Genomic DNA, 72,089 nt, shown 5'->3' on the forward strand with positions numbered 1-72,089 from the left:
TTCGCCAATTTCGACCGGTATCATGGCGTCTACACCGTAAACTAGGCTGAATGGGGACTCGTTTATTGATGATTGAGGGGTGCACCTGTAAGCCCATAGCACTTCTACCAGCTCCTCGGGCCATCGGCCTTTGGCACTATCTAATCTCTTGCCCAATTCCACTAGGATAACTTTGTTGGCCGCCTCTGCTTGTCCATTTGTTTATGGGTGCTCTACAGAACTTGTGATGTGTTTAATGCCCAGACCAATGTAGAACTTGGCTAGGTCCTTATCTATAAATTCTCGGGCATTGTCGGTGATGATAGTATGTGGAACACCATATCTACATATAATATTTTTCCAAACGAACTGCTGGACTTGCTGGGTCGTGATCGTGGTCAACAGCTTGGCCTTTATCCATTTGGTGAAATAGTCAACGGCTACAATCAGGAATTTCACCTGCCCTTTGTCAGGGGAGAAGGGGCCGAGGATATCCATTCCCCATTTAGCAAAGCGCCATGGGGATAGTATGGAGTGGAGTTGTTCTTGTTTCTAGTGGATGAGGTTGCCATGTTTTTGGCATGGTTTGCACTTTTTGACGTAGTCTTGGTAGTATGCTTCTATAGTCGGCCAGAAGTAGCCGGCTCGAAGGATTCTAGTGGCCATAGTGTGTGCGCCAGAATGGTATCCGCAAATGCCTTCGTGTAACTCCTTAATGATATACTGCGCTTGCTCTGTAGTGACACATTTAAGAAGCGATTGGGCGTATCCGCGTTTTTAGAGGTCATCGCCTATCATGGTATACCTGGCGGCCTTAGCCAGCCAAGTTTTGTCAGCATCTTGGGGTGGGTTGCCGGTTTGGAGGTATTGGATATAAGGGGTGGTCCAATTGTGGGTTTGGGGAGGGGTGGTATTGTCGGCTGGGAAGTGGGTCAGGTTGTGGCAGGTATTTGTGATGGAGAGTGTAGATAATGTTTGCTATAATAGGGATCGGTGGCAGCTTTTTAATTTGGTGCTGGCTAATTTGGACAAAATGTCGGCTCTGATGTTGTCGGTCCTGGGGATGTGTTCGATGCGGACTCATTCAAAGGCGGATTGGATGACTGCGCGAACCAGATGGTAATATTGTAAAAGGATGGGGTCTTTAATCTGGAATTTGTCATTTAGGTATCCTACAGTAAGCTTGGAGTCGGTTTTGCACATTAACATCTTGACACCAACTTTGCGGGCAAGGGAAAGGCCGGCAAGGATGGCTTCGTATTCGACTTGGTTGTTGGATGTTTTGAAGGCAAAGTGGAGGAACTTTTCAATGAGGATATCGTTAGGCCCTTCTAACACGATGCCAGCACCGGCACCTTTCGGATTCGAGGAACCATCTACATGAAGCGTCCACTGGTCCTCTATGGGTGTTTACTGGAGGTCATTAACAAAATCTAGGAGGCATTGGGCTTTGATGGGGTCATGGGGTTCGTAACGAATGTTGAATTCCGACAGCTCGACGACCCAGGATGACATCCGTCCTTCTAGGTCTGGTTTTTACAATATTTTTTGGATTGGGTAGTCGGTTTTGACGATGATGTTGTGGTTTTGGAAGTATGGGCACAGGCGGCGAGCTGCATGGACCAAGGACATGGCTAACTTCTCTACCATTTGATACCTGGTTTCAGGATCTTGCAGCGTCCTGCTAACGAAGTAGACAGGATGCTGCATGCCTTCTATGTCTTGGACAAGTGCGGCGCTGACGGTGTGGTCGGTTGCGGTGATGTACACTAGCAGGGGTTGACGAGTGTCCGGCTTGTGGAGGATAGGTGGTGAGGTGAGAGTGGTTTTTAGTTTCTGAAATATTTGTTCACAGTCATCTGTCCATGTGAACTGGGCAGATTTCTTGAGGAGTTGGACTATGGGTTGGGTTTGTTCAGCTAGTTTGGGTAGGAAGCGGGAAATGGCTGTAAGATGGCCTATGAGGCGTTGGACTTCTTTTTAGATACTTTTGGTTACATATTGATGAAGACTTTAAAAAATAATATCTTTTAATGTAATAGTTACGTTTTAGTATTCCAATATATATCTGCTCAAGAAATTTGTTTGATCTCCCACCAATTGTACAAGTAATTAATGTCATGTCAGTCATTGTTTATTTTTCAAATATATTTTGTTTTGCTTCTTTAACAAGCTTTTATCACTATTAGCCATATTTGACCAATACTTTTTAGCAAATGTACTTTTCTAAAGGTATGCACTACAAGTATTTTTGTTTTAGAACTAGGGTTTATGGCTTTCTTTCATCTGTTCACAAATGGCTTTCATCTGTTAAAAAATTTGTTGACTAGAAAGCATTGCTCTTTCCATGTAAGTTAGATTGCTTTTCTTCACAATGGTATCTCTTTCAATTTTTTTTTCAATACAATATTACCAGATATTTAGTTTTTCCATAATTGTATTTCAATAACCACTTTAATGAGTTTTATGAATTGTCTTTCTGCATATTTATAAGGAATTTTGTTTTCATCTATTTGTATAAAACATGCAATACTTTTCGACATCTATAGTTTTCACATAACCATGATACTATCTAGTTTACAATGAATAGGTTATGCGTATGACTACGTAATAGGTGGCCCTTTCTTAATTATAGTCTTCCTAATAAAGCTTTGTTTTGTAATTTAAATTCAATTTCCAATTTTATGTTAGTAGTATTGTTGAAGTTATACACTTTCTACGCTAATCAAAGTTTTTCTGCTTTTTTTACACAGTTTCCAAATCCATGTCTATCATACGGATTAAGTTCGACGTCAACTTTATTTATTTTTAAATTACTATACTACTATATTTTAAATTTTATATTTTAGATTTATATTGTATATTATACATATATATATATATACATATATATATATATATATATATATATATATATATTTTGTATATAGTCTGTCTTTTCTTTATATTCAATTTAAGACTGATCTGAACTCATTTTTCACTATTTCATTTCGCATACAACGCGTGTGACTTTAATATGTCTCTATGTGAAGTTCAAAAACAATCCAGAACATAAGTGAAGTTACTACAACTAAAGAGAACTGAAACATCATTGCTAAGGTTATACGATCATGGTTTGTTCCAGATTTTAGTAAACAAAAGTGTCATTTCTCTATGGAGTTAGTTATTCAAGACAAACATGTAATATTAACTTACTATTTTGTAACATGTTCAATGAATACTGCATTATATTTTTTATTTTTTATTTTTATGAATATTTTGCAGAGAGGCAAAATACATGCTTCCATTTGACATACTCTTATTTAAAAATTTCAAAATGAGATATCTGAAGACAAGGTTTATGGAATCCAAAATTTCATTGTTGCTCCAAATGGTAGAATATACCGAACATCACACCATCCTTATATGATCAATTTACAGTTTGAAACAAAAGTTACTTTGCTTGATACGAAATTGGTTCCAAATATCAAACCTAATCATACCTTTGTCTGTATTATCTTCCACTTTGACCAAGATTATTTAGTAGGTAAGTTCATATGTAATAGCTATCTATGGTCATTTTTTATTTTTATTTTTTTTACTATTATTTGTTTTAAATCGTTGAATCTTGTTATTATGTAGATATATTAGGAGTACTAGTAGGGGCTGAAACTAAAAGAGAGCTACAAGTAGATGGAAATATATATATATATATATATATTGGTATTTGACATAAAACTTCCAATTTCTTTAAACGTGGATGTAAATTGTAGGTTTCGCATTGAGTGTACTTTGTTTGGCACTTATGTTGATGAACTTAATGACTTTCTTTCCACTAGAAAAGTACATAATGTTGTAATAAGTATAGAGTTTCCTAAAGTTAAAAGCTTTCGAGGTATATTTTTAATATTCATCATATCCTTTTTTTCCTTTATTATGACTTTTTTTCTTAGTTTTTTTATATTTGTAATATAGATAAGGTTCAAGTCCAGAATTGTAAGTACTGCACTAGAATATAGTACAATGTTGATTCTAAAGAGGCATCTGAACTAAAATCTAGGTATGTTATTTGTATATTTAACGAATTTTGAAGTGTTGAAAATAATATATAATATATTCTTATATGTCATGTTCTCACCATGTTTTATTACTTTATAGAATGTTTGAAAACACTGAATCTCCATCACGAGGCTTAACTCAGCTTTCATAGAGCTTTAAATATAGTGTTGAAGATGAGTTCTTAAGCATTACACCTAAGAATAACGTATAAGGTCTCCAAGATTGTAAACAAGTAATAATATGTGATTAGTTCTATATTTTTCTTTTAACATAATGAATTATCTGACATTTTTTATGTCGTTCAAAGGTAAGCACTTATGTTATTTTTGGAACCATTAAACATATTGTCACCAAGGAAGATTGGTGGTATACTGCTTGTGTTTGTAACAAGATTGTTTATCTAGATTTTAAGATGTTTTTTTTTTTGAGAAGTGTAATAAGCATGTCATCAAAGTTTTTCCAAGGTTATATTAAATTGATGTCTTAATATTCATTTTATTTTACTTTTAATTTATGTCAGTTGTAACTATTAACTTTTAATTATGTGTAATAATTTGTTAGATATAGGGTTAAAATTCAAGTCATTGACTCATCAGATTCAACAACATTTGTGTTGTTTGATAGAGCTGCAACTGCCCTTTTGAACAAATGTTGCGCAAATATGTTAGAAGGTCTTGATAAGGTATAATGTTGTTTCTAAACAAAGATATTTATTTCAATTATTGGTTGCATATTTCTTTTGAAAATGATATAAACTTTTCTTCTATATATAGAATGCTGTTTCTGGACATTTGCCAAACAAATTTGCTGAATTGGAGGATAAAAGTCTTTCAGAGTCTTTAAACATGAATAGTCTTTCAGAGTTAAAAAAGTATGTTTTAATGATGGTATAATTGAAAGGTTTAATGATTCTTCCATGAAGTCAATGGTGAGAACTATGTTTTATTGTCATTTTTTATTATTTATTTATTTCTTTACAAACACAATTTATGTCAACCGTTAATGTTTTTCAAGGATGTATATGTTGGATATGGAGAATTCAGTAGGGAAAAGGAGTGTATAATTAAGGATTCGTGTGTGGATATTGCAGATGTATAATTAAAATGTTGTAATATTCCTTTGAAGGTCCTGAACCGAAATATTAAAAAGGAAACGTGAACCAAAATGATAGTCTTAAAAAGGAAACGTGAACATCTGTTTGTCTTTATTAAATTTATTTAGTCTTTCCCACTAGAGACATATTTTGGTATTGTAATGTTTTAAGACTTCCTTTGCTTTAAATTCTAGATAATCTACAACTTTTATTTAATTATTTTATGCATTTTTCATTTCAGATAACCTAATTTTATTAATGAATTATTTATGAAATCTTACTTATTATACATTATTGTATTTAAATGACTGTTAAAATTTCTTCATTTGTAGGTTAACCAATACATTGTTGACAATAAAAATGATTATTGCCTAAAAAGAAATGGTTTCAGCTACAATAAAACTATTTTGAAGTTATTTTTTTGTAACCTTTATATCTGTTTACCATTTACAATAAATGTACTTTTAAATTGATTTTTTTTTTCATCACTTTTTTATCAAAATTATTGGTTCAATTTTAAATTTCTATATTTTAGCTTTTTTTATATTCTTTTTGAAATAATTCAATTGTTTTATTTTAGTGTATGTAAGAGCAGATATTTTGGACTAAATTATCTTTAACGTATCAATTTTTATTTTTCATATCGTTCTTTTGGACTACATTAAAGAAAATTTATTTCTTAAAATAAGTAACTTAATTTATGTTTCTATGTTTTTAAACTTGGAATTTGCAATGTCATTATAAATTAATCAATTCAATTTCTCATTTTGAACTTCAATAAATATTTTTATTCACTAATATTTGTTATTTAGATTAGTTTAATAATAATTTTTTAATATAATTGATTTATGTTATTTATTTATTATATTATACGTTATATCATATATATATATATATATAGTACTATATAATATATAAAATATATATTGTATATTATATATTTTATATATTATATAATATATATTATACATATTATGTATTATATATATATATATATATATATATATATATATATATATATATATATATATATATATATTATGTATTCTATATATAATAACGGATTATATAGTTTAATATATAATTTGACATCTGTTTTTATTTTGGTTGTTTTAAATAAATATTTTTTTTTCAAGAAAATAATAATGTCACCACTCTATGCACTTTGAATGTATATTTTGGATAGTGTTTTCACGTGATATATCTTTTCCTATAAAATTGTGATTCGAATAGATCAAATGACATAAGTTCATTTTGTACCCAAACCTTGACCTTTCCAAACCGCTCTCTTTTTCTTTCTCTTTCTTTGTTGTCGATCTTCATAAAAAATGCATACCAACTTCAGTGATGTTGATGAACATTGTTACATCTGTAACACAATGACTAGGTACCAATTTTCCATTATTCATTTGAAAGATGAGGTACGTTATTTCCAGTCCTTTTATTTTATGTAAGTCATCTTTGTTAAGAAAAATTATTTTGGACTAACTTTTTGTTTTTCAAGGCCATTGGTTTTGTTGATCAAGCTTTCACAATTCTTTATGATGAAAATTTTCAAAACCAGTGGAGTCTAACTGATGTTGATGGCAACACGTATGCTGTCATTTACAGCAAAAATTTAGAGAAATCATTACTAATTGAAGGGTGGTATGATTTAAGGAGTTTTTACAAACTACAACATGATCATTGTATCTACTTTGGATATGTGGGAAATTCTTGCATCTAGATCACTGTTTTTCCAAGGAAGTGTGAACCTTTGTCTATTGGTAGGTTTTATAGCAGAATTGTGTTAGATGAACCTCTTTTCAAAGGTCCGAATAGGCATTTTACCATAGGTCTAACCCCATTGCAAGTTCTTTTACATATTTATATTTCTATTTACACATTAATATTTAATCAATTATTTTAATTTGTAATGAGATTTTTTATTCATATAGTCATGTCACATTGTTTTTTAGGATTTGCTTGCTGATTTTGGCAATTATCTACAACAAGGAAAATACAAGAATATTGTGCTTCCTGGACCCTAAAAGACTATCAAGTGCAAACTCCTTTTGAGGAATACTCCAAAGAAGTCCAACAAAATTGGAAGTGGTTCAAAGCAATTTTGTACTATTCATGGACTTGATGAAACTTTGGACCTGGTCTTTGAAGTTGACCAAATGAAGTGCAATCAGCTTGTCAAAGTGTTGACTTATTCTAATGATTAATCAAATGTTAGTTTATGTTTTTTCTTTTTGAACTTCAAAATGTAGCAATAATCATTTTTGAATAATATGCTACTATATATGTACTTTTTGAACTTCTACTTTTAATATTGCACCAGTGCACTAAGGGCTTTCTGCCCCGGTTATTTTTCGCATTTTGCGTCGGGTCTGGAACCGAGGCATATCGGGGCGAGGCCTAAAGGTACACCTTTTGGCCTCAGTTATCACCCGAAGCCATAGACCCAGTTTTATGCCTCGGTTGTTTTAAAACCGGTGCCATATACACAGTTTTCTGCCTCGGGTCTGTTAGGACCGAGGCCATATGTGATAAATATATTTTTTTTTAATTCAAACTTTCGCAAGCCACCAATTTTCACTCGTAAAACGCCGCCCGCGCGCCCTGTCTCATCGTCGCCGGTGCGTGCAGGCACGGCTCCGCAAGCAAAACCACCTCCGCGTACCTCGCCGCAAGCCCCGCTCCGCCCACCATCGAAGTGTGTTTCAGCAGTGAGAACGTGTTGGCCACGCGATTAGGGGCGTCGGTGCCTACCATTGAGCTTGTTTTGCAGAACCAGAAGACGATTTGGAGGATTTTCGGAGCGAACTCGATGGTGAGTGTGAGCGATAAGGTGCTTTGTCTCGGGTTTGTGAATGGTGGTGAGACGCCGAGGACTTCGATTGTGATTGGTGGTTATCAACTTGAGAATAATCTCTTGCAGTTCGATCTGGCCGCTTCAAGATTGGGTTTCAGTTCCTTCTCTTTTCCAGAAATCCCAATACTAAACCAATTCTTTTCTTCCCTCTCTACATTCACTTTCTCACTCTAAAATGGCAGCAGCCATTTTTAGGGTTTCCAGAAATCCCAATACTAAACCAATTCTTTTCTTCCCTCTCTACATTCACTTTCTCACTCTAAAATGGCAGCAGCTTCTAGAAAATCAAGCGGTCCAGTGCCGCCACACGCTTCCACTACCGCCACCATGACCCCCGTTTCTGTGATGCGGACGGTGAAGGAGGAAGAAAGGGAAAGTGAAGAAGGGCTTCGCGGAGAGAGAGAGAGAGTGGAATTGTAGAGGCGCTGACGGGGAGGAAGAAGGGTTCGCGAATTTTGAACCCTAAATAAACCCTATGGCTTCGGTTGTTAGAGGAACTGAAGCCATTGACCCCCTTTTGGCACCGGGTCTCCTTGGACCGAGGCCCATACCCCTGACTTCCAGCCACTTTTTGGCTTCGGGTCCTACTGGACCGAGGCCTATACCCCTCTTTGGCACCGGTTTTGAGCGAACCGGGGCCTATACCGCTCTTTGGCTTCAGGTATTTGGAGAACCGAGGCCTAAAACTTGGCTCTAATTGCAAAAATGCCACCGCGCCATTATATGCTTCGGTTTCTGGCCAACCGAGGCATATAAGGCGAGGTAAAATGGGAATTCTGCACTAGTGTTGGCATCAATGCCTATGTATATATATGTACTTTTTGGTGTCCATTCTGTTTTGACAATTTTAACATACTATGATTTTTCACTACTTCAAATTGAAATGAATACATTAGATTTTTTTCATAACTATCTACAACAAGGAAAATACAAGAATATTGTGCTTCCTGGACCCTAAAAGACTGTCAAGTGCAAACTCCTTTTGAGGAATACTCCAAAGAAGTCCAACAAAATTGGAAGTGGTTCAAAGCAATTTTGTACTATTCATGGACTTGATGAAACTTTGGACCTGGTCTTTGAAGTTGACCAAATGAAGTGCAATCAGCTTGTTAAAGTGTTGACTTATTCTAATGATTAATCAAATGTTAGTTTATGTTTTTTCTTTTTGAACTTCAAAATGTAGCAATAATCATTTTTGAATAATATGCTACTATATATGTACTTTTTGAACTTCTACTTTTAATATTGGCATCAATGCCTATGTATATATATGTACTTTTTGGTGTCCATTCTGTTTTGACAATTTTAACATACTATGACTGTTCACTACTTCAAATTGAAATGAATACATTAGCTTTTTTTCATAACTATTACACCTTTTAGTACAACCATTGTTGTTGTTATCTAAAATATTAGTTCAAAGGTTATTGGTTTTAATTTTTTGTAATATGTACATGTAAATTTCAATTTCAATGCTTGAATTGGGTTTGATTGAAGTAATTTTAGGAAATAACATTTGGTTTAAATATTGTTAAGAAGATTATTCCACCTACTAAAGTTTTAATGGCGAGTGGAGAAGATATTGAAACTTTTATCTTTTAATAGATCATTATGTTTGAAATAAAGAAACAAGTCATATTTGCATGTTTCAACAAAAGTATACTACAATCCATAAACCCAATAGGAAATTTGATATTTATGTTATATTTGCATGTTTCAACAAAAGTATACTACTTGCATGGAAAAGAGTTATGTTATTCTCTTGGTGCAAAAAGGAAATAAGGATGAAACATTTTATATTTATGTTATATTTACTAACATATTATTTGTGTACAACTTTTGTGCTTTCTATTTGCAGCATATATTTCTGAAAGAAACATTATGCAGAAAATATCAACTATGAAATGTACCTGTTTCCACAATAGGTCCACCTTGTACAACAAAATATGTCAACAAAAAAGGTAAACAAATACATTCATGGATATAGTAATAATCACTAAACACTTCATAGTAGTCAACGACTAATACACTAGTGCATAATGGGTTTTTTTACAGCTATATGCCTCGGTTCACTTCCAAACGAGGCATATGAAGACGCGGTGGCACTTTTGTAATTTTTTCAAACTTTTATGCCTCAGTTGTACTTAGAACCGAGGCATAAACCCCCTAAAATTTTTATTTTTCCCACTACATTGATATTTTTAAACTGGTGGCAAGCTTTATTGCCTCGGGTCAATTCTAACCGAGGAAGATAGATGTTTATGCCTCGGGTCTATTTTAACCGAGGCATATTTGATTGCTTTTCAAGTGGAATACGTCTCGGGTCACATCTAACCGAGGCAGATAAATGTTTATGCCTCGGTTTAAAATCAACCGAGGCAATAAGCCTTCTTAGGGTTTAAAATAAATCGTGCCACTGTTTATCTTCTTCGTGTGGAGCAACAACCATTTTTCTCTCTTCCATTTCTGAACGCCATTGTTCCAGATCGCAAAGGTTCCTTCTTCCACATAGTAGCAGTTTCGTCTCTCCACCACCGGTCCGCCGTTGAACGGGCCTCCTCCGTCACGCGAGCCTCCTCCATTGTTGTCATCATAGAGGTTGCAAAACTGCCTCCATTGTCGTCATTCAATCTCGCTTGTAGGTATGTACTTCTCCTTTTTCAAATCGTAAGACTCTTCTATGGGTTTCGAATGTCAATGTGTGTGTCGAAGTCGCGATTTGGCTCACGATGGTTAGTCGTGGGATGTTTCCATTCAGATATGATAGTGAAGAGAGGGTGTTCTACGTCGTCGGCGAGATGAATGAAGGCGTCGTGAAGTTGTTCCGGCGTGATTCGGTGGTCGAAGATGGTGGTCACGACACACTGGCGGCATTTAGGGTTTGAATGGTGGTTAGGGTTTCTGATTTGGGAGAAGATTGAAGATGATGATGTGGCACATTGTGATTGGTTTACGTGTGTGTACAAGGATCATGGCTACGTGTAATGTTGTTATTGGGTCAGAAATTACTTTTTTTTTTAAATCTGCGATGCACATTAGGTCTCGGTTCCCTCTAGAACCGAGGCAGTAACCCTCGCATATGCCTCGGTTCATAACCGAGGCATAAACATGTCTTTTTTTATCTCGCCAGCATATGCCTCGGGTGTAAAACCGAAGCCAAAAAGTCAAAATAACTGCGACATAATCTCTTTCCTGCACTAGTGATATTTTGTAGCAATAAGTTAAACACAATACACTACAAAAAATATTGACATTTGTGACGGTTAAAATTACAAATTTTAGCAGTCAAAAATCGCCACAAATGAAATTATTTGCGGTTAAAATAATTGTCACAATTACACATGTCAATAACTGTTTGTAGTCTAAATTATTTGCGGTTAAAAATCGCTACAAAATGTAGTCTAATTTGATTATATTTTATCATATTTTGATGGTTAAAAATTGCCACAAAATACATTATAAAAATCGAACATTGGAATTTTAGGATATCTTTGGCAAAAATGAGTCACTATGGTTCGATATGTAGACTGACCCCTTTTCTATGGCTTTGTTCATGGTGCTATCATTTCTTGTTAAAGCCTCTCATGTATCGTAGCATCCTCAAAAGTTGTCTGCATCAATTAAAAGAAAAAATTTAATCGTGGTGAAAAATAAAATGAGTTAGGAGTATATGCCAGTGAACAAAATTCCAACTAAATGTTTAAGAAATAAACCTTGGATACAGAACTAACATTCAAGTCTAACACAACATTAAGGCCCTTGTTTGAATAAATAACTCAATCTAAATACGCATAGAAGAAGAAACGAAAAAGATAAAATGAATTAACAACTTTTTGATTTATGTTCTTGCCTTCAACCAAAGTATAAGATAACTCATGCAACAATAATTCATATAAAAAGACTCACAAACTAAAGAAAGCATCATAAACTAACATGCCTTCCTACTTATTACACGACTTACATAAAAATCTATTTTTGCACTTCCTATCCACCAATACTTTTCAGACTCGATATCAATATCAGCCACCAGACTTGAAATAAAATTATCAAATGTTCGATCAAATAACATGGCCACAAACATGCTTTCTCACAACTACCTCTTTTTCAAAATCTAATTACCCTATGCAAGCATCAAAACACTGAAAAATCTGGTTTCCCCTTGTGTGATGGTGGCCATATCCAGTGATCGCTTATGGCCTGATAGCATTTAATGCAAAGTTAATATTTACATCAACACAATAAAAGAAATCATATATATTGTCACATTTGTGAAAATTTTGAAACCTCTTATAATGGCAAGAACAACATTGGTTGTTGTACAATTACCCACTGAATCGAGAATAGACTCTGCCATGCCCTTCCCTGTACGTGCATTTATTTTAGATGAACGTACATCACAAAAGAGATAACTGACATAACAAAATTTATTGACTAAATTCATTACAGTAAAAGGAATAAAACCTACAGGAACTACTCCAAGGGGTATCTTTATTGCAGACTCCAGTCATCGTTCCGAAGCAGTCCATTTACAACCTACTAAAAAGGCGTGTAGTTAGTAAGATAATTAAAGAGAAACATAGGCAACTGTTTTGGGAGTAGGAGCCAAGCACCTACTTTAAACACTCAAATTACCCTCAAGTCCTTTTGGTTTGTTGTTCTCCTTAATTAGCTTGTTCAATTCTTTCTCTTATTTTCTGTCTTTTTTCTCTTTCCATTCGGCAGATTGGGCGATCGAGGTACCTGTCTAAAAGGCTCCAATGCTTAAGTCAGTTCAAGGTCGATCAGTGAGTAGCAATAAATGTTGTAATAAATGCGAGTTAAAGATCCCTACCAACTTACCTTGGGCCTCTATTTATAGTTTTTGGTATGGGCCTGTGATTAGGGTTCCTTAATCATGGCCCAATTGCTTTTTAAACTTGATTACTGACTTACTTTACTTTAATTAACTTTCAGCTTACTGGTTCAATTTTGGTTTGGCCGCCCGACCGACGAGCCGTGCGACCTGTCGGCTGGATTCATAAATGAGGGTCTCCATAAGGGTGGAGACAAAGTTCAACTGGAACTGAACACGGGGGGTGTTTAGTTCGTTTGACCGACAGGTAGCCAGTTTAGCGTGTTAAGAGCTGAGACTTCATCCAGAGAACGGGAGGGGGGAGCCTTGGTCACGAGCTCCCTTAAAGCACTCTGGAGAGATTGTCACATCAACGTCCCAAGGAAAGGTCCGTCTGTAGTGGGCGGCCTGTGGCCGCTTGACCTTGGACCGTTGAGGTGGTGAGATTCCTAAATCATAGCCAAAAATTGCATATGCATTGCCCTTATTCACTGTAGTCCAGTGCTTAACTTTGTCACCAAATTCTCGAAAGCACACATCTGCAAATGTTGTGAAGTCTTCCCTATATGCATACACATAAAAATATCTTAATCACAACAAAAACCATTGCCTAATTTTATAAATGAAGTATTTGTCGTGAGATCTATATATATCTATGACAATTAGAGATTTAAAGTTTGAGAACCACCAAATATGCTATTAAAATAACTTACAATAGTGCAAAGACAAAAATAGAAGATATATTTTCAATGTGTAGTATAAAGAAACTACAAAGTAAATATATGGCAAAACTACAATAAAATTATGGCAGATGTAATTATGGGTGATAAGATTAAGAAAATAAACAAAACTACATTAAAATATATAGAATGGTAAAGTACAAAAACATCATAACTACATTTCCAGAAGCAATGGATCCTAGACTCTATTATCAACAAAGAGAAATTAAAAACCCGAAAGAAGCATAGAAAAACTAAAAGATTTCATATATCATGTAATTCAGAATGAAAATAAAATTTAATAAATAATCAAGTACAAGTCTTCCCCAAATAACAATACCTTAGCAAATTTTCCACTGAAAATAAAGAGAGCAACCTTCTAGAATGTTGGTATATGATGGACTATAACTGCAATTAATCTAAGGATATACCTTCCTCTTAAACCATCAACCTCTTTAGATTTTCATTCTTCATTAACATACATAGTTTTGTCTAATAGTTCAAATATGAAGTTTTCATTTCTCACTTTCTCAACTGTGATTTTTCTTTTAGACAACCAACAAGAGAACATAATAAGAAAAAGGAAATATACAAACAATGATGGTCAATGTAGCAATAGATCAAGTTTGATTATTGTTATTGAAATTTTAATAAACCGAAAGATTGAACCTGAATATTCATATTAATATAGGTTTAATCTGTTTTGGCAGAAAAAACCATTCACAACCACCAATTTATGATTCATATTCTACAGAGGAAGCCATTAACTAAGTTGGATTTGAGTAAGTTATTATTTTTCTTAAACATTTTTGTTATGTAAATGAAGCTGTTTTATTTATTGTCATACATTATGGAAAATAATTTGCAGATGTGGACAATTAAGTCAACAACTTTGAGAATATAAATGCAATATGTGGAATAAGTGATTGTAAGTGTTCTTTTTTCTTTTAGAATAAACATCAATTTTTTTTTTATAAAATGACCACTCGACTTGAATGCAAATGCAGCTGTTTAAAACCACATACAAAGCTGTGGAACTGCTATAACTAACAATGTTAATATTTCTGAGAGCAACAACCAATACAACTACTCAAAAAGTTCAATTTTTAATCCATCAAATATGCCAACGGTTTGTATGTTTATTTAACATATTGTAATTTATGAAAGTTATCTTATTTTCAATTACTAAAACATTTTGTTTACTGAAATATAGTTGTCCAGAGTACTATACTACAAAGTAATTCAAGTTCTAATGACAATGGTAAGCGTAATGATACTAACCAAATAATAACATATTCTGCAGGTTAGTCAAGTTTAACAAACATAAATTATTTATTGTTTTATAATTATTATATATCTATTAAAAGGTTATACTAAAACCTACTTTGCAAGGTGGAAGTTCTGAACATTTAAATTTCTATTTTATTGTTCCTAAGAAGAAGTCTATTAAATATTCTTTTAAAGTGATTCAATCATTTCAAAAGAAATTCAATTATGATGATCGAAGAAGAACAAACCGAAGAAGTTTAGAAACAATAAATCATTAAAGAGGAACAAATCTAAATGATGGTAATTTGAAACTCACTTAGACCATTTGATGTGGACTTGGTCCAAAATTAGACCCATGAATTTAATTACTTTTGTCATTGTTAACAGAATGCACTTTTACAACGAAACTTTATTCTAAAGCAGAGATCCAGGGTAAGTATATAACTTTATATGTTCATACATGTATCTGTTTTGATTTATGTAATATACTTTTTTTTGGTTCAAAAGTAGTCCACTTTGGACAACTATGCTTGGAATGCAAATACTGTCAAAGTGAATTATGGTATGAAGAAAGAGCAAGAAAAACTAAAACATTAAACAAAGCTGATTTCTCATTGTGTTGCCAAAAGGGAAAAGTTCAACTTCCACTTTTACGACAACCACCTCCTCTACTTCAAGATTTGCTAAATGGTTCTGACGATAGAAGTAGAATTTTCTTACAAAATATAAGAATATACAACAGTATGTTCTCATTCACTTCAATTGGAGGTAACATAGATACTTCGATGAATAATGGTTCTACACCACCTCAATGCATTCTTAATGGACAAAACTACCATCGCATTGGAAGTTTGTTGCCACAAGATGGATCAAAACCAAAGTTTGCACAACCTTACATTTATGATACTAAAAGTGAAATCAACAACAAAATGTAGCATTTCAGGTTAGCTAACATCTGTTTTATTATTTTATAAAAGGTCTTCCAAATTGTTTATTAACTTCAGTTTGTTCAAATGTGTTTTAGGTCATATTCAGATCAATCTTTGGTAGATCAATCACTGGTTGCTGACTTGATGAAAATGATTGATGATCACAATGTTCTTGCAAAATCATTTAGAAGAGTTAAAGATTTGTCAACAAACAATTTGAATCTGACTTCACACTAAGATTATTTAGAGGTAGATCGAAAGATCCAAGAGTCTACAACACACCTTCATGTGTTGGGATAATTGTACTAGTAGTTGGTGATTTTGGTAATCTGGATGTAGGAAGAGATATCATTGTGAAGAAATGTTCTAGTGAATTGACTAGATTGCATGAAACTCACACTACCTTTATTTCGTTGTAATATCCCCTAATGTTTACGCTTGGAAAAGATTGTTATCAAGAGGATATTCCAATTAGAGAAACTCATTCAAAAAGTAAAGCAAGGGTAAGAGTTCGTATTTCTTTGAGAGAATTTATAACCTTTAGAATCCAGTAGAGGTCTTCGAAGTTTGGTAGCATTGTTAATGCGTGTTGATTGTTCCAACAATTCTTGGTCTACTACTACACTATTATTGAAGCACAACGTTTGTCTTTCATTAGAGAAAATCATAAGTTAATACATTATGATATTCTTAATGGATTACAAAAGGCTGTTAATAGAGGAAAGACAAATCCATCTTCAATTGGAAGATGTATAGTCTTGCCTGCTTCGTTTATAAGTGGTACAAGATATATGTTTAACAACTATCAAGATGCAATGGCAATTTGTAAGAAATTTGGATATCCTGATTGGTTCATAACTATAACATACATTGTAAATTGGAGTGAAATACGTGATTTTGTTTCCCTAAGAGGTTTATCTGCATCACACAAACTTGACATTGTGTGTAAAGTCTTCAAAATGAAACTTGATCAAATGATGACACATTTTTAAAAAAATGACTTTTTTCGGAAAGTCTACTGCAGGTATGTTCTGTATGCAATTTTATATTATATATTTAGTTATTCAATTACAAAAATTGTGTATCATTGTATTTATTCTTTTTATATAATCATGTATGTATACAGTAGAATTTCAAAAAGAGGATTACCACACGCTCATATACTTTTGTGGTTAGATGGAGAAAGCAAATTGAAGACTCCAGCAAATATTGATAAGGTAATTTCAGCTGAATTTCCTAATCAAGATTTGTACCCAAAATTGCATAAAGTTGTTTCTAGTTACATGATACATGGGTCATGTGGACTTACAAGATTCAATTCTCCTTGTATGAAAGAAGGTAGATGTTCAAAATATTATCCAAAGAATTTTACAAGTTGTACTACCATTGATGAAGAAGGATATCCATCATATAAAAGACGTGATAATGGCAATTTTGTTGAAAAAAATGGAATCCAACTAGAAAATTCTAGTGTGGTTCCTTACAGTGCACCTCTTTTAATGAGGTATCAAGTTCATGTCAATACAGAGTATTGTAACAAGATAAATGCAATCATGTATTTGTTCAAGTATGTCAACAAAGGTCTGGACAAAGCTACAGTTAAAATAACTAACGTTGCAGATTTGAACAAGGAAACAATTATTGATGAAATAAAAAGGTATTATGACTGTAGATACCTCTCACAATGTGAAGCAGTTTGGAGAACATTTGTTTTTCATATTTACCATAGGTGGCGTGCTGTTCAAAGATTAACATTCCATCTTCCAAGCGTGCATCTAACTTTGTTTAAAGATGATGATGATATTAATGTTGTATTCAACAGATGTGAAAACAGTAACACAATGTTTCTAGGTTGGTTCGAGGCTAATCGTAATTATACAGAAGTAAAAGATTTGACTTACGAGGAATTCCCAAGTAAATTTGTGTGGATGACAAAAGAAAAAGAATGGAAACCAAGGAAGAAAGGTTACAACATTGGTAGGCTTACTTATATTCTGCTTGGCTCTGAAGAAATATATTATATGAGAATATTATTGACGATTCAAAAAGGGTGTGTTGATTATGAGAGCATAAGGACAATGGATGGACAAATGTTTGAAACATTCTAGGAGGCTTGTTATGCTTTAAGATTATTGGCTGATGACAAGGAATTTATTGATGCAATTAAGGAAGCCAGTGAAATTGCTTCTGGATATCAACTTAGAAGATTGTTTGTTACATTGTTGGGCATGAATACAATATCCAAACCTAATGTAGTTTGGAATTCTACTTGGAGTGTGTTATGTGAAGTAATTTTATACCAAAAAAGAAAGAACTTAAACTGCCCAGGTATTCTATACTATTATTTATTCAACTATTTATTTCTTTATTTTTTTCTATGTGTTTTAAATGTCATTTTCTTTTGGCTTGCAATCCAATTTCAACCATAACTTTGTCCTGATTTCAGTACAAAATTAAGATGCATCTGTTCGGATATTTATGAAAATGTTTTAACAATTACAATTATTGTTTTGGTCAATTAGTTTAAGGAATAAGTTACTGAATATAATTTATTGATATCATTTACCTTTTGGTGCAAAACTTCAAACGAAAGAATCTGAATTATAGAAAGCTTATCTTCTTGAAATCAAAAAAATGTCGATCTCAAATGGAAGGTCTTTAAAAGATTATCCTTTCCTACCTCAACTAGATATTTCAGATTTATTTCCATTTAAAAACGTGGCTAAAGAACATGCAATGCTCTTCAAGTCACTCACTGATGAACAAATGCGTGTATATGATGATATAATGAATGCAATACTTTCAAAACATGGAGGATTCTTAATTTTGTATGGTTATGGTGGTAAAGGAAAAACTTTCATGTGGAAGACATTGTCAACTGCAATAAGAAGCAAGGGGATGATTGTTTTAAATGTAGCTTCGAATGGCATTGTTCCGTTACTTCTTCCTGGCGGAAAAACTGCACATTCAACTTTTTGCATCCCACTACTAATTAATGAGGAATCAACTTGCAACATTACTCAAGGTAGTCTACGCGGTAAGCTTTTAATGGCAACCTGTTTGATTATATAGGATGAAGCACCTATGATTAACATAATGTGTTTTAAAGCATTTGATAGAACTTTGAGAGATATAATGACAAATGTTGATGGGTGCAACAATTGTAAACCATTTGGTGGAAAAATGGTTGTCTTGGAGATGACTTTAGACAAATTCTACCTGTCGCAAAGAAAGCATCTAGGTATGATATCATTAAATCTTCAATACACTATTCTGACTTATGGTAGTATTGTAAAGTGTTAAAGCTAACAAAAAATATGAGATTAAATAATACCCAAAATAGGCAGACAGTAGAGGAGATAAAAGAATTTGGTGATTGGATCTTGAAAATTGGAGATAGAGAGATGGATTTAAATGAAAATAGTGAAAGCATGGTTGAAATTCCACAACAATTGTTGATTTTAAATACATATTCACCTTTGATGTCTTTGATTCAATTTGTGTACCCTGATTTTGTTTTACATATGAGGAGTCATAGTTATTTTGATGATGGAGCAATACTTTGCCCAACATATGATTGTGTAAAGGAAGTTAATGATTTTATGCTATCTTTATTAAGTGAGAAATTACGTATCTAAGTTCAGATACACCATGCGAATCTGATCAAGATGACGAAATACAATCTGAATGGTTTACATCCGAATTTTTGAATCAAATCAAATGTTCAGGTATTCCAAATCACATATTGAAGTTGAAAACAAGGATACCAGTCATACTTCTTAGAAATATTGATCAAGCAAAAGGTTTTTGTAATAGAACAAGATTCAAAGTCAATCATTTAGGAAAAAAATGTCATCTCTACAACTGTTATTACAACGAAAAATGTTGGTGACAAAAATTTTATACCAAGAATGGATTCAGTTCCTTCAGATTTAGGTTTGCCATTTAAATTCCAGAGAAGACAATTTCCAATATCACTTTGCTTTGCAATGACCATCAATAAAAGTCAAGGTCAATCTCTCTAGAGTTGGACTTTATCTTCCATGTTGATGAAGGATTGACCCCAACCAAGGATGGAGGCACATGCTTAAGAAGACTAAGCATGTTTAGAAAGGAAGTTCATTAATCCTTCATCCCTTTCATTTGTGTTTGTTATTTTTGATTCCCAAAGTTGACTTAGTTGAATCAACTTTAGTTTACTTGTTGACCTTTGACTAGGTTTGACTTGTTGACTATAGTTGACTTGACTTAAGCCAACATGCTAATCTATGTTTATTTACTTTGTAGGTTAATTAGGAGTAAGAAAGCAATGCTAGGTGGCGCATGGTGATTGAGGAGCATAAATGATGTGGAGGAGAGAGTAAAGCAAAGGCATAAAGCATAAAGTAAAAGGCATGAAGCAAGTGTACCTATGTACCTTTGGTCTCCTTTGTTTTTAGCACACTTTGGCCACTTTTTGGAGACATATGAGACACATTCTTTGTCTCCTTTTGTGCTAGAACGAAATTAGCCTTGCACACACCATAGTTAGCTCTTTTGTCTCTCATTTTTGGTATCCTTATTTGACCTAGTTTCTAGAAGCTAGGGTTAGGTTTTTGTAGAGACATCCTTAGGTATCTTTTATTTGCTTAGAGGCCCATAAACTCTTCAATATAAGGGGTGCTCCTAGACATGTAAAAGGGTTGAACATTTTGAAGTAAAAACACTCTTGTGTCTCAACCATTTGTGAGAGTTTCCTCCTTTGGGAGTGAATACTTTTAAGCCTTATCTTGCATAGCAAATGGCGGCTTACATCCACTCATCTTCAAGGTTGCCATGGCTTCTAGCCTAGCCTTGTAGTGGCATGCTTCTCACATTTTTTTACCATTTCTTTCCTTTCCATTTTATGTTTTCTTCTTCCTTTAATTATTCTTGTTTTTTTATGGTTTATGTGCTTTCCATTTCCTTTTTGTTTTGAATCAATCCATCATGTTCTTCTCTTGAGCTTTGTGAAATGAACCTTCACATCTAGATAACTTGCTATCTTAATGTCCAGTGGGGATTTCACTTAGTTTTCTTAATCAACTCTCACCATATTCAAAATCTTAAAAAGGAACAAAATAATCCTTCATCACATGTTTGGTTTTTACACATAGACAACTATATGTTCCTACCTCTAGAGTAAAAACAAAAAAATGACTCAAAATACTTATTCTAGATGAAGATGAAAATATCACAAACACAACTAAAAATGTTGTGTACAAGGAAATTTTCTAAACTCTTTAATAAAGACCAAACTATTGGTATGTCATTATTTCTTTCACACTATTTATCTAATTTATTCAATTGTTCAATGGTAATGGTTTTCATTAACTGAAGTTATAATAAATGCAAATCATGTTGTAGCAATGGTGTTCATTTCCTTCTTGAAATTACATAGGGACAATGATGAGATTCTTGAAATTAGAGAGTGACAATGACGACCATTGCAACTTCTCACCAAGTTCAATTTTTATGCCATCAAATTTGACCAGAGGTTGTATGCTTATATACATATTGTCATCTTTTAAAGTTAACTTTATTTCAATTACTAAGAATTTGAATACTAAAATAAATAACATATTCTGATTATTTTCCAAATTTAACAAAAATATTATTTGTTGTTTGTACAAATGTAGTTTGAAAACAGCTTGAACAAAGAGGTGTAATTTGGTAACACTTCGTTATAAAGTGCTCATTTGTATTAGTCACTTTTTTGTTCTAGCAGATAAAAAGAAGACAACAGAAGAAAAAAAATGAAAGACAACAACAATGCTTCTGAAAGTAGTAATATATCAGGTTTCATTGGACTGAACTAACTTGAAATTTATATTGAAAACTATGTATATGTTTTTTACTGGAACTTCGCAATGAAAATACATAATGAAATATGTTTTCTTTAGTAGTGACAAACAACATAAATCAATCTGATAAATTATTCAAAATGTTATATAGAGGAAGTCATTAACTGAGTTGTAGTTTAGTAATTCTTCTATTTATAACCTAATTCTTCTTATATCAAATATTTATTTATATTTTGTTTATATGTTGCACTTTCGAAGTAATGCAATAATTTCAAAACAGGTTCAGTCTTGATGATGAAACAAATACACAATGAAATGGTTCAACAACAACAAATCATTCTTCAGCAACAATAACAGATTAAGGTAATTAACAAATTTAATTCAAAACTCAATCATGTAAATAAGTACATAATTTGGATCATTTGTAACGTGAATTTCAATCCACTACAATTTAACTAGATACTACAAATACAAGGGAATAATATTAGAAAATGGAGTTGCAAGGTAAACAAACACCAATTCTACATAACTTGACATTAAATACATGCATTTGATCTAATGCTTTTTTTATTATGTTTAGAAGTACTCTATTGGACAACCTTGCTTGGAATGCCAATACTGTGAAGGTCAACTTTGGTATGAAGAAACAGTAAAAAAATTTAGAACATCAAAGCAAGTGCAATTCTCATTGTATTATCAAATGGAAAAAAGTGGAACTTCCACTACTAAAAGAACCACCTCATTTGCTTCAAGGTTTGTTAAATGGTGAAGATTATAGAAGCATACTATTTTTACAGATTATAACAATATACAACAGTATGTTTTTAATTAGTTCTTAATTGATTACATAACAAAGATGACACTTTGTTTTATGTATCATACACTTGATAAATTTATATAGACATCATTTTCTCATCATATATATTATTAGATGGCACTCATTTTTCATTGCCATTACCCAAAAAATTACATATTAAAAAATCCTATGCGTTGCACGGTTAGAAATACTAGTGTGTGTGTATATATATATATATATATATATATATATATATATATATATATATATATATATATATATACACACACACACAAATACACTAACCTGGCCTTCTCACAATGCATATGGTACATGATCGATGTAACTCGTCAACAAAGAAGTGTTAGATGGACCTCCAAAAAATCTACCTTCTTCATTTCCTTGTTGAACAATATTCTCGTGCTACTCAGCAACATCCTCGTGTTGTTGAATAATACCCTCCTAGTGTTAACCGATAAGAGGATAAGGTAATTGTGCAACTTGTCCCACTTCACTATTGCCACGCCTTCTACAAGTAGAAGATGTAGGTTTCCATCTAATTGCACCCTATGCAGAACTCTTAGACCCTCTTCCTATACAGAGGTATCAAACCGGTACGCAGAGGCTCCACATGTTTTAACCATATCTTTTCACAAAAAAATTACAAATGAAACAAATGAAAATATATAACAATAACAAATAAAACAAAACTCAAACAAATACACCACTTGTGCGGCTGCTGTTGAGAACAAAATCAAGGTTGCAGAATTGGGGAATGACAGTTGCAGAGCTTGCGAAATTAAGGTTTGGAGAGGCTAGGTTAAACTTAAAGTGGGTTTAGGGGTGTAGAGTGAGGAGCAGAAGAGTGAACAAAATAGAGAGAGAGAGATAAGTAATTACTTTTTTACTGGTCAAAGTCAGAGGGGTACTGTTGGAAACTTAAATATTTTAGAGGTGGAGAAGAAATCTTAGGAGGTATAGGCAGAAGCCCTAAAAGTGAAATAAGAGTGGTAGAAAACAAACCCAAGCCCCAATGTGATTTTTTTAAATAGATACAGGGGGCTTGGGTTTGGTTGTAAATAAGTTTTTGTTTTATTTTTTTATTGTTATATATATATATATATTTTCATTTGTAAAATTTTTGTGAAAAGATATGGCTAGAACACGCGAAACCTCTACACACCGATCTGATACCTCTATGCAAGAAGAGGAAACACATGCTGAGAGTTTTGCACAAAGTGTAGTTAGACGGAGACCTACGACTTCTGCTCATAGAAGGCATGGCCATGGTGAAGCTGGACAAGTTGCACCCTTACCTCATCATCTTGTTGGTGACACGAAGGATGTTATTCAGTAGCACGAGGAGGTTGTTTAGTAGCGCGAGGATGTTGTTCAACAAGAAAACGAACAAGGTGGATTTCTTGGAGGTCCATTTGACTCTTTTTGTCGACGAGCTACATCATTCATGTAGCATGTGCATTTTGGGAAGTCCAAGTTAATATATTTTTTTTGTTTATGCTTCATGACTTAAGTAATTTTTATATCCAATTTTTTTCTCTATGACTGATGTGAGATAAAATTGGCCTCACATGGTAAAAAATTAAATAAATTTTGAGCGTGTCACCTTGCTATTCAAGATTATGTATCGAATTCTGGTCTAATGTCTCTTTGCGACATTTTTTTATGATTATGCCGATAAGGGCTTGATATTTGCGTTTGTTGAGAGATGATACAAGGAGACAAGCACTTTTCATCTCCTTATTGGTGAGTTGAGCATCACTCTAGATAACATGTCTTCTCTACTCCATTTGCCTATTGTGGAACAATTATGTCCAAATGAACCCCACGACTTAGATGGTACATTGGAGACTGTTATGGCGCATTTGTGTGTTGAGGAAGCTTTACAATGATTGTTGTGAAAAACAACAGTGGGAGTTTTTCAGTTGGGCATATTTATTGACCCTTATTGATGCACAATTTTTGCTGGTAAAAGCGTCACGTTCGTCCGTGTCTCTTTCCTTGAGTTGTTTAGAGATCTACCTTCATATGGCATATGTGATTGGGGAGTTGTTGCTCTTGCACACTTGTATGACTGTTTGGTGATGGTAGCTTTGCAAAGACAAGGCAACTATCGAGATATGTGACTCTTTTATAGGTATACATATCTCTCGTAGTTATATTTTCGTTAATTTTTCATTATTGAAATCCATTTCCCATTTTTTTGTAGAGTTGGATATATGAGCACTTCTTTACTTTAGGAAGGAAGCAATTTCTTGGTAGTTATGGTGAGACCAAACGTTGAGCCGCATGATTTATGGCTGAAAGACAAACTTCCAACCTACATGAGGTCAGGGCCCAACTATATACTTGCTTGATGGTTGTCATATTACATTTCATTATTTTCTTTGGGAGTAAGTAGTGTATTTCTAGACTTCACCTGACTCTTACTCATATCAACAAGCAAAGACTTTTCATTAGACTTTAAGCTACCAACAAAAGGGTGACCAATTAAAGTATGTGACAAATCATGGTTATGATAATCACATATTACCCCTCAACACCCACCCTTCGTCATTAGAAATGAGTTTACCTCTCAATTTAAAAGGACAATCGCATTTTCTTGTGCCATATATACTAAGCTCTACATCAGATTTGTATTTCCTATATTTTCCACCTCTTTCACATATTAACAATACATATGTCTTTCTTCTAGGTTGACCATCATATTTATCGGATCTTACTATGGCAAAAACGAAACCAAGATCATAAGAAACCCATTGAACCAACTTAATTAACTCATTACATGTGGGAAAACTCTGATCAGTTTTAAAGTTAGGTGCATAATCTCCATCGCACATATCATTAATAAAAGAAGAGAAATCTAATATGAAGCTCGAATTTAATTGTGATTCCATAAAACAACTCAAACGTAAATCTTTCCTTTTAGATACCAAGATTGTAATCACCTACACGACGTGATTGTTTTTCTAAATATTATAAATGAATAATATTTAAAAATTACAAAATAAAAAAATATATAATTATATATATAAAAATTAAACGATATTGTTCTAGTAAAGGTGTGAATGAATCTTAGACTGAAGATAAAAGTAAAGGAATATCTTAACCTTTGCAAATAATACTCATGCTAAAATAGTTTTGTCCCTTGGTTGTGGGAGTAGCATTCTTATTTATAAGCAAATTAGTTACAATTTCCATAGATATACATAATCATATATTCTCCAATAATCTAACTAAAAGATAATAAACAGTAAATAATGATAATATCCCCTAATTTGGTTTATATTTACCAAATATGGGAGAGATAACATTTTATTAAGATTCTCCTTTATTTCCTTGAATATTTAGCATATCTCGTTATTCTAGAATGTTCTTTAGCCTTCTAGAGACATCTTTCCATATTGTAGTCCATCTCTTGGCTTCTTGTAGTGACCTCAGCTTTATGGAGACATCCTTCTATGATTTGAATCATCACTTAGCTTCTTACAAACACCTCGACTTTATAGAGACATCCTTCTATGACTTGAACTATCACTTAGCTTCTTATAGAGACCTCAGCTTTATAGAGATATCCTTGGTCTGAGAGGGTACATAGCTCTCTAACTTTTGAGATTCCATTTATGTGTGATGAAAGTGAAAAAGTTGTCCTTTCAAAACCTTTGCGCAGCACTTTCCAAGACTTTATAATCATGACTCCCTACCTACCTGCGCCATGTGTGCCACATCCAACAGCAGTTACAGATTTTGAATAGTGTGATCTCGCTTCACGCGATATTCATATTTTCAATAAGGACAACTCCTCGTTTTCCCTGTTCTTTACTTATTTCCTCTCCAAATGTCTTCACTTTTTTATGCCTCTCTTCTCCAATTTCTTCCTGGTTTTCCTTACAAGGTGATTCCTTTTGCTTTGGCTTCCTTTTTTCATTGCTACTTGGTATAATTGCCCTTATTTTCTTGCCTATTGTCGCATTGTATCTGTTGATCCTCCCTTTTATTGAGTTGCTTCGCATTTCCTTTCCGTGCTATCTGGATTGGATTTCTACTTAGTATTGCACTTTCTGTACAAGGTTTCTGCTTACTGTTGCATTTTTCTGGACTGATTTATTCGGTACCGTTGCATTTTTTCTAGACTAATTTGTTACATTTCATTGCGTTTTTCTATATTGGTTTTTGTGTATTTGTTGTGTTTTTTCGGATTGGTTTTTGCTTATTTGTTGCAATTAGTCTTCGTGTTTTCTGGGCTACTTCTAGTTGAAGATCTTTTTAGCTTTTCTTAGGGTTATCTATTCCAACTTGCTCTGTTCGCTTTTGCTTTTGTCCTTGGGTTTCCTATTGTTGCCTTCCTTCTCTCACAAAATCGTCATATGATCTGTATTACCCTTGAGCCACCCTTGCTCTTAGAAGAGAGTTTTCATCATGACCACTCTTACTAGGGTCAAGGCATTCATACGTCACCAAATCCTTTGTAAGAGTAATGAAAAAGACGTGGTCATTGCTACCTGTGACGCAAATGAACCTATATGTCGAGACGTTCCATACCTCCTCCCAAACAATTCACCTTTATTTACATTACCCTATTTGAGAAGTTTGGATTGCAACTTTCTTTTATTACCTTTTGTAAGATCTACAAAATTTAATTAATTAAATAAATAATTAATTAATAAATGTGGGTGGTGGGAGCCTTTATGGTAGCTAATGTTAATTTGTATGATATGGAAAAGTATTAGCACAAGTGGTTGAGTGTACTTTATGCATGAATGTGAAAGGCCAGAAACCCTAGCGAACAAAGGGGTAGTCAAGAGGGGCTGGAAAAATAGCCATTAATGAACCTTGAATGACAATTAAGTTAGCTTAATGTAAACTTTCGTTTTTCCTCCCCTCATTGCTAATTAAGGCAAAATTAAGTGAGTATTTAGATTGAGAGAGTGGATTTTTGCTAAGGCTGCTATTGGTGCATATTGAGAGAGTGAATCATAATGCAAAGGGAGAGTTGAGAAGGACTCTTGAAGGAGGAATTACAAGCTAAGGCTAATTGAGATCAAGGACTCAAAGATTTGTGCACTTTTGAAGCAATGAATCTAGGTTAGTGGAGCTGGACTCCGTTCATTTTAAATTGTATCGTTTAATTGTATGAATTGCATGTATTATGGATGATTGAATATTGCTTAAGTTACGAAATTGCAAAATTCTTGAAAATTTCTAGAAACCGCCTTGCGAGTCTTCAAGGTTGCCAAACGACTCATCTTAATTCATGTGCGATTCTAGGTTTTTGATGAATGGCCTGGCGGTGATGAACACCCGCTAGGTGACACGAGCCAATTTTGTCTCGATTTTGATGTTTTTGGAGAAAATTAGCTTTAACAGAGTTTAATATTAGATGTATTTGGTTGTTAAATTGTGCAGCGGGTTAAGAGAATTCAATAAATAATGATAGGGATATATTTTAAGGTTTGGCAAGGATTGGAATGTTGCGTCTAGGATTAAAGGAGGCATGAATCACCCTAAGGAAACTAGAATTTCATAAATAAAGTAGTATTAGACCTCCTTGGCAACTTGATTGATGGTTGGATCGTGGAAACACTCAGAGTGATCGATTTTTTAGGGTTGTTGGAATCTTCACAGGTGTTGGAAATTCTAGGAATTTCCCAGAATACTATGCATCGCCTGGCAGTACTGATGGAGCCACCAGGCACCAACGCATTGAATTCTGCACTGCGTGGCTGTGAGATGCAATGAGGGCTTGGAGACTCTATGGTGATATGTTACTTACGCTAATGGAATTAGGAAATTTGGAGTAAGGGAAAATGGAGAATAAAATACGTGGAAGCTATTATGAATTCATCTCTGATTGCATGATAATCGGGAGAAATTGTGATATTAATCATAGTCCAAAATATTAATTAAACCAGTTGTATGAAATGGATTGGCAATAGCACGAGACTTAGGAGTTATGGGTGGCTGAATTAGTCATGGTTCAATTCAAGTAGTAAAAATGTGGTACTATGTGGCAAGATACTAAGAGAGAATATAGTAGGGTGGAAATAGTGATGTACTTATGTTTAGAAGGAAGAGTGCAATGTGGATCAATAATGAATGAAAAGATGAGCATGACTAAATGGAAATTTCATAGGTAAATCAATTAATGAATGGGGTATTTGAAGATGAAGTATGATAGTTGCAATTAGTGTGATAGTGAGTACTGGTGTGGAGCTTGGCGGCGGTACGATAACCGTGAGGCGATGACTGCAATTCTAAAGGGCAACAAGAGCGTTTGACACCTGAAGGTGAGGCTCGTCCTGCCAAGCGATACTTGCAGATACAGTGTGTGCAGAGGCGTTTAGCGCCTGGCGACACGTGTACCCCACCAGGCGTTCTGGAAGCGAGTTTTGCCTGGCGGCTTTGGATCAATGCCAAGCAATAACATAATGGCAGAAGCTTTGTTTTCTTTTGATGTGCGTGATCTACAATGTTGTGGTGATACCTTAAATGTCAGTTTGTAGGATGTTCCTTGAGTTGTGGCTCGGAACGTATCCCTTGAGTTGTGGCTTGGGATAGCGGTTAAACACGTGGCATTCCTTGAGTGATGTCTCAAAATGGCATCTCGTGAGTTGTGGTTCGAGATAGCGGATGAACACAAGGAACTCTTGAGTCGTAGCTCGGGTTGGCAAGTGTTGTCGGTGTGAGTATACGAGTTGTGGCTCATACGGATGGGTCCAGATAGATTGCCCTCCTTAGTATTTGGTTGACGAGTTTGGTAATCTTGGGATGTTACAAATTATGTTCGTATTGGAAACTCCACTTGGTGTTATAGAGTGTGGTCCGTAGTAGGTTTCCCGCACATGTTCGACAAGTTGTGGCTTGTAGGTGTGGCAACAAGACATCTTGAGATATTCACCTAAAGACGTAGAACATGGATGGTGGTGGCCATGTGGTATTGAATCAAAGGATAGAAATCCTTTGATGTGCGAATATGTATGTTTGGATTATATGTGTGTTTTATATTGTAGCTCACCCTATCTGCTTGTGTTTGGCGATGATCGTGTATTGCGTTACACGTGAGCAAATGATGTTGCAGGTGGATCTTGTGAGGCATAGAGCCAAAGTAGGGTAATCTAGGAGAAAAGTTTACCAGAGTTTTTATTATGATTTTGAGTAAACTGTAAACTTTTATATTATTAGATATGAATATTTTACTTGAATTTTATAAGTATGGATTTAAGATTATTTTACGATGAAATAAAGTTTTAAATTTCACGCGTTTTTGGGAAATGGAATTATAATAAATGATGTTTACTTTTTATTTATATTTTATTATTTAAATTAGTAATATCCGATCGTGATGTTACACCTTTGAGAAAGAACTCCTGACTATTCTGAACATCGCTCCTTGCCAACTACATCACAATAGTTGGGCGTTCGTCCGAGCCTTCCATGTCTTGTTCACCCATTACAGTATCACCCCATCGACCAACATGTTTTTGTAACTTTTTCGAGCTAAAGACTTAGGAGGATTTCATTACGCTAACCCCACTGAGAGAATCCAACATCTACTTAGGAGGAGTCTTTAGCTAAAAAAAAATACAAAAACATTATAGTGGAACCCGTTAGATGAAGGTGAAGAAGAGAGCTCCATGGATGGGTGAGGATGGACGGAAGCAAGGTGAAGGATGAAGGTTGTTCTCGGAATTGGAGTGAAAGGTGAGTAATGAATTCTATCTTAGAAAAGATAGAGGAAGGTGGCTAGAGGAGATGATTCAATTCTCTAGCTCAAGTGACTCTCAAAAGGCAATAGGAGTGGAGTACTCTCAACACTAGGCATCTATTGCTTAAGATTCAAGAGTGATTACAATAGCCTAAAATTTAGGCTTTTATATGAAAGTAAATACACATAAGCACTCTTGGCCCTTAGATGAGAAAGGCATTCAATCTTGGCCATGGAAGATGGCTTGGAGAAGGATCAATGCTCACAGCCATTGGATGATGCCTTGGAAAAGGAGGAAGCATTCCTAGCCCTTGGATCCGTGAGGTGTAGGAAGGAATGTTGACTTCCACTTAGTCTACCTTGGACCTTTGGTAGCTCATGGCCACATCTCTTATTGGGCTTAGTCAAGCCCAATTTTAGCAATTCAACTACACATTGTTTGACTTATTATTCTAGAAAACAAGGCCTAACCAATGGGCCAATCTTATTGCTATTCTACTGCTCTTTGATACACCTATTCAAATGTTCACATCTTCTTTGGCCCATATGAAGAGTGTGAGAAGCCCATGTGGATTTGGGCCATCTTGGAAGCCCAAATTTTTGAGCATGACCCTTGTTATTGGTCCTCTTGATGGGCTTGGACTTGAAGGTGTACCTTGGCTTGATGTTGGGCTTGTTGGGGTCACATCACATTGTTTGACTTATTATTCTAGAAAACAAGGCCTAACCAATGGGCCAATCTTATTGCTATTCTACTGCTCTTTGATACACCTATTCAAATGTTCACATCTTCTTTGGCCCATATGAAGAGTGTGAGAAGCCCATGTGGATTTGGGCCATCTTGGAAGCCCAAATAGATCTTTTTGAGCATGACCCTTGTTATTGGTCCTCTTGATGGGCTTGGACTTGAAGGTGTACCTTGGCTTGATGTTGGGCTTGTTGGGGTCACATCACATGTTGGCCGAGGGGGTGATACTACAGTGGGTGCACAAGACCCAGAAGGCTCGGACGAATGCCCAACTATTCGGATGGAGCTGGCATGGGCGATGTTCATAATGGTTAGGAGTTCTTTCTCAAAGGTATTAAAAGAAAGTCGCAATTGTGGCTTCTCAAACAGGGTAATGTACATAAAGGTGAATTTTTGGGGAGGAGGTATGGAATTGTCTCGACATATGGGTTAATCCACATCATAGGTAGCAACTACCACATCTTTCTCATTGCTCTTACAAAGGGTTTGCTGACATCTGAATGCCCCGACCCTAGTAAGAGTGGTTATGGATGAAAACTCTCTCCTAAGAGCAAGGGTGGCCTAGGGGTAATACGGATCATATGACGACATTATGAGAGAAGGAAGGAAATAATAGGAAACCCAAGGAAAACAACAAAAGCAAACAAAGCAAGTTGGAATGGATGGCCTTAAGAAAAGCTAAAACAAATCTTCAACCAGAACAAGCTCATGAAATAGGAAGACAAATCGCAACAAATACACAAAAACCAATCGAGAAAAATAAAAAAATATGCAAAAACGCAACATATGCAAAATATCAATAAAAAAAACACCACAATAAGCAGAAATCCAGTACAGAAAGTGCAATACTAAGCAGAAATCTAGTCCAGAAAGCACAGAAAGGATATGCAAAAAAAATCAATAAAAGAGACGATTAACAGATACAAGGCGGCAATAGGCAAAAAAAAAAGGCAATTACACCAAGTAGCAATGAATAAAGGAAGCCAGAGTGAAAGGATTCAACTTCCAAGGAAAAGTAAGGAGAAATTCGAGAAGAGAAAATCCAACAAATAATGGAGAAAGATGGAGAAGAAATGAGTAAAGAACAGGTAAAACGAGGAGATGGCCTTCTTAAAAATAAGAAGATCGCGTGAAGCCAGATCACACTATTCAAAATTTGTATTTGCCATTGGTACATATGGCGTGGGTAGGTAGGGAGTCATGATTATAAGTCTTGGAAAGTGGTGTGTGCAAGTTTTTGAAAGGACAACTTTCTCACTTCCAACACATAGAAATGGAAGCTCGAAAGTTGGAAAGTTGTGTGCCCTCCTGGATTAATTAGGATTTGTGATTATTGGATTTATTGAGTAAGTTTGGTAAAAGTGGCGTAAAAATTGATTTTAGTTGCATAAAATATTATTGGATATTCTAACGTTTGTTGATGCAGCTGGAATTTATTTTTGGTCAATTAATAGTGTGATTTTAAAATATTCAAAGTTACAAAATAAGTCCAAAATCAAGAAATTCTGAAAAAGAATAAATCAGGAGCTAAATGCACCCCTAGTTTTTATTTGCACACTCCTTGCTCAAGTGGACCACAAAAACCTGTTCTGCACCCCCAGTTTTCACTAAGTTGCACCCCTTCTACCACTTAAACTCCACTCAACCAGATCATGCCATGTGGCAATCCCCACCTTTTAAGATTAGCCAACCATAAGCCGCCACGTGTCATAATCCCCACCTCACCAAATTAACCAATCAGATTCTGCCACGTCATCATCTTCATCTCCCCAAACCCTAACCCTAATTTTCTCCTCTCCTTCCATCACCATGGCAGCCGCCGCCGCCACCCTAGCCACCAATCTCGCCGCCGGCCACCGCGACGCATCACCTGCAGCGCGCATCCACCACGACCACCACGCCGCTGCAACAGATCCGCCACTGTTCCGTCATCACCTCGCCGGCGACGCACCAGAAACCACGGCAGCAACCATCTTCAACCTCCATCTTCAACCTCCTCACCTCGCCGGCGACGTACCATCAACACCGTGATAGCGCCACCATCTTCCTCCATTCGCGCAGCCTCCACCTTCAGATTCACGGCCACCGCGAGATCTTCACGTTCTCTGCACCTCACGCAGCAGCCATGGCTGCACCAGTTCCGCCACCACCAACAACGCAAGCTCCGCCGCACCACGCACCACCATCTGAGCGAACCAGCACCGCGACGCGTCACCACCACGCACCACCAGAGGAGAAGAGAAGCTGCAGCAGTGCCGCCACGCTCGCCGGAGAAGAAGCCGGAGCAGCCGCCGTCAGCCGCGCAGCCAAGGAGAAGAGTGTGAGAGTGAAACCCTAATTCTGGAGAGAGAATCTGCACTGCCACGTGTCAGCATCTGATAGGCAGTCAACTGGTCAAACTCTGGTCAAATTCTGGTCAATTTTGTAAAAATGCTTAAATAAGAGGGGCAGAATTGGAAATTGGACAGAAATTGAGTTGCTAATTAATTAAATAAAAATGAAAGAATTTAGCAACTGACAGATAAAGCCCAAAGTCCAGTTGAAGCCTATATAAAGAGACTTAAGGGAGCAGAAACGGGGACTTACAATTTTTACAACTCACAGCTTAGACACTTAGAACTCTCTGGTTTTGGCAGATACCGTCTCCACCACATCTCTCATTCTCTTCTTTTATTTTCTTTCCTTCATCATATTATCATGTATTCCATCAAAGCCATGGAGGGCTAAGCTTTTAAGGGTTGATTCCACTGTAATTTCTTAAATGGATTCTGAGGTTAGATGAATTTATATGTTTTGTTATTTTAATTATTGTTGTGGTTTTTGTTTATCTATGTCCTTTGCTTCTTAATCGAATAGAAAATAATGATTTTAAATCTACATTCATGCTAATCATATGAGTTAAAAGGTTTTTAAATTAAATTGAGACTTTACTTTGATTTTGTTTAGAAACTTTCATTTGATTAAATAAGTTTTTGCCAATAATTAAGACTTTAATTTGATTAGAGGTAATTACTTTAACTAAAATTAGTCAAGACTTTACTTTGATTAATTAAGTTTTCTATTTGGTAAAGAAACAAAGGAATAAACATGATTAGGCATAGTAAAATTAATTGAGACTGTACTTTGATTGAATTTACTATGGACAATCTAATAATTCTCACTTTTAATTGAGACTGTACTTTGATTAAAAGTGAGGATGCCAACAAATGAATTGAGTCTTTACATTGATTTATTTGTAAATCAACAACAATAATTAATTTAACAATAATCTCTAGATAACCAATGAAGAATCTTATTTAGAAAAAGCAGTGGAATTGACCTATTTACTATTACTGTGTTTACAATCTTCCGTGTCATTTTCTTTGCATATCAAATTCTCCCTATTTTTATAGTTGCTAGTTTTAAATTGCATTTTTGAGAATCAAATATTTGAGATCAATTCCGTATTCGTTGTGAGACGACTCAGGGTTATCTTAACCCTAACTATTTTCTTCACTACAAACTGGCAATACTGAAGTTGCTAAAGTAGTGGTAATTTGATCGCCTAACGACAGCGATATCAAATTTGGCGCCGTTGCCGGGGAGTACGGTTAGTATTTCTTTTATTTTGATTCTGTTTTTATTTATTTATTTTATTTTATTTTATTTTATTTTATTTTATTTTTTATTTTTATTTATTTTTATTAATTTTACGCATATACGTTTGATATTGTTTGTTATTTTGTAGTCTTTAGTTTTCTGTTAATATACTCCAAGCAAATTTCTATTTTTGTTTTGATTAAGAATTTCTTTTAAGAAATTTTTGAGACTAGTTTGGAAAACTCTGTCTAGGAAATACTAGGTATTTAAGTTGTCCATTGTGACGCACCTCTCTTTCCTGGGAGTAGACCCAACGACAGCTTAACTTATTTCTTTCTTGAAATCTTTTTCCAAAACAAGAATAGGAAGAAAAAAAAACACACAGGGAAACACTTTCAGGTGGACTTGCATAGTGCATGACTCGGGCCAATCCGGGTCAATTTTATCAACTTGATTCAGAACTTGAAAGGAACTTGCGTAAATCACGTAGGAGACTTGATCTCAGGTGTTCTACTGAAGGAGCACCATCATCATCTGAACCTACCACTGAAAGTGTACCACTAGAATCACCTCCGGTGATTAACATATCTTCTGATCCATCACCTGAACCAGAAATTCAAGAAGATAGAATGGAAGAAAGAACAATAAGAGAGTTGGCTTCACCGGATGCAGCAATTACACAAAACATGTGCATCCAATATCCAGATGGAGAATGTGAGCTTAAGTCTGGGTTAATCCATCTTTTACCCAAATTCCATGGATTAGCAGGAGAAGACCCATACCATCACTTGAAGGAATTTCATGTTGTTTGTTCATCCATGAGACCTACAACAGTGACAGAGGAACATATCAAGCTTAAGGCTTTTCCATTCTCATTGCAAGATGCCGCTAAGAATTGGTTATACTGCCTTCCGCCAGGATCCATCAATACCTGGGAGACTCTGAAAAGATTATTTCTGGAAAAGTTTTTTCCAGCATCTAGAGTTGCTGCTATTCGCAAAGATATTTATGGGATAAGGCAACAAGAAAGAGAAAGTCTTCACGAGTATTGGGAAAGATTCAAAAAGTTATGTGCTTCATGTCCTCATCACCAAATAAACGAGCATCTCCTCATTCAATACTTTTATGAGGGATTGAGTATCATGGATAGACAAATGATAGATGCTGCAAGTGGAGGGTCATTGGTGGACAAAACACCAACAAATGCAAGACAATTGATTGAAACTATGGCGTCGAACCATCAACAATTTTCCACAAGGAGTAATTCTATAACTCTATTGAAGGGAACCCATGGAGTAGAAGCTTCATATGTTGCAGATCACAAGAAATTAGAAGGGAAGTTGGATGACTTAGCAGCCATGGTAAGGACCTTGACAGACTTACAGAAAAAGCCTATCCCTTCTACTTTATGTGGAATTTGTGCTTCTACTAATCATCCTACAGAGGCTTGTTCTATGTTAAAAGAGACAGGGACGTTAGATAATGAACAACCTCAGGCATATGCTGCAAACATCTATGGCAATAATAGACCAACTTGGCAGCAATACAACCTTGATTTGTCCTCCAACAAGTACAACCCAGATTGGAGGGAATATCCCAGCCAAAAATGGGGAAATCAACAGCCTCAACACCAACAAGTCTATGTTCCACCTCAACAGAGGCAACAACCACAACCAGCTGCAACCTCTGGTGATTCAAACATGGAGGCAATGATGAAAATGATGGCTGACATGATGAAGGGACAAATCAATGAGTTGAAACAAACAATGGAAGCAACCAATCAGAATTTGCAAAATCAGATTGGACAAATGGCAAATGAGTTAAATCAGATGAAGTCTCAACAAGGCTCAAGCAATTTGCCTGCACAAACTGTAATCAACCCGCGAAATGTAAGTGCTATTACTTTAAGATCGGGTAAGCAAATACAAGGTCTTGGGGATGCCCAAGAAGATGAAGATAAGGACAATGAAGTTGTACCTAATGATGAAAGAGGAAGATCAGATGAAGCAACACTAGCAACATCTGAGATGCCTGCACCCAGTGATAACTCCAGGTTGGTATCCCCTAATACTTCCTCTGAAAATCCTTCTCCTTATTCTCCTCTTCCTCCCTATCCAAACCGTTTGAAACCAAAAACTAAAAAGATGGAGGAGTTAGACAAAGAAATCCTGAATACTTTCAAGAAAGTGGAGATAAACATTCCTTTGTTGGATGCTGTGAGACAAATTCCTAAATACGCCAAGTTTCTCAAAGAATTATGTACACATAAAAGGCGTATTATGGACAAAGAGGTAGTGAACATGGGAAGAAACGTCTCTAGCTTAATCAAGAAGCCTGCAGTCAGAATGCCGCAAAAGTGTAAGGATCCAGGTATGTTTTCTGTTCCCTGCATTATAGGTAGTACTAAGTTTGACAATGCTATGTTAGATTTAGGAGCTTCTATTAATGTAATGCCTTTATCTGTTTTTACTTCACTTCATCTTGGACCTCTTAAGTCTACTGGTGTGGTCATTCAATTGGCCAACCGTAGCACAGTTAACCCTGCAGGTGTGCTAGAAGATGTGCTTGTCCGTGTGGACAAGTTAATTTTTCCTGCAGATTTCTACATCTTGGATATAAAGGATGATGAAGGAATGAGTTCAACCACAATCATCTTGGGAAGACCATTCATGATGACAGCACGTACCAAGATAGACGTGCATGCAGGATCCTTGACTATGGAGATAGGAGATGAGAAGGTGCAGTTCAACGTGCTAGAAGCCATGAAGCACCCAATTGAAGACCATTCTTTGTTTTGCATTGATTTATTGAGTAATGTAGTGAACAATTATGCTTTTGGACTTTTGGATGTTTTATCTGGTTTTTCTTCTTCTTTGGATTTTTCTTTTTCGAATATTTCGGGCTCAATTTTAGACGAAAGAGAAAATTGTAAAACAGGTGATGTTGAGGACGCGGTGTCACTATTTGATACCTCTGTGGCGTCCAAGTGTGATGCTAAGGTGGCTGAAATTACCTTAGGCAGTAAAATGTTGCCATCTGTGGAACAGCCACCCACTTTGGAGTTGAAACCTTTACCATCTCATTTGAAATATGTTTATCATGAGAGGGATGGGAAACTCCCTGTTATTATATCTGCCTTGCTTACTGATGAGCAGGAACAAAAGCTATTGCAGGTTATCAAAGATCACAAGCGAGCAATAGGCTGGACTTTGGCAGATATTCCTGGTATTAGTCCTTCTTTCTGCATGCACAGAATACTCTTGGAGGAGGATGCTAAGCTAGTGAGGCAACCTCAGAGGAGACTGAATCCTCAACTGATGGAGGTTGTGAAGAAAGAAGTCACCAAGTTGCTACAAGCAGGTATTATATATCCCATTTCTGACAGCACTTGGGTGAGTCTTGTACATGTGGTCCCCAAGAAATCTGGGATCACCGTGGTCAAGAATGAGAAGAACGAGTTGATTCCTACTCGTATTCAGAATAGCTGGAGGGTCTGTATTGATTATAGAAGACTAAACCAGGCCACCAGGAAGGACCACTTTCCTTTACCATTCATGGACCAGATGTTAGATCGATTGGCAGGTAAGTCTCATTACTGTTTTCTTGATGGATTCTCTGGGTATTTTCAGATTTGTATTGCCCTAGAGGATCAACATAAGACTACTTTTACTTGTCCCTTCGGTACATATGCTTATAGGAAAATGCCATTTGGCCTTTGCAATGCTCCTGGAACATTTCAACGATGTATGATGAGTATTTTTACAGATTTGTTGGAGCATTGTATTGAGGTTTTTATGGATGATTTTAGTGTATATGGTTCATCTTTTGATCACTGCTTGTCTAATCTTGCTAGAGTCTTGGAGAGATGTGAAAAAACTAACCTTGTTCTAAATTTTGAAAAATGTCATTTTATGGTAGAACAAGATATAGTTTTAGGTCACGTTGTTTCCAAGAATGGTATATCTGTAGATCCTACTAAAATAGATATTATTTCACAATTGCCTTACCCCTCTTCTGTGAAAGAGGTTCGATCTTTTCTTGGACATGCAGGATTTTACAGGAGGTTTATCAAGGACTTCAGCAAGATAGCCAACCCTCTCTCCAACTTGTTGCAAAAGGATATAGTATTTGACTTTGGAGAGAGGTGCAAAGATGCGTTTGATACATTGAAAAAGGCGCTTACCACCACTCCTATCATCCAGCCACCTGACTGGACATTACCATTCGAGTTGATGTGTGATGCATCAAACTTTGCAGTAGGAGCGGTGCTTGCACAAAAAGATGGGAAGCTATCACATGTGATATATTATGCTTCCAGAACGTTGGACACAACGCAGGCTAACTACACCACGACTGAGAAGGAATTATTGGCTGTTGTGTTTGCCTTAGACAAATTCAGACCGTATATACTTGGTTCCAAGGTAATTGTTTATACTGATCATGCAGCATTAAAATTCCTTCTGAAGAAAGCAGATTCGAAACCAAGGTTGATCAGATGGATGCTACTGCTCCAAGAGTTTGACATTGAGATTCTAGACAGAAGTGGAGCACATAACTTAGTAGCCGATCATCTTAGCAGGATTGAAAATGGAGAAGATAACATTCCTATTAAGGATGACTTTCCTGATGAAGTCCTCCTAGCATTGACTGCTGTGAAAGGTATGTTTCCTGAACCTTGGTTTGCTGACATTGTTAATTATTTGGTTGTTTCTGCTATTCCTCCTTCCTTCTCCAAATATGAAAGAATCAAGCTAAAAAGTGAGGCAAAGTACTATATCTGGGAAGACCCAATCTTATGGCGCATTGGTAGTGACCAAGTCATAAGGAGGTGTGTTCCAGATATCGAGATACCTCATGTGCTTGAGTTCTGTCATTCATCTCCTTTTGGTGGACATTATGGCACACAAAGAACAGGTAGGAAGGTGTTGGATTGTGGATTATATTGGCCTACTATTTTTAAAGATGCACAGAGGGTATATGAAAATTGTAAGCAGTGCCAAAGGGCAGCAAGATCCATTACAAGAAGGGATGAAATGCCTCAACAACCCATGCTGTATTGTGAGGTATTTGATATTTGGGGTATTGATTTTATGGGTCCTTTTCCTCCTTCTTTTGGGTTTTCTTATATTTTGCTTGCTGTAGACTATGTCTCCAAATGGGTGGAAGCCATAGCTACAAGGACTAATGATTCTCGAGTTGTTATGAGTTTTGTCAGGTCTAACATTTTCTGCAGATTTGGGATACCACGAGCCATCATCAGTGACCAGGGGACTCATTCTGTAATAGGCTACTTGAGAACATGTTGAAGAAGTATGGGGTGACACATCGCATTGCTACACCATATCACCCCCAAACTAATGGACAAGCGGAGATCTCTAACAGAGAGATTAAAAAGATACTAGAGAAAGTAGTGAAGCCTAGTCGAAAGGATTGGGCCACAAGATTGGATGAAGCACTTTGGGCACACAGGACAGCCTACAAAACACCTATAGGTATGTCACCTTTCAGGGTGGTTTTTGGAAAGGCTTGTCATCTACCTGTGGAGATTGAACATCGGGCCTATTGGGCCGTGAAAGCATGCAACTTGGATTTGGAAGAAGCAGGAAATGAGCGAAAACTTCAGTTGCAAGAACTAGAGGAGATTAGGCTTGCAGCCTATGAAAATTCAAAGTTCTACAAAGAGAAAACCAAGAAGTTCCATGACCAAAAGCTTGTGGCTAGAAAGGATTTCAAGGTAGGCCAGAAGGTGTTACTATACAAATCCAAGCTTGGTCACATGAGTGGTAAGTTGCGCTCTACTTGGGAAGGACCATACATTGTTACAGAAGTCTTCCCTTATGGAGCAGTGGAGATCAAGGAAGAATCTTCAGCAAGAACTTTTAAAGTTAATGGGCATCGTCTTCGGATATTCAATGAAAATCAAGATATGCTGAACAAGACGATGGATGGGATGAACTTGACTTCTCCCTCATACCTTCCACCTTGAGGAGGTAAGTACACTTCATACTTTTTCTTTGCATTTTATACATATTGAATACATTGAGGACAATGCATGGATAAAGTGTGGGGGTGTGGGGAGATTTCCCCCTTTTCTGTTTTCGTTTTCTATTTGTTTTGTTTTTCCTTTTCTAATTTTGTTTTCTGCTTGTTTTTATTTAAAAAAAAAGTTTTTGCTTTCAATAAAACATATTGACATTGGATTTTTGGATTTGATTTACTAATTGGAACGGTCATAATTCTGGGAAAATAAAAGTCATGTGCTATGAGTGGATTGTTTTCTGTGATTTACTTGATTGAGTTGATTTGAGAGTTTCTGGAATAAATCTTTTGTGAAAGAGTTTTTGACCTTGTGAGTTTTGAGCTTTATTGTAAGGATGAACTACCATGTGTCATTCCTATTTTTCTTGTGTGATTTGCTCATGTCTTGTTGGTACTCAAATGTTTAGCTTGATTCTGTTGTTTTGCATCTTAGGTGAACATGCATGATTTGATATGACTGAGGCATTTCTTGTTTTAGCTACTTGGCCAAATAAGCTAACCATGACATTGATCCATTGGTAGCCCCTTGAGCTTAAACCTCTTTTTCTTGTTTTGAGCATATTGTTAAACTTTAAAAAGAAAAAAGACCATGTTTGTCCTTAGGGAGAAAGAAGGAGCTAGTGGATTATGTTGAGATTGGTTGAGGAATAAAGTGTGGGGGTGTGTATTTCCCCCACAAAGTTGTAAAAATGGCAAAAGGGAAAATAATTGTTGATGATAGAGTGTTGTAATGAAAAATGATTGCTGTCTGAAAAAGAGCAACAAAGGATAAAAGAAAAAAAAATTGTTTTTGAAACTATGCTCCATAAATCTTTCTTCCTTACTATTTCAAAAACACACAAATCCTAAAGTTTTTCCTACCTTTGCCTTGGCCTCATTATAACCTGTGAAAAGTCCTCATGATTTTTGAATGCATGTTTTCTGAAAGCTGTGAATATTAGAGTCTTGCTAAGCATTGAGAGTGTTTACTTGCATGGGTATTTTGAGTGAAAACACAAGCCAAGACACTTGAGCGAATCTTGGTGAGAAAATATATATTTAACTTGAGTGTTTCTCTTTCATATTTGATTATCTTGTAAACTCAAAAGATTAACTCATGTGTGAAAAACAGAATCTCATCCATTTGTTTGTGCATGACAACATGATTTCTAGAAGATTGATCTATTTCCATTGGTATTCATTTTTTTAATCCACTGAAAATATGGAATAAAAGACCTCAGAAAAAAGTTTTGAAATTGTTCAATTTTGCCCAGGAGTGCAAAAGGATAAGTGTGGGTGTGTGATGAGTTCAAATTTTTGCCCTCATTTAATATTTAAATTTGGGGATTTAATTGAACTTTCTGTGCTTAAACATTGATTTAATTAGGATTTGTGATTATTGGATTTATTGAGTAAGTTTGGTAAAAGTGGCGTAAAAATTGATTTTAGTTGCATAAAATATTATTGGATATTCTAACGTTTGTTGATGCAGCTGGAATTTATTTTTGGTCAATTAATAGTGTGATTTTAAAATATTCAAAGTTACAAAATAAGTCCAAAATCAAGAAATTCTGAAAAAGAATAAATCAGGAGCTAAATGCACCCCTAGTTTTTATTTGCACACTCCTTGCTCAAGTGGACCACAAAAACCTGTTCTGCACCCCCAGTTTTCACTAAGTTGCACCCCTTCTACCACTTAAACTCCACTCAACCAGATCATGCCATGTGGCAATCCCCACCTTTTAAGATTAGCCAACCATAAGCCGCCACGTGTCATAATCCCCACCTCACCAAATTAACCAATCAGATTCTGCCACGTCATCATCTTCATCTCCCCAAACCCTAACCCTAATTTTCTCCTCTCCTTCCATCACCATGGCAGCCGCCGCCGCCACCCTAGCCACCAATCTCGCCGCCGGCCACCGCGACGCATCACCTGCAGCGCGCATCCACCACGACCACCACGCCGCTGCAACAGATCCGCCACTGTTCCGTCATCACCTCGCCGGCGACGCACCAGAAACCACGGCAGCAACCATCTTCAACCTCCATCTTCAACCTCCTCACCTCGCCGGCGACGTACCATCAACACCGTGATAGCGCCACCATCTTCCTCCATTCGCGCAGCCTCCACCTTCAGATTCACGGCCACCGCGAGATCTTCACGTTCTCTGCACCTCACGCAGCAGCCATGGCTGCACCAGTTCCGCCACCACCAACAACGCAAGCTCCGCCGCACCACGCACCACCATCTGAGCGAACCAGCACCGCGACGCGTCACCACCACGCACCACCAGAGGAGAAGAGAAGCTGCAGCAGTGCCGCCACGCTCGCCGGAGAAGAAGCCGGAGCAGCCGACGTCAGCCGCGCAGCCAAGGAGAAGAGTGTGAGAGTGAAACCCTAATTCTGGAGAGAGAATCTGCACTGCCACGTGTCAGCATCTGATAGGCAGTCAACTGGTCAAACTCTGGTCAAATTCTGGTCAATTTTGTAAAAATGCTTAAATAAGAGGGGCAGAATTGGAAATTGGACAGAAATTGAGTTGCTAATTAATTAAATAAAAATGAAAGAATTTAGCAACTGACAGATAAAGCCCAAAGTCCAGTTGAAGCCTATATAAAGAGACTTAAGGGAGCAGAAACGGGGACTTTCAATTTTTACAACTCACAGCTTAGACACTTAGAACTCTCTGGTTTTGGCAGATACCGTCTCCACCACATCTCTCATTCTCTTCTTTTATTTTCTTTCCTTCATCATATTATCATGTATTCCATCAAAGCCATGGAGGGCTAAGCTTTTAAGGGTTGATTCCACTGTAATTTCTTAAATGGATTCTGAGGTTAGATGAATTTATATGTTTTGTTATTTTAATTATTGTTGTGGTTTTTGTTTATCTATGTCCTTTGCTTCTTAATCGAATAGAAAATAATGATTTTAAATCTACATTCATGCTAATCATATGAGTTAAAAGGTTTTTAAATTAAATTGAGACTTTACTTTGATTTTGTTTAGAAACTTTCATTTGATTAAATAAGTTTTTGCCAATAATTAAGACTTTAATTTGATTAGAGGTAATTACTTTAACTAAAATTAGTCAAGACTTTACTTTGATTAATTAAGTTTTCTATTTGGTAAAGAAACAAAGGAATAAACATGATTAGGCATAGTAAAATTAATTGAGACTGTACTTTGATTGAATTTACTATGGACAATCTAATAATTCTCACTTTTAATTGAGACTGTACTTTGATTAAAAGTGAGGATGCCAACAAATGAATTGAGTCTTTACATTGATTTATTTGTAAATCAACAACAATAATTAATTTAACAATAATCTCTAGATAACCAATGAAGAATCTTATTTAGAAAAAGCAGTGGAATTGACCTATTTACTATTACTGTGTTTACAATCTTCCGTGTCATTTTCTTTGCATATCAAAACCTCCCTATTTTTATAGTTGCTAGTTTTAAATTGCATTTTTGAGAATCAAATATTTGAGATCAATTCCGTATTCGTTGTGAGACGACTCAGGGTTATCTTAACCCTAACTATTTTCTTCACTACAAACTGGCAATACTGAAGTTGCTAAAGTAGTGGTAATTTGATCGCCTAACGACAGCGATATCAAATTTGGCGCCGTTGCCGGGGAGTACGGTTAGTATTTCTTTTATTTTGATTCTGTTTTTATTTATTTATTTTATTTTATTTTATTTTATTTTATTTTATTTTTTATTTTTATTTATTTTTATTAATTTTACGCATATACGTTTGATATTGTTTGTTATTTTGTAGTCTTTAGTTTTCTGTTAATATACTCCAAGCAAATTTCTATTTTTGTTTTGATTAAGAATTTCTTTTAAGAAATTTTTGAGACTAGTTTGGAAAACTCTGTCTAGGAAATACTAGGTATTTAAGTTGTCCATTGTGACGCACCTCTCTTTCCTGGGAGTAGACCCAACGACAGCTTAACTTATTTCTTTCTTGAAATCTTTTTCCAAAACAAGAATAGGAAGAAAAAAAAACACACAGGGAAACACTTTCAGGTGGACTTGCATAGTGCATGACTCGGGCCAATCCGGGTCAATTTTATCAACTTGATTCAGAACTTGAAAGGAACTTGCGTAAATCACGTAGGAGACTTGATCTCAGGTGTTCTACTGAAGGAGCACCATCATCATCTGAACCTACCACTGAAAGTGTACCACTAGAATCACCTCCGGTGATTAACATATCTTCTGATCCATCACCTGAACCAGAAATTCAAGAAGATAGAATGGAAGAAAGAACAATAAGAGAGTTGGCTTCACCGGATGCAGCAATTACACAAAACATGTGCATCCAATATCCAGATGGAGAATGTGAGCTTAAGTCTGGGTTAATCCATCTTTTACCCAAATTCCATGGATTAGCAGGAGAAGACCCATACCATCACTTGAAGGAATTTCATGTTGTTTGTTCAAATTACCACTACTTTAGCAACTTCAGTATTGTCAGTTTGTAGTGAACAAAATAGTTAGGGTTAAGATAACCCTGAGTCGTCTCACAACGAATACGGAATTGATCTCAAATATTTGATTCTCAAAAATGCAATTTAAAACTAGCAACTATAAAAATAGGGAGGTTTTGATATGCAAAGAAAATGACACGGAAGATTGTAAACACAGTAATAGTAAATAGGTCAATTCCACTGCTTTTTCTAAATAAGATTCTTCATTGGTTATCTAGAGATTATTGTTAAATTAATTATTGTTGTTGTTTTACAAATCAATCAATGTAAAGACTCAATTCATTTGTTGGCATCCTCACTTTTAATCAAAGTACAGTCTCAATTAAAAGTGAGAATTGTTAGATTGTCCATAGTAAATTCAATCAAAGTACAGCCTCAATTAATTTTACTACGCCTAATCATGTCTATTCCTTTGTTTCTTTACCAAATAGAAAACTTAATTAATCAAAGTAAAGTCTTGACTAATTTTAGTTAAAGTAATTACCTCTAATCAAATTAAAGTCTCAATTATTGGCAAAAACTTATTAATCAAATGAAAGTTTCTAAATAAAATCAAAGTAAAGTCTCAATTTAATTTAAAAACCTTTTGACTCATATGATTAGCATGCATGTAGATTTAAAATCATTATTTTCTATTCGATTAAGAAGCAAAGGACATAAATAAACAAAAACCACAACAATAATCAAAATAACAAAACATATAAATTCATCCAACCTCAGAATCCAGTTAAGAAATTACAGTGGAATCAACCCTAAAAGCTTAGCCCTCCATGGCTTTGATGGAATACATGATAATATGATGAAGGAAAGAAAATAAAAGAAAGAATGAGAGATGTGGTGGAGACGGTATCTGCCAAAACCAGAGAGTTCTAAGTGTCTAAGCTGTAAGTTGTAAGTCGTTTTTGCTCCCTTAAGTCTCTTTATATAGGCTTCAACTGGACTTTGGGCTTTATCTGTCAGTTGCTAAAATCTTTTATTTTTAATTAATTAATTAGCAACTTAATTCTTGTCCAATTTCCAATTCTGCCCCTCTTATTTAACCATTTTTGCAGTTTTGACTAGAGTTGACTGCTGACTTTGACCAGTTGACCAGAGTTGACTGCCTATTAGATGCTGACACGTGGCGCAGAGTGCACTTTCTCTCTCCAGACTAGGGTTTGCTGCGTTTAGGGTTTCATGGAGGCTTGTGGATGACGGCGCGGCTGCTCCTCCTTCTCCGACGACGAAGGCGCGGTGGTGGAGGTTTGTGGACACTGCTGGTGCACGAATGATGGTTGCAGGTGCGGTGGCACGCTGCTGCAGTGGTGGTTCGTGTGCGGAAATGGTGGATTCGAAGCTGGCGCAGATACTCGCGGTGGTGGTCGCGCCGCTTCTGCTGCTGCGCGGTGGGGTTCGCTGCTGTTGCGTGTGGACGGTGTTCGCTGCTGGTGTTTGCGACGCGTTGCAGGTGCAGTGGTGGTGTGGAAGCTGCTGCCATGGTTGTGCGCGAGGAAGAAGAACTCGCGGTGGCCGTGAATCTGAAGGTGGATTCGAGGCTGGTGCAGGTGCGGTGGAACGCGATCGTGATAGGTGGTGTAGTGGTGACGGAACTGCGGCGAGCTGACGGTGGTTGCCGTGGCTGCTGGTGCGTGAACCTGCTACCGTCGAGATTGGTCCATGGTGGCGAGAAGATGGTGCTGCAGAATCGTGGTGGCCGGAAACGATGGCGGCTGCCGTGGAGGTTGATGGTGGCGGCTAGGGTTTGAGGAAAATTAGGGTTTCTGTTTTGGGAGATGAAGATGATGACATGGCAGCCTTCCATTGGACAGCTTGTTAGTGCAAGGATTGTTGCCACGTGGCTTGCTCTTGTTGGCTCATTTTAAGAGGTGGGGATTGCCACATGGCATAATCTGGTTGAGTGGAGTTTAAGTGGTAGGAGGGGTGCAACTTAGTGAAAACTGGGGGTGCATAACAGGTTTTTGGTGGTCCACTTTAGAAGGAGTGTGCAAATAAAAACTGGGGGTGCATTTAGCTCCTGATTTATTCTTTTCCAGAATTTCCTGATTTTGGACTTATTTTGTAACTTTGAATATTTCAAAATCACACTATTAATGACCAAAAATAAATTCCAGCTGCATTAACAAACGTTAGAATATCCAATAATATTTTATGCAACTAAAATCAATTTTTACGCCATTTTTACCAAACGTACTCAATAAATCCAATAATCACAAATCCTAATTAAATCAATCTTTTAGCACAGAAAATTCAATTAAATCCCCAAATTTAAATATTAAATGAAGGCAAAAATTTGAACTCATCACACGACTTGGGTCAATCTCTAGTTGTTCCATTGTCTTTGCCGGTTCCACCAAGATAGGGAATTCTCGGATCCTCAAAGGTACGAGGAATGCCCTCAAATTTCCTACAACGCCATTCTTCAATGATAGCTTGCGAGTAGAACCTCGCTAGATACTCGAACCTATTAGTATAGGCCTGCATAGTCATAGTCCCCTACTGAAAGGTGAGGAACTCAGCATCCCTCTTGTGTTTTGCACTATCAGGGAAATATTTTTCCAAGAACCTCGTCCTGAAAGTGGTCTAGGTCACCTCTATTCCCCCCACCAGTACTCAACATCCGCCACCAATAGAAATGTGACAAAGGTAAGTCTTCGTGCGTCTGTGTAGTCGATCACCTTGCAGATTTTCTTGCACTTCCTCGGCCACGCATCAGCCTCGTCCGGAGTGGCCTTGCCAGTGAACTTAGCTGGCCTGTGAGTCATAAAGTCCTAGAATGTTTTCGCTTATGGCCTCTCACTTAACTAAGAATTTAGGATTTAAAAGACCCAAATGATTCGGTGTTCCCTATTTTCTGTGTGGTAGCAACGAGAAAATAAAACAGAACATTGCAGCACGTGACCCAAACCCAAAAAAAAAATGGTTTAGAAAAAAAATTAAAACATTCATAACAAGCTTGCCAAGATTTGAACTCATGGCTACTAACACACCAACCACAAACTTCAACCACAAAACCACATACTTTCTCTTATTAATATGCACATCGATTATTTAAAAACACTCATTTTCATATTTCATAATTCAATAAAATAATTAAATTAAATAAATCAACCCTCTTAATCAAACCATTAATTTTTCCATGGGTTTCTCTTTATACTATTTTTCTTCTTGGCTCTTACACTGAGTTTTTCTTTTCCAGCCACCATCATCTTCTCCACTCTCCATTTTTAGGTTTTTGAAGCTTTGAAGGTGACCCATGGAGGCACATGTCTATTTTTCACGTTTTCCACTCATTTTTTAGGTTTTATAAGGCATGGACATCACCTATTGTTTGTCTTCACGTTTTCTGCATCTTGGGTAACATTTATATTGAAGCATTTAATGTTTTGTTGGTTGTTTTCGTTCTTGCCCCTTTCTCTCCTTGCACATTTTCATTTCCTACACCAATTTAGGTTTTCTGCACCAATTTATACTCATTTGAATGGTTGAATCGCAATTTATGTTGAACCCTAATTCGGATTCCATGAGAAACTAACTGTTAGTTTTGAAATGGTTGAAAAGCCAAGAAGGGGGGGTTGAATTGGGTAGTTAAAACTTTAGGCTATTTTTGCAAGCTAAAAACCTCCTTTAATTGAATCAAATAGATCACCAAGTTAGGATGCAAACAATACTGAACTATACACTTTCAATCGATCAAAAATAGAGTTAACAGATTGATTTTACTAAACTGATTTTGTTCTGGTATAATCAATCGATTGAAACTGAAAAATAATCGACTGAAATACTGGGGAAAATGCATAAATGTGAATTTGAATTTTAAACCAGAAACAATGCTCAAGAATGATCAAGATTAGTTCCAAATGATTATACAAACATGTTCAATGCTTCAGATGCTATGAAAACATGCAAGAACGTGAAAAAGATGATTAAAGCACAAGTTCTTGAAACTTTAAAATGAAAATGCAAGAGAGAAAGGTTAGAGAAAAGAGGACACCACGAATTTGTATACTGGTTCACTCAAACCTGAGCTACATCCAGTTTGTCAAGGCAACCTGAGCTTGACTTTGCACTATTTCAAAAGTTTTACAAAGAATCCACCCTTACACTTCCAAAATATGCAAAAACACCACAAAAGACTCTTGAATCACACAAGAATCACACCAGCACAGCAAGAACCCTCTTGCAGACCTGGAAAACCACCAGGCACACACACAAAGCTTGAGAAAGATCAAACCTCAGTGGTAGCACAGCCTTGCCTACCACAAACCACTTTCTCCAAGCTTCAAAACAAGCCAAAAGCTTCAAGAACTGATTCAAGATCAATTTTCAACAGCTGCAACACCTATGATCACGAAAAAGAGAGTTTCCACAAGTTTCCAGAACCAATTCGTGCTCTAAAATGATCAACAGACCTCTCTTTCGAAAATCACAACTTTTATAGTCAAATTGTTACGAAATTCAACAGGTTGATTTTCAAATCAATCGGTTGATTTAACTTAATTTAAGTGAAATCAGTCGATTAAAAACTAAATCAACTGATTGAATTTGTTGCAGTTTAAGACTACTACAGCCAGCCTTTTAAGCTGTTATAAAGACATTCAACAAATTAAAAGAGACATTTTAACCTGTTGAAAAACCATTCAACAGATTAAAAACACAGCAAAGACCAAACTACATCTAATTAATGCTTTAAGGTCTACAACACGAATTACAAACTACAAGCACACTTTCTTAATGATGTAAGTATATGGAGAGCACACATTCCAGCCTTGATCACCATGGATATCATCAAATCTCCTTTCCTTCATCAATGTAGACTCCATTCCAATGTTTATGGCTTCAAGATAGTTCAAAACAGCTTCATTCAATCTTCATCAAATCTTCAAGAAGCAAACCACATTGGTTTCTCATGTCAACAATCTCCCCCTGATTTGATGAAGCCAACCTCTATTCCATCTATCTTCTTCTATCTTTCATTGGAAAATGCTTCTTCGATTTGTTGGAAACCAATTAATGAAGTAACACCTTAGCTTAAAGCTTGTGAACCTGAAACACATTTTACAGCAGCAATACACACAAGCTAGCAAGTATACAACAGGGATCATGCTCTCCCTATCAATAATATGGGTTCAAATTCAGATTTTATTATTGATTCCAATTTTTAATACTTAGTTTAATGTGATCAATTATCCATTTTCCAATTTTTCTCCCCCTTTGGATTCATCAAACAGAACAAATGCATAAAGATAACAAGCATTGCATATCATTTGATTAATACTGGAAGGAAATACAACCAACAGAAACTGAAAACAGAAAATAGATGCATAAAGCTGATACAATCAGCCGACTGAAATGAAAAACAATAACTGAAACTGACAGAACTCAAACTGAAAAATCAGAAACACAAGGATGCAATGCATGATCCTAAACAACCACCACACTCAGTCATCTTGAGGGTCATTTCTGGTCTGGAATGAGTGGAGCATATCATGGATATCATGGATTTGGCCATCCAATGCATTGAACCTCTCATTGCAATAGTTGTGATGTTCATGTTGAGATACATTGAGCTCATGCAGCTGGTTCAACACCATCCTCTCAAAATGTGAGTACACAGGGCCTCTATCCTCTGGAGGATTGTAGGGAATCAAGTCCATGGGTCCAGCAGTTGGTTCTTCCTCTTGATTTGCACCACTTAGACCGACTTCATGGTCATGTGCACCACCAACAACAGCTCCAGCAGTTGTCCATCCATTTCCCACCTTGATAAAGCCCATTTTGTGTAGATTTTGGTTGGAGGTATGGTTCAATAGTCCAGTTGACTTCTCTAGCTCATCCTCTACATCAATACTAAAGTATTCAATGAATTTAGACACCAAAACCACATATGGAAGCCTAAAATCTGTGAGTCTCTTGGCCTTGAGCATGTGATCACGAAACACATAGATCCAATCCACTTGAATGTTGTGTTGAATGCAGTACATGAGTATCAAATCTCCCTCATTCAATGTTGAATAGTTGCTACCACGTGGAACAAGGATTTTTGTGACAATCATACCAAGTAGCCTTTGATCCACCTTGAGACCACCAACATGGAAGTGTTTGATTTCAGCAATAGGATTTCTCAAGCATTGGCCATAGTATTGCATCTTGTTGAATTCTGGAATAGCCCAAGTTTCACATTCTCACTTGCACACCCCTTGGTTTGAGTCCAACCACATCTTTCCAAGCTCTCTTGTTGATCTCCATTTGAACACCCTTGATGCTGGACAGTAGGACATCATTTTTGAACTCTAAGTTGGTGAAAAACACCTTCACCAAGTCTGGATATATTTTCCCTAAAATTTCAAGGAAGGACTTCAACTTTTGATGCTTTAGTTGTTGGAATAGGCTCTCAAAGCCTTCAACCCTTAGCCATGAGAACCTCAGCACCTTAGGAATGCTGATCTGCTTCCTGTTCATCTCAATGAGGAACACTTGAATGTTGTCCTCATGATCCTTAAACCATGCTTCAATTCTCCCATGGCTTTCATGATTTGGAGACCTTGGAGTAGGAGGAGTGGAGTGCTCATCATCAGATTGGGTAGCTCTTTGGGAACGACGAGGCATGATGAGTGTTGGTATGGCTGTTTCTAAGAGATGTATGATGCAAATGCAGCAATACAAGTGCAGTATTTATAATTCAACAAACTGATTTTCAGAAACAATTGATTAAATGGTCAGATTTTTCTAATTAATTCGTTTTATGTTACCCAAATCAATTTAATGCAATCCAAAACAGTATCTTGTGCATTCATGATGTTTTCAATGTGTTTTTTTAAGAGAATCAATCAGTTCAGATCATGTGAGCTGCATGCACATTGGAATTATACACAAGTATGCTTTTTGGTCAAAGAATTCAGTAAAAGTAACACATGACTGATGAAATGGGCAGTTAAGAGCAGATAGTACCTGACAAAAAGGATGCTTGTTTTGACTAAGTCAGCTTAACAATTCAATTCGTGAGTAAAAGCACAATTTAAGTGAAATCAACACATTGAAAATAGAATCAGTCGACTAAAACAGCATCAGTGCATCAGAGATTTAAAATAGAATCTGGTTAAGTGAAATCAGTTGACTGATTTTTAAAATCAATCGATTAAAAATCGTGAAATTGAACTTCATTTTTCCAGATTCAGTTTTAATGAAATCAACATACTGAATTATGAAAACAGCAGATCAAAAATCATAGCAGATCAATTTTTCATCATCCAATGGCAGTTTAAGTGAAATAAACATGTTGAAATACAGAAACAACAGATTGACAGATCATGAATTTTGCAAACAGAGGCAGATTTAAGTGAAATAAACACGTTGAAATGCAAAATCAACAGGTTGACTATGACAGTTTTTAACTTTTGCATACAGCAGCAGATTTTTATGAAACCAATGCATTAGTACATAAGATTAACATGCTACAAACACATCAGACCACATTCTTGATGTCTAAGATGCCTAGTTCAGTTCTTAGCTTGTTAAATCTATCTCTAGCCAATGGTTTTGTAAACAAATCCGCCAATTGATTTTTAGTTTTAACAAACTTGATTTCACAATCTCCCTTTTGCAGCACTATCATCTTTGAAGGTTGTCCGAAGGTCAACATACCCTTACACCTTTACTTGCTTCCCCGAAAATCCTACCAACACCCCATAAAAAAACCTGTAGTCGATCTCTAGAAATTTGGAGCGCTACGAAGGTATCCTAGAACATGACATCCATTGAGCTGTCCTAGTCTACTAAAACTTGATGCACCTTTCTTCCCAACATGTCAACCACCCTCCTACAAAACTGCATGCAATGGAATTGAAATCCCCTAACGTGGGAATTTCATGAGGCTCTATCGCTGAAGGCTTCACTTTTCGGTCTTCCTCTTTTGATTCAACCAAGTATCTCTACAAAAGTCCCTTATCTACAAGTGTTGCTAATTGATTTTCCAGTGTGAAACAACGGTTGGTATCACAACTCGAGGTTTGGTGAAACTTGCACCAAGCTTCCCTATTATGTCCTAGTACCTTGTTCGCAGTGTAGGTCAACGTAGGTGTTTAGCCACGTCCTCATCATCCATTATCTCTGATTGTGCCGCACTAAAGTGTGGCCCTTCCTAGTTGCGAGGTCACTCCCTACACTGATCTTATCCTAGCTTTTGCACTACATAAGTCGCAAATTTCTTATTTGGCTTCTTCTTGGGTGGAGTTCTCTCGCATTTTAATGTTCTTACCTCTCTGTCAATCCGAGTTCCTAACATAAGTCGCCTATCACCCGTCCTCTTGTGTCGCATAGCTTCTTCAATTTCTATTTCGACCGTCGCCCTTTATCGTATTTCTACTAGGGTCCTCGATGGCATTCAATATAAGGATTCACTGAAAGAACTAACGTAGAGGTTGTTTATAAAGGCCTTGACCAAAAATCCTTCATTGGGATGCACTATCTTCATGCTGATGTTGTTAAAGTGATTAAGAAAATATTTTAGAGACTCGTCTCCCTACTGTCGTACATCAAACATGTCGGCCATCTCCAAAGATCTTGCCGAATTGGCCGAGAATCATTCAAGAATGTAATGTGAGAACTCTTTAAATGACTTGATAGAGGCATTAGGGATAGTTCCAATCCATTCCATGAAACGATTTTCGCCAAAGTACTGACAAACATTTTACAACGTACAACATCTGTCTCGCCTAAAATCAGCATTAGGGCTTGGAAAGATTTCAAGTGAGCTTCTGGGTCTGAGTTACCCATGAAAGGAGTAATTTTTGGGACCACAAAATTTTGAGAATTTGGTCATCCATAATTTCTTGGGAAAATAGGTGATTTTCAGCAATGTAGGTTATAAGGCAGTGTCAGTGCGGGTAGTCGGTCTACATTTCTATACATTGTTGCATCTCTTCATTGGTTTTTTGCATTTGTTCTTGCTAACGCAGCACCTCTTCCAGTCACCAATGGGTTGCTTTCCCCTCCTTTCATAATTGTCCCCGCTCCTCAAACATTTCTTATCGTAGTTATTAAAGTTCCTCCTCTGCTTTCCTCTGTGATTCTTCCTTCTTTGCCTTAGCTCAAACTCAGTCCTCCTCTACTTTCCTTTTCATTTATGTGTAATGTCATTGTATCTCTCATATGCTTTCCACGGTCTCTTATTGAGACAGCCCCTCCCTTTTGGCGCTTCTCATAGACGACATTTCTATCACTTTGATGGTTGTGGAATCATGTTTTACTTGGCCCCACGGTGGGCGCTAATTTCTTCCGGTAAAGGTGTGAATGAACCTTACACCAAAGAAAAAAGTAAGGGAATATCTTAACCTTCACAAATAATACTCAGGCCAAAATAGTTTCATCCCTCGGCTATGGGAGTAGCATTCTTATTTATAGGCAAATCAGTTACAATTTCCACCGATATACATAATCATATATTCTCAAATAATCTAACTAAAAGATAATGAACAATAAATAATGATAATATCCCCTAGTTTGATTTATATTTACCAAATATGAGAGAGATAACATTTTATTAAGATTCTCCTTTATTTCCTTAAATATTTAGCGTGTCTCGTTATTCTAGAATGTTACTCTGCCTTTTGGAGACATCTTTCCATATCACAGTCTATCTATTAGCTTCTTGTAGTAACATCGGCTTTATGGAGACATCTTTCTATGACTTGAATCATTACTTAGCTTCTTACAGAGACCTCGGCTTTATGTAGACATCCTTCTATGACTTGAACCATCAATTAGCTTTTTACAAAGTCCTTAGCTTAATGGAGAAATCCTTGGTCCGGGAGGGTACAAATATATAATAATAAATTTAGAAGGCGGACTTAAAACAAAAAATAATACAATAAATTATAAAAACAATAAACATTAAATTATTAAAATATATAACAAATTATAAACAAATAAATAAAAATAGATACATTAAATAAATAAAAGTTAAAAACTAAAACTAACAAAATCATAAAAAATAAAAAATAAATTCAAAATAATTATAAAACATTTATAAATAAAATTATAACTAAACTATAAAAACAAATTGAAAATAGTTATAAAAAAAACATAATATACTGATCGTATTTCAACATTCGATAATAACGTTAACTAGATTTCCAAATTCGTTGAAAATGTTAACCCAATTTTGAATTTCGGTATAAGAGGTGTGAAATCCTTTTTAAATTGAATTGGATTTTCAAATCCAATATCCATTTATGAAATTTGTTTCTTGAATGCATCGGATTCTAAAGTTTACTACGCAAATTCGTTTTTTTAATTGGTAGACATATCTCTTGTAGTTATATTTCCTTTAGTGTTTCATTATATAAATCCATTATCCACTTTGGGAAGGAAGCAAGTTACCCAGTAGTTACGATGAGACCAGACCTAGAGCTACACAGTTTGTAACTAGAAGGCAAACTTCCAGCCTACACGATGTCAGGGCCCAACTAGATGCCTTGATATATGATGGGCTGATATGGACTCCATATGGATCACACAAAATTACTCCTACGTATCAGAAAATATACATGTTCTTTAGCTTCATCAAGGTGGTGGCATTGTTTATCATCATCTACTTGATTTTGTGTCTTTGTCAATGTCACATCAACATGTCTTTATTAATGTCACATCAATGATCTCTCCATCTACACGTGTTGATGGATAATTACAGTGGTTTAGAAAGATATCTCATCTCTATCTTATTCGTGGTGTTGAGGACGAGCGACCAAGTCTTGTGCCCCGACAATGCCGACATCTGTCAAATGACATTCCAATTGGTAGAGACCAGAGTCATCTTGTAACCAATTTATGTTTTTATTTATTTATATTATGAAACAATTTTAATTAATTTTTCGTCGTCAAACGCGTTGTGGGCATCCTACATAAGAAGATTGAATGTTGAGACGTTAGTAAAGGTATTGTCGCCTGGGTCGAAAGAATGAGGCATTACAAATTATTTGTTAACTGAATGAAGGAGGTAGAAGAGGTCGTAACGTCCGAGGGAGATGGTCATCCAATTCTAGATAGCATATGATTTATCTAATGTTGTATATATATTCCATTATTTACTTATATTAGTATAGTACACACAGAAGTTATATCTATATTTTGTTGTGTTGAACTTTGTATTTATTATTTTCATCTATGATTTGAAGTTATTATATGTTATGTTATAGTCACACTTAGGCCAAAATAGTTTTGTCCCTTGGTTAGAGGAATTAGTATTTCATTTCATGGAAAAATAATTACAAAGCGTTTTTATTCTCCATAAGAGAATATTAGAAAAAGAAACAAAAATAATAATGATAATAACCAAAATACAAGTATCAATCATGCATAAGATCAACATAAGTACTATTCATGCCCATCAACTCTATAAATGTCTGCACCCTACTAGAATAAAACAATAACCACGCTCTTGCCTCAGGGTAACAATGGGTGAATGATATGATATCCACTATAAGTTTTTCTTCCCGTTTGACCATTATATTTATTGGATCTTACTATGACAACAACGAAACCGAGATCATAAGAAACCCTTTGAACCCACTTAATTAACACAGCATGTGTGAGAAAAAATTGATCAATTGGAACGTTAGGTGTACAATCTCCCTTGCACATATCATTAATAAAACAAGAGAATTGTGGCATGAAACTCAAATTTCCTTGTAATTACATAAAACTCAAACAAAAATCTTCCATCTTAGATACCAAGATTATAATCACCTATATCACATAAAAAATATTCCGTTTTATATTTAATCATTATATTTAAGTTATGTTTTTTTATTTAATTTTATGTTTTCATATTTATTAAAAAGAAATTGAAACCAAATTAAAAATTAAGAATAATACATATAACAAAGTAATAAATTTAAAAAAAATTAAAACAATAAATGCAATATATATATATAATGAATTACAAAAAATCCATGTAACTACAAATTTAAAAACTGAAAAGATAACAAAAAACTTGTGTGAATCGTTATAGATGTCGAAAGCCGTAAGAGGATGAAATGGATATACAAATCCGTTTGAGGGGAGAACCAGAATTTTATATCCGGTTTATACTTAAAAAAACTCATTTATTTAACCAGATTTTGAAATTTGTTGTTTAAAAGAATTGATTTTCGAAATTCGCTGACTTTCTTAGTTGGATGTCTAAACTCGGTGAATGTTTTCCTAGTTTTTTCACTCCATTTCTCACTTTTTTAGTGTTATTTTACAAACCGAAAGTTATACATCAATAAACATTAATATAACATCAATTATCGTAACATCCCGACCGGATATTACAAGTTTAAATAATAAAATAAATAAGAAAATAAAATCACATTTATTATAAATCCATTTCCCAAGAACACGGGAAATTTCAAATAATTTATTTCATAATGAAAATAACTCTAAGTTCAAATCTTCTCAAAATTCAATAAAATACCAAAACAGTCTTATAATAGATTACATCTTTATTCCAAAACCATAAATGATAAAACTCTATAAAACTGTTCCCATGAGTTTTCCCCGCTCCGCTGCTAAGCCTCACCAAATCCACCTGCAACATCATTTACTCTTGTGTACCGCGTACACGATCATCGCCAAACACAAGCAGATAGGGTGAGCTAACAAAATAAATAAATATATATATATATATATATATATATATATATATATATATATATATGGCACAAATATACAAATCACACAATCACCCCAAAGGAATTCCATCCTTTGATATCACATCACATGGCCACCACCATGTTATTCGTGTTCTACATCTTCTAGCGAGTACCTCTAGGTGTCTTGTTGCCATACCTATCGGCCACAACTGATAGAGCACGTATGGGAAACCATGCTACGGATCACACACCGTAACGCCAGGTGGAGTTCCCAATACAAACATAGTTCGTAACGTCCCAAGACTACTAAACTCGTCAGCTGATTACTGTGATGGGCAATCTATCTGGACCCATTCGTACTGGCCACAACCAGCACACTCACACCAACAACACTCGCCAACCCGAGCCACAACTCAAGAGTTCCTCGTGTTCATCCGCCATTCTGAGCCACAACTAAAGAGATGTTATTTCGAGTCACAACTCAAGGAACACCAACAAGTCGACCTTTAAGATATCCTAGAAGCCTTGTAGATCACGCACACAGAATCAGCAACCCAAGGCTGTTGCAGTAAAATCGCCTGGCGGGGGACACGTACCGCCAGGCGCTGCCTGCTTCTAGATCGCCTAGCAGGGGACACGTGCCGCCAAGCGCCAAGCAACTCTAATGCTACTGTTTCAGCACGTATCGCTTGGCGGGACAACCCCTTACCGCCAAGCGCCACACACTTCAATACTCTACTGGTTTTGTAGCTATCGCCTAGCAGTCAAACACCACCGCTAGGCGCTACACCAGTACTTACGCAGTATTGGTTTTTAAGCACCTAGAACAAGGTAAAAATCAATCCTACTCTTATAAATAAGCATATTCACAATCAAGAATATAGGCTTCCAGAAATCACATGACTCACATGCATAATCTCAACTTAGATGGCTTCATCATACGCGTACACAAGTATCACCATATATCATATGCATCAATGCAATTAATATTGACACACATGTCTTCACCAAAAACCAATTCTCCACATGTGACTAACCCAAAGGAACATTTAAATTGATAAAGACTTACCACATAACCTAATCATGCTTTATTAGAAGTTACTAAGAATTATCAAGAGGTTATTCATGCATTTTAACGACTCCAAAATCAGCAATATTGAGTAACGTATAACTCTAGCTACTGACCTCCAAATCAAATCTCCACCGTTCAAAGTGAAGAACTACATGTTATGGACCACTTGTATAATTTTACCTAAATCACACGGTTAACAAACCGAGAAATACAATTTTACGAAAATTGCGCAAACCAGAAAAACGGTGGCGCCTAACGCCCAGAATCAAGAGCCTAGCGCCTGGTGGTACAAACCCAGCGCCGGGCCGTTCCTTTTCCGCGAAAATATGAAAAAAAGTGTTTTTCGTGAATTAGAACACCATACAACTCTAGTATAGCGCCTGGCGGCCAATAGGGTGCCGCCAGACGGTTCATGCACTTGCGAACCTTACCCCCTTCACAACAACTCTGATTTCCATCAATTTAAGACTCCATAGGATACGATCCCAATTATTAGGATTACGGTTCATCCCTAACACTTCTCACTCACGAATTCATTCACATTTTCCCTTAGATTGCTTCCACTATAGAAATTCCCAATTCATCAACCTTAATATACAAGTTCATACAATTTTCACTCAATTGAATCCATTAGTATATATATTACATCGAATTCTAGCTTCTAATCATTTCCAAATGGTTAGTATTGTCTTTTTCCCCGAACAGAATCAACTCAAAACCCCAAAATACCAAAATTGAGTCAAATCCACTTGCGTCGCCTGGTGGGTGTTCATCGTTGCCAGGCAATTTAACCAAAAACCCATAACCTGGGTTGCAGTTATGTGTCGCCTGGCGGCCAGGGAGGCGCCGTCAAGCGATTCCTCTTCAGGAACCCAAAACCAATGCAAAACCAATGCAAAAAACTTGGGTGATGAATTACCTGCCAAGCGGTTTCTGGAAAAATTCCAAAAACACAAAAATCACATGAATAAGCAGAATATGTGCATCCAATTCATCTTACATCTCAAGAAAATAATGACACAAATAAAAAATAACGGAGTCCAGCTCCCCTACATGGTTTCCTTTGCTTAAAACTTGAGTAGCCCTTGGTTCTCCCTTGCTTCCAATAGCCTTCCTTAGTTATCCTCAATTTAGCCTCAATGCCTCACTCAATACACTCACCTTACTCTGATTTTCGTATTCCTCTACCCATCCAACAAAACCAACCAGAAAACCTCTCTATTTTTCCCTAAATTGGACAATAATTGGTGTCTTAATGTGGGATTAATTATGCAAAACGAAATTACAATTAAACTAAGGTTAATGTCATTCAATTTTTTCCAACCCTCCCTTGGCTTCTAAGGTTTCCTTGCCCTTTCACCTTCATGCCAAAGAATATTTTGGCAAAAATAAAGTTTAATTTGGGTTCACCAAGGTTTGAACCCCTCACCATGCCAAAGCCAACTCAATGTTCAACCATTTAACCATTTCATGTTTCGTGATGATTAATATAATTTTATGATGATATTATCACTCAACGTGCTCTAGCATATTATTAAAAAATATAATAATTAAATAACACACAAACGGCATACATAGGACTTGATCCCAAGTCCTCTCACACATTTAAGTACTCTCAACCACTTGAGCTAGTACTTTTCCACTTCATAGCTATCTGCATTAAATGCCTTAAAGGCTCCTACTACCCGCATTTATTAAATAATTATTTAATTAATTATTTAAATTCCTCGGGTCTTACAATTACCATTATATAAATTGTATATTGAACATCAAACAATAACTTATATACCTGTGAGGAAAAAGCTGAATCAAATGATGGAAGAAACTCAATGTAGAAAACTGAAGAAATTGTTCGAAATGTCGTTGAAATTCTGAAAGTGAAAATGGAAATGGAAAATGACGTTTCGTGGTGGAGCTAGCTTCTAAGAAACAGAGTGGGAATGAAAGTGAATTTCGAGGGTGTAGGATCAATTTAAAAATAGAACCATCGATACCAAATACAATAATTATATTAATTACAATTACCTACTTAAGTTAGAGGGACAAAATGGTCAACACAATAAATCTTTAAGGTGAAGGAGAAACCTTTGGAGGTATAGGGAGAAGACCTTTTTCCCTTTTCACATGACTTGGACTAAATATAGTTGGTATTAGACCTGTCATTTTAACCCACAACCCATGGGTCAGCCCCAACCCCCTTTAAAACTAAACCTTATTTTAATGACCCACTTAATGAGGGGCCAAAAGCCCTTAGTGATGTGGGTTGGGACAGGGTTAGGATGGGTTTAACCCCCTATTTTATAAAATCTCTTTTTCTCTTTGTCAACTGAAAGTTCTCCCTAAACTTGAATGTTACACGAAACTTCTTTTTCTGCTACACGAACCTCAACACACCCAGCTACAAACCTCGTCACTAACCTCCACGCACCCCGCCCCAAACCTTGTCACTTCTATACTATCCTCCATTGAGACCTCGCCAAATACATTCTTCGTAGAACAAAACCACTTTTGGTTCTGCCTCCGAATTTCACTTTCAGTAGTTTTTTTTTTCTTTTTTTTTTTGGGTGTTGGTTTTCTGCTTGATTGGTGGTTAAAATACATTTATCAAGGCCCTTTGGAGCAAGAAACAATAGATTCAATAATGTTCTGGTTTGCATTGCTCCAACTGAAATTAGGGCTATTTAATTCTTCTGTTGCTCGATTTTCGTCTGCTAAACTTCTAAACTTCCATTACCAATAACTGCACCTTATTGCTTTCCTTTAAGTTGATGTTACATTTATTTCATTTGCAATTTAATTCCATTTAAGATTTAAAATACCATTCATTTTTGTTTTAATAGTAATATTTGCAATATTATATAGTAAATGATGTTCATATCTTGGAAGTTTCTTGGTATGTTACTTTTCAACAAGATAAATTCATGTCGGAGTTGCATACTCAACTTTTATATACTTTATTGTGGGGAAACTGCAGTTAAATATGTGACACTTATTTTTTTGGCTAGATTCTTAGTTGCCGATTCCGACCATGATAAACAAATGAATGATTGTCTCTATTCATTGCATATTTAGATTATCTTTTCCTGCACATGCTTCCCCATTTTAGTTGTCTGAAAGTGTTTTATATATTGGACGATTATGTCATGTGGATTGCAATACATTTTATATATATAAATATATTTATTTGTTCATTTGTTACCTGTGTTTGCTACATCTGAAAAGTGCATGAAGCATAAGATTGTTTGTGGCATGGTATGATAGTGTTCATTAACTAATATGAAGAATGCAATCATGTTTTTATACTAGACTTTTTTCTTAGTGTTGTGAGGTTTTGAATCATACACCATTCATATCATGTCAATGAAAAGTGATCATTGGCTCATACTTTTCACTGATGTAGAATCAATTACTCTGTCTTTAGTTTAGTCCATTTAAGGTTTCTGTTGGAATTTTGAATAATTTGCTTGTGCCCTAGAGAAGGCGTTTCTTGTGTTGATATTGATATTAGTTCTAGCTTGTTTGGTGTTGGCTATTTTGTTTTTTCCTTTCTGGGATTTTGTAGTATATTAGGATATGTGATCTTAAGCACACTATCCATGATTTGTTTTCTTCTCCATTGTAATGATTGGGTAACCACTCTTCCTATTATCTGCTATAAGCTACTATTTTTGACACATGGTTGGTGCAAAAATGTTGGTACATTTAGGTACATGTCTGAGTTGCTGAGTACATTATTCTTAAATTTCTCACATTTAAGTAGTATAGTTGAATTTTGTGTCTGCCTTAGTGTGGTTCTGCAAACAATTTGGTTGTTTGATGCTTGTGATCAGTTATGATTTGTGCATTTTGTCATGTTCTGAAACATGGTTATTTTTTGTGTGTGAACCCTTCTTCACACACTTTCTATTGTTACACATTTTCATTTTGGTTTATGTTTTGTTTTGTCCTATCTGTGCTTTGTTAATTAAACTTGTAGATATATGGTTAAGGTCTTTACAGTGACATATCAAAACCGCCTAGCATCTAGTACCCGGACACCACTGGCATAAGCCACCTAGGCAGGTAGCCGGTCGAAACCGACTACTTGTCTAGAAAGTTAACTAACATCAATGCCCCGCCTTCAATAGGCCTCCAGGGCCTGTTTTGGGGCCCAGGCCCACTCATGGCCCAAGCTGGGGCCCAAGTCAAAACCCAGCCCATGCAATGGTCAAACGTCATTAATGTTCTATAAATACACGTGGACCCCATCATTTAAAGGTACGCATTCATTAATCACTGATTTGACTCTCTGAGAGCTTTGACTAACTTGAGCTTCGGAGACCCTTCTGCAGGTAACCCCTCCTGGGTCCAAGCCGACACGTATTGACCGGGAATAGGCCAACTGAAGAGATAGCGGACTACATGGTAAGGTGACGCTTGTGTCTAATCTCTTGTTTGTTCTCTGCAGGAACACTATCCAATGTGGGACTTTGACTCACACTTGGACTATTGCCAACAAAACCTTCATGTTGTTGTGAAGAATTTGAAACATCACACAGGCGGAGAAAACTAACAAGAAAAGATACAATGCATTTCATGACACGTGGAAGGGCACTTCAAAGTCATTAAAAACAAGAAAGGGAGCTTTTAGAAAAATATAGACAAACTTTCTTTAGCGTTTACACCTCACAAATGCTTAAGGCTATAGGGCTTGCGTGTAGTCCTATCCGACCAAGAGTTGAGACAAGAAAATGAGATCAAACTTGAGTAAAAACAAGTATACTTTGGAATTATAGTATCCAAGCACAACGGGATTGATCGATTCATAATGACTTTAGGCTAACATAGCCCAAAGGGTGGAGGATATACATTACCATGAATGTCATTGTATCGTCTAAAATTTATGGACCAAATAGATATTAGAACGTCAGAGTTGACGCCATGAGTCGAAGAATTAAATATTATTTTACGCAAATTCAAAGGATAGTAGATTCGAAGGATGATCATATTTAGTAGTTGGACAATCTAAAACCTTTAAGTAATACTAGACTTTATAATTTTAAGATGATATTTTAGTAAAAGATAAGGAGATTTATATCTTTCAATATTTTTTTCACTTTAAATAAAATATGATGTATAACTTAAATACTTATTGTGTTAACAAGTGCAATGAACGATCTACCCAGTTAATAAGAGATAGGTTGATCGCACTAATTGGGATTAATGTTAGTAGTTTCAAGTAAGGTTTAAGACAATTTATAGCTAATAAGAATAAGTGGCATTGAGGAGCTGGAGGAACATGGAATAAAGGTCATAATAAGGTAGTTTTCAAAGCAAGGAAGGCAAGAAGGTTAGAGGAAAAGGATAAAAGGGGATTTGGAATTATAACAAAAGGAGAACACACTAAATGCTTATGGCTTATCAATCTCAATACGTTTTTGGCTAGAACATTTTGGTGCCCACTGTGGGGCAAGTAAAACTTCTCTTATACCAAAAATATAAAGAAAAAACACCCACCAGGTTGAAAGATGACCAAGAGGGAAGAATCGAGTACTCCAACAGTTAAGTGATTGTTTCTAATCTATGTTATGTCTCATCATCCTAAAACCATGTCTACCACCGACCAAGGACCTTCAAATGATTTGTTGCAAGTCTCAGTGATAAAAGACATGCTGATAATGTAGATTTTTACCATTATCTAGACTATCTTTTGCTAACAAAATCAACTCCTCTTGAGCTTTTTACCTACTTAATCCTCACTTTTACTTTATTTTTGTGAATGTCAATTGAAAATCAAAAGAACACTAATGCATCAATAAAAACTTGGAGGTGCAAGTCGGGCAATTGGCCAAGCAATTGGCTGATCAACGAGGAAGTTCTTTTTTCGCCAACACCAAAGCGAACCCCAAAGAGTAATGTAAGGCCATCTTCACTAGAATTGGAAAGGAGGTTGGGCTAGGTTCTAAAGAAAAGGTGGAGGCTAGAGAAAAGAAAAAGAATGAAGAAGAGATTCAGGAGGAAGAAGTTGATGAAGAGATTGTCGCGGAAGAATAAGAGAATAAAAGTGAAGAGAAAGATAAAGACAAAAGACAAAAAGACAAAAAGACAAAGTTGTTGTGAAACCCCTTCCCTATCCTCAAAATCTTTCAAGAAAAGAGAAGGAGAAACCATTAGCTCAGTTCAAAGACCTATTCAAGCAACTTGAGATCAAGATCCCCTTTTTTGAAGCACTGCAACAAATACCTTCTTATGCAAAGTTCATGAAGGAATTCTTTGGCAAAAAGAACAAATACATAGAAGAGGAAACCATTGAAGTGCAAGGGAATTGTAGTGCCATTATTCAAAAAAATCTTCCTCCAAAATTCAAGGGTTCGGGTAGCTTCACCATCCCCTGCACCATTGAAAATCAAGATATGGGGAAAGCTCTTGTTGACTTAGGGGCTAGCATTAATCTGATGCCCCTATCTATGCTTAAAAAGATTGGTGGTCCTGAAGCCAAGCCAACAAGGATGACCTTGCAGTTAGCAAACAACTCCGTTAAATACCCCTATGGCGAGGTGAAAGATGTGGTGGTGCAAATAGATAAGCTTAAATTCTTAATTGATTTTGTGGTGACGGAAATGGAGAAAGATGAAGGGGTACCACTCATTCTTGGGAGGCCATTCATGAAGACAGCAAAGGTTGTTATCGATGAGGATGATGGAACGCTAAAATTGAAAAACCAAGATGAGGAGGTGACGTTCAATGTTCTTGAAGTTGTGCAAGAATCGACTGATGAACAAACTAGTCTTAAGGCCATCAATGAAGTCTTATCTGTGACTAGTAGACCTTGGCAAGCTTCAAAGTTTCTTGAAAAGTGCTCTAATTATTTCTTTGCGAAAGTGAATGAAGAGAAGGAAGAGAAAGATGACGTTCGAGTTCACCACCACTCTTTGATGGGAACTAATGAGCTTAGACTTAGCCAACCAATTGTGATGAGAAAGGAAAATTTGAAGATTTCTCCTAGAAGATTCAAGTCAAAATGGTTAAGGTTGTGGGTTATTAAAGACATCAAAGTTGATGGAAGGATTGAAATTAAAGCTCCTTATTCTAGAAGGAATAAATTGGTGACTAGTGATCAATTGAAGTTGTATAGGTGTGAGGTTGGGAAGTGTAAGACCCATAGAATTTAATTAATTAAATAAATAAATAATTAATAAATGCGAGAAGTGGGAGCCTTTATAGCATTAAATTCTAACTTATATGACGTGGAAAAGTAATAGCTCAAGTGGTTGAGAGTACTTGTTTGTGTGAGAGGACTTGGGTTCTAGTGCTATGTATGCCATTTATGTGTTATTTATTTGTTATTATTTTAAAAATATGATTGATCGTGTGAGAATAATATAATCATTGGATTATATTAGTTATCATGAAATATGAATTGGTTGAATTAGTTGTGCAATTGACTTGGCATCTTGGAGAACCCAAATTAAACCTTATTTTTGCTATTTCTGGTTTTGGATTGAATATGAAAGGGTAGAGGAAAACCCTAGCAGCCAAGGAAGGCTGGAAAACCATCATAAGACAACCAATTAAAGGACATTAACAGTAATTTAATTGCATTTTCATTTTATGTCATTAACCCACATTAAGTGATGAAGGATTGACCCCAACCAAGGATGGAGGCACATGCTTAAAAAGACTAAGCATGTTTAGAAAGGAAATTCACTAATCCTTCATCCCTTTCATTTGTGTTTGTTATTTTTGATTCCCTAAGTTGACTTAGTTGAATCAACTTTAGTTGACTTGTTGACCTTTGACTAGGTTTGACTTGTTGACTATAGTTGACTTGACTTAAGCCAACATGCTAATCTATGTTTATTTGCTTTGTAGGTTAATTAGGAGTAAGAAAGCAATGCTAGGTGGCGCATGGTGATTGGGGAGCATAAATGATGTGGAGGAAAGAGTAAAGCAAAGGCATAAAGCATAAAGAAAAAGGCATAAAGCAAGTGTACCTATGTACCTTTGGTCTCCTTTGTTTTTAGCACACTATGGCCACTTTTTAGAGATATATGAGACACATTCTTGGTCTCCTTTTGTGCTAGAACGAAATTAGCCTTGCACAAACCATAGTTAGCTCTTTTGTCTCTCATTTTTGTAACCTTATTTGACCTAGTTTTTGAGAAGCTAGGGTTAGGTTTTTGTAGAGACATCCTTAGGTATCTTTTATTTGCTTAGAGGCCCCAAAACTCTTCTATATAAGGGGTGCTCCTAGACATGTAAAAGGGTTGAACATTTTGAAGTAAAAACACTCTTGTGTCTCAACCATTTGTGAGAGTTTCCTCCCTAGGGAGTGAATACTTTTAAGCCTTATCTTGCATAGCAAGTGGCGGCACACATCCACTCATCTTCAAGGTTGCCATGGCTTCTAGCCTAGCCTTGTAGTGGCGTGCTTCTCACATTTTTACCATTTTTTCCTATCCATTTTATGTTTTCTTCTTCCTTTAAATGTTCTTTGTTTTTTATGGTTTAGTGCTTTCCATTTCCTTTTTGTTTTGAATCAATCCATCATCTTCTTCTCTTGAGCTTGGTGAAAGGAACCTTCACATCTAGATAGCTTGTTATCTTAATGTCCAATGGGGATTTCACTTAGCTTTCTTAATATTCAATCATCTTAAAAAGGAATAAGATAATCCTTCATCATTAAGGCACCATTAAAAGGTAAAATTTAGGCTGGGGTAAAGGTTTTGCAAGGCTGTTATTGAGGGGAGAGAACAGAGCACGAAAATTAGAGAGTGGGGAGGATTGAGGGAAGCTTTGTGGACTGAATTGAGAAGAATCAAGGAGGGTTTTGGTGATCAAGGGAGAAATTTTCAATTGTCAAAGCTTTAAGCGAAGGAAAACTAGGTTAGAGGAGTTTTCCACGTTAATTTTATGTCTTGGCATGAATTGCATGATAATTATATGATGTTTATGCCTGAACCCCGACTGTTCTGTGTTTTTTTCTGAGTTTTGGAAATTTTCCAGAAACCGCCTGGCGGGCTATACATAGCCGCCAGGCGGCATATACCATTTTGTGCATTTTTCTAGGTTTCCCAGAGGAACCGCCTGGCAGTGAAGCCCTGTACCGCCAGGCAATGCAAGCTTGTAACCATTTTCTGGGTTTCTCTGATGAACTACCTAGCGGTGATGAATTTCCGCTAGGCGACGCGAGCCATGTGATAACGTTGTCGTCAAGCGATCAAATTAATACTACTTATCTATAACAACTTCAGTATTTTTAAGAAAGTAGCCAAAAAATTAGTATGGGTTAAGTTAACCCTAAGTCGTCTCCCAACGAACACGGAATTGATTTTTAACAAGCTAGTTCTTATAATATCTATACAAAAGAGTTAGTCAAATAAAATAATAAAAATATGAGAGATAAAGATAAAAAGATAAAATAAGATATAAACAATAATAAAGAAAAATAGGTCGATGCCACTGCTTTTTCAAAATAGGATTCATCATTGGTTTCTTAAAGATTATTGTTATTGATTTCTTGTTTAAGACTTCAAATTAATCAATGTAACTTCTCAATTAATTTGTTGGCGTCCTTACTTTTAACCAAAGTAACTTCTCAATTAAATATTACTAATCCTAATCATGTCCATTCTTTTACCTCTTATATCTAGTAAAAAACTAATTAACCAAAGTAACTTCTTGATTAATTCTAATCTAAGTTTTCACCTCTAATCAAAGTAACTTCTCAATTATTAGCAAAAACTCATTCAATCATATGAAAGTTTCTAAAATTAATCAAAGTAACTTCTCAATTAAAATTTAAAAACCCTTGGACTTATACGATTGTTATGTTATGTAGATTTAACACCGTGCTAACTTGCTACAATGTAAAAACCATTACTTTTACTAAATTAAGAACCAAAAGACATAGATGAAAATAAATCTCAACAAGAATCAAAAGAACAAACAAATTTATTCAAACCTCAGAATCCAATTAAAGTGGAACTAACCCTTGAAGCTTATCCTTCCATAGAATGCAAAATAAAAATAGAAGAAGAATAGAGAGAGAAAAAGGAAACGAAATTAGGCCCCCCTAAGGGTTCCATTCCAAAACTCCAAAGTCCTGAGCTTGTTCTCTATGCTTCTCCCTTGGTCTCTTTATATAGGAATTGGACTGGGCTTTTTTGTTGCTAAAATCTCTCAAATATCTTTTAAAATAAAGATAAAGATAAATATTTAAAAATATTTGTAGAGATATAAACTATTTGACAAATATAATTGGTTGATAATATCAATATCTAATATAATTAAATTAATTAATTAATTAAAGATATATGATAAATTATCACCAATTAGTATTTGTATTAATTTTCCAAATCAACCCTTTGCAATCTCCTTAAATTATCTTCTAAATAATCCAATATCTTCAAGATATATTTGTTTGTTGTGGAACTAAAAAGATTCAAGAAGATCTTGTCATATTTAAAAAAAATTGGTAGTTATTATCTTTTAATATTTTATGATATAATTAAATAAGATAATTATTTCAAAATATCAAATAAAATATCTAAAGATATATTTTTCATAAATTATCTTCTATCATAAAGATAAAGAAAACCGCAAGGTCCAATTTTTTTGTTACTCTCTTCTTGGTTTAGCCAAACTTCTTCACTTTTTCAAGCTTTTCTTGTCGTCTTCATGCAATGCTTAGCTTGGATTTTTGTGATTTTAATAATTTCTTATTCTTGGATTTATCTTTAAGGAGTCATGAAGCTTTAAGAAATTTATTTCAACACCTCCATGAACTCAACTTAGCTACAACTGCACTAACACACCTCAAAATATCCAAAGAACATTTATGCAACTAAAAAGCTATTTTTAACATGTTTTTGTATCTCATGCTCAATAAACTCAATTATAGGAAATCCCAATTAAATCAATCACAAATTCAATTAAATACCCATAATTAAACATTCAATGAGGGCAAAAATATGCATTCATCACCATGTTGGCTCGATTTTGTGATTTTGTGCATCTTGGAATGGTTTTGATCGGGGGAAACTAAGTGGTATTGGTTAAGGGATGATATAACATGTATTTCATTGATTTTTGGTGTAACTGATGGTGGAATTCAATAGAACAGTGAAAATGCAGTCTTAGGGTTTTGATGTTGGAGTTTTGGTAGAATAGAGCGTGATAGTTGGTAATTTTTCTAAAACCAATTTATGTTGAAATTAGCTAAGGTGATTCTTGGTGTCTCTAGAGTCATGTTCTTGGAGGGAAACGACTAAGATGGAAATAGGAGAGTATACAAATAGTATAGGAGACTCATCGCTGGTGCAGAAAATCTAGGAAATTGCTCAGAAACTTATGCACCGCCTGGCAGCACGAGACCTGCCACCAAGCGCCATCTTAGTGGCATTAATTTATTGTCGTTGTAAGAGACAAAGCTGGTTCTGGGAAATTAGTGGTCCATGGAGGGAAGGAAATGGAGTCGGGGAACGTTGATTGGTGAATTAGAAATGTGTTAAATGGAGGATTGAGTTGAGATAGGAAGAAATGGGAACTTTAGCCCATTACAGATGTCTGGTTTACTAGTATCAATAAGTGAGTTTGGATGGAAAAACCAAAGGGAAGAGGTTGGAGCATTGGAAGTACTATTAGGTGCCAAATTAATCCAGAATGTAACCACCATTTCTAGAAGTTGAATAATGAGTTAAGAGGGATAATTGAATAATGGTAAACCCAATTGTGTTAAGAGTTGGGAAGGGTATAAAACTGCACAATGAAAAGTGTTAAACCTGAGGGTATGAGTGGTATACATGGGGAAAAACTCAAACTAGGGATATGTGTGTGATTCAACTAACATTGAGTAAATTGTCTTGAGGGCAAAATGAGAATTGGGAGATATAGAGGTTAGCGGGTGGCAATAATACAAATATTAAGGGAATTGACTTCTGGAAATGTGCCAAGACTACATGGAAGGTTAGCATTTGGAAAAGTGCAGGAAAAAAATTCAAGTTAGGGACTGTTCTGGTATGGCGCCTGGCGGCGAGGTGCGAACTGCCAAGCGGGACTAACTATTCCAGGAAAGAGTTTAACGCGAGGCGCCGGGTGGACATGAGGGTCCCGCAAGGCGGTAACTGGACGCAGGGAGTGCTTTGAGGCGCTTAGCGCCAGGCGGTACGCGTCACCCACCAGACTGTCTGGATGTTGGCAACGGCTAGCGGCACATGTCCCCCACTAGGCGATTTTGCTGTTGTAGCTTTGGGTTGTCGATTCCTTAGTCGTGATCTACAAGGCTTTTAGTCATGCTTTAAAGATGGGGTTGCTGGTGTTCCTTGAGTTATGGCTCGGAACGTATCCCTTGAGTTGTGGCTCGGGATAGGGGAAAGCACGTGGTATTCCTTGAGTTGTGGTTCGGAATAGCATCTCTTGAGTTTTGGCTCGGGATGGCAGATGAACACGAGGAACCCTTGAGTTGTAGCTCGGGTTGGCGAGTGTTGCCGGTGTGAGTGTGCTGGTTGTGGCTAGTACGGATAGGTCTAGATATATTGTCCTCCTCAGTAGTTGATTGATGAGTTTGGTAGTCTTCGGACGTTGGGAACTATGTTAGCATTTGGGAACTCCACCTGGCATTACGGTGTATGATCCGTAGAAATGGTTCCTGCACGTGCTCTATCGGTTGTGGTCGATAGGTATGGCAGCAAGTCATCTTGAAGTAATCACTAGAATATGTAGAACACGAATAACCTGGTTGTGGCCAGGTGGTATAAATTTAAAAGATGGAAGTCATTTGGGATGTTTGTGCTATCTTTAGTGATGTGTTGTATATGTATATATCTATATGTTAATATATGCTTTATCTGTTAAGCTCACCCTATCTACTTGCGTGTGGCGATGATCGTATACGCAGTATACGTGAGCAGATGATGTTGACGCAGGTGGTTCTGGTGGAGCTTAGCCATGGAGACGGGATAGCTTGGGAGTTTTATGTTTTTATGTGTTTTATGATTTTGATATCTGATTTAAACTATTATAAGATGTTTGAGACTATTTTCCATATTTTTGATAAATAATGGATATTGGCTTTCATTAATAAAGTTTTAATTTCCCGCGTTTTTAGGAAATGAGGAATTATTAAATGCAACGAGTTTATTATCTTCTTTATTTTTATTAAAAATCCATAATATCTTGGCAAGATGTTATAGGAAACAGCACACCAAAAGCACCAACCAAGCTTAAGCGCATTAATCGTCAAGCTCATGACGTTAAACAAGCACTTCCTGGGAGGCAACCCAGCGTTCTTTACCCTTTCTTTTATTTCATTTTTTTTGCTTTGAGTCTTATTGTGAAATTTTGTGTGTTTGTGAAATTTGGCAGTTAAGTTGAACATGTTTTTCTCTATTTTAAGTTATTGTGCATCAAGCCTTTGATCTTGTCAATGTGGTCTTTAGGTGTTTGCATGCATGTTTGCATAGGTGATGAGCTCCTAGGTTCAAAGGTTGAGAG

General features: G+C 36.0%; 1 protein-coding gene across 1 annotated transcript; it reads left to right on the forward strand.

Moving 5' to 3' along the window:
• The first annotated feature begins 35,027 nt into the window (after positions 1–35,027).
• Positions 35,028–42,501, forward strand: LOC146884215 (uncharacterized). Its single transcript, XM_085665903.1, has 3 exons — positions 35,028–36,359; positions 36,414–37,323; positions 42,287–42,501. The coding sequence occupies exons 1-3, from the start codon at positions 35,073–35,075 to the stop codon at positions 42,499–42,501; spliced, it is 2,412 nt and encodes an 803-aa protein (XP_085522029.1). The 5' UTR covers positions 35,028–35,072.
• The last annotated feature ends 29,588 nt before the right edge of the window (positions 42,502–72,089 follow it).

Source organism: Vigna unguiculata, chromosome 8 (genome assembly GCF_037176805.1).
Source record: "Vigna unguiculata cultivar grain cowpea cultivar isolate G323 ecotype 2 chromosome 8, ASM3717680v1, whole genome shotgun sequence".
Taxonomy (NCBI): domain Eukaryota; kingdom Viridiplantae; phylum Streptophyta; class Magnoliopsida; order Fabales; family Fabaceae; genus Vigna; species Vigna unguiculata.

Coding starts and splice junctions, on each gene's coding strand:
- LOC146884215 (XM_085665903.1), top strand. CDS start 35,073: ATGTGCATCCAATATCCAGATGGAGAATGTGAGCTTAAGTCTGGGTTA. Junction 36,360..36,413: donor AAGATAAGGACAATGAAGTT/GTACCTAATGAT, acceptor GCAACATCTGAG/ATGCCTGCACCCAGTGATAA. Junction 37,324..42,286: donor AAGAGAAAATTGTAAAACAG/GTGATGTTGAGG, acceptor TCACCATGGCAG/CCGCCGCCGCCACCCTAGCC.